Genomic DNA, 70982 nt, shown 5'->3' with positions numbered 1-70982 from the left:
ATGGGGGGAGAGGATGGGAAGGATGAGGGGGAAAAATTTTAAAGGAAGATAAGAGAAATTTGGATAAAACCCCAGGGTTTTAAAATATTTTCCTTAAAGGCGTGAGAAAGTTTATTTTCCCCGGGGGAAAATGTGAGGACAGATTTAACCATTTTTGGGGGGGGAAAAATGGGGGATTTTCTCCTTGAAGGAGAGCCAGAAAGGAGAGTAACTCAGTTTCTCTCATAAAAGGGAGACCGCCCTCCTCATGCCCCACCCCCCCTGGGCCCGCTTCAGGGGGGAAAAAGGCTCCTTCATTTCCCTTTTCCCAAGTCCTAACCTTTTGAGGACCGAACCCTTCCTTTCCGCTCTCTTCCCCCAAAAAACCTTCATTTTTTTGTTTTTAAACCTCTAAATTTTTCGGGCTTCTGGTTCCTGAAAAAGGGCCTCTGTTTTGGGGGAGCTTCCACCTCCTTTCCTTTTTCCCGTTCAAAAGGAAAATTGTGACTGTTTCAACAAAGTCAGCCATGCAAACTTCTGGTCTTCCTCAACCCCAGGTTTATCTGTTCGGCCCCTCCGCTCCAGTCCCCCACAGCCCCCTCAGTGATGCTAGGCCTGAAGCCGCCCGGTGGGGGTAGGGGGAGTTGAGGACGGACACCAGGGGGGGACTTCGGGGGGGCCTTCAGTTTTTCCAGTCAAAACCCTTTTTCCCCCCAGGGCCTTCCCTGTTTTTTGGGTTTTCTTGTTTTTTTTGAGTGTGACCCTTTTTCATTTTCCTTCCAGACCCTTCAGAAGTGGCCCAAACATTTCTTTTTCTTGGGACTTTACACCATTTGGGGACCCCTGTTTTGGGTTTTTGGTATTCCAGTTTCATTGTCTTTGCAGATTTTTCCCCACATTTTTTTTGGGAACCTTGGATCGGGGAACACATCAGAGATGAGCACAGCGGGTCTTCAAAACACCCCAGAGGTTTAGGCTTCAACACATTGAGGAAGGGAAGCATTCTTTCAGGGGAAGTTCAGGGGGGTTGATTAAGGGACCAGAAAAGGGAAATTAGGGCCTTTTTTGGTTGGGAAATAAAAATTTTTGGGCGGGATTTTTCAGGCCCTTATGATGTTAATAAAAATTTCCAGGATGAATTTTTAAAGCACCAGGTCTTAAAAAAAATAACATTTCGGGTTTTTTTTCCCATTATTGTGACTTTTAAATTGTGCCCCTTGTTGTGACTGGTCGGAACCCCCAAAAGAAAAGGAAATGTCTTCGAGAAAGGGAAGAACCCAATCACACACTTGAGGAAGAAAAGGAAATTTTTAAAATTTAATTATTTTTTGAAAAAAAGAATGTAATTAAATTTTTAAAGAAATTTAAAATAAATCCTTGGGGTTTAAAAAAATCGAGATTAAAAGGCCTTAAATAAAATTTTTCACATTTTGATTTCCTTTTTTTTGGGACTTTAGGTTCCCTAGCTGGGGCCCCAAGCGGATTGGCGGGACGAAAAATGTCCCTTGCTCTGAATTTTTTCTACCAAAAACATGGGATAATTAATTTAAAAGGGTTTTGAGATTAAGAAGCACAAAGGGTTTTTTATTTTTAAAAGGGATAGGAGTTTGAGGTTGTAAAACCCTCTAAGGGTCACCTGGGCCGAAACCCTCCCCAGGATTTAAAATCCGTTTTTCCCCCGTGGCAAACATGAAAAAATTTTGGGAGGTCCGCCAAGATTTTTTTTTAAAAATATTTATACGGGGGTTGATTCATTTTCTTTTTCCGGGGTAAAAACTACCTTTTTTCCACCCGCCCAAAAAAAATTTCAACTGGTAAGATTTTAAAACCACAAAAATTAAAAAGGGGGAAAATTTTTATTGTACCCCAAAACCCCAAAGAAAGGGAAACCTTTTTCCTGTAATTGGTTTTCACCCAAAAAAGTTGATGTGGGCCCAAAAGCCAAAAGCCGCCCTGCCGGGGGTTTGGCAAAAACCGATAAAAAGAACAGTCGATGGTTTTGGAAAAAAGTGCAGCTGTCCCTGCCCCTTTTGGGATCCAGGGGGCTCTGATCCAAAAAAAATTTGCCGTGGGGTTGGGGGCATGGGGGGTCGCAGTGGGAGAGGCCTCCACTGTAATCATTTACAGCCAAAGTCAACACGTCGTTTGTTTTTAATGGATGATAGGCTGACGGTCAGCCCACCGCATGTGCCAACAACGGCGCTAAGTGCAGCAGCAAAACGAACAAGCTAGTCAGCGAGTTACCTTCAATTTTAAGCCCTCGCCTTTTTTTTTAAGTAAAGAAAGCTTATGGTCATCAAAAATGAGTGAGGGAGCTGAATCAAGTAGTAAGAAGACAAAAACGTATCACTTTCACAGATGGGAGGTGGACTTTTTTTCACGATGTCATTTTCAAAGTGCGTTTGCCTCATCTGCCGGGCTACCGTCGCAATACCAAAGAAGGGACATTTGGAGAGGCATTTTCAGACTGTTCATAGAAAATACGACACCGACTTCCCGCTGAAAAGCGATCTTAGAAAGAAAAAGTTGAAGGAACTAAAATCCCAGTTGTCCGTCAGCAGTCATTGTTCACGCACCATCATTCAAAGAAAGCCGCCACGCAAGCATCTCGTTCCGGGTGAGTCACGTCATCGTTAAAAACAAGAAGTCCTTCCAAGACGGAGATGGTAAAAGGCATCGTTGAAGCAGCGGACTCATTGTTCCAAGACTTTAAAAATAAGGCAGAAGAGCATCTTCAATCAAAGCTCTGCAGCTGTCAAGAAGTACAGTTACGGCGCTGTGAAACCATGGCTGAGGATGTCACCCAGCAAATGTGGAAGGACATCGGAGATTGTGAGTGTTTCTCACTGCAGTTGGACGAATCTACGGACGTGAGTGACACTGCCCAGGTGTGCATTTTCATTCGTATGGTGTTTCGTGATATCACTGCAAAGAGGAGCTATTAACAGTACTTCCCATGAAAGAACATACGAGGAGAGGACATGTTTCAGTCGTTTAAAAGCTTTATTGAGAAAACTCAGCTCCCAGTGTACAAATTGGTGTCTATCACCATGGATGGAGCACCAGAATGGTTGGCGGCGTGAATGGCTTTATTGCCAAGTGCAGGCAGGACGATGCTTTCCCAGACTTCTTGAATTACCATTGCATAATCCACCAACAAGCGTTATGCGCTAAAATGCTCAACATGAAAGAGATCATGGATGTGGCAATGAAGATCGCCTGTTCTATTCGAGCCAGATCTCTTCAAAGACGGTTATTCCGTGCACATCTGGAAGGCTGACTGTGACCACTCTGAGTTGTTGCTACATACCGACGTGAGATGGCTTCGGGGAAATTCCTGCAAAGATTTCGAGAGCTCTGTCCGGAGATTAAGAGTTTTCCGTAGCTGGACATGCAGAATACGAGCAACTAAATGATGGTCAGTGGCTGTTAGACTTGGCATTTGTAACCGATCTGACAAACATGTTGAGTGACCTGAATCTAGAGCTGCAAGGAAAAGACAAAACAGTGATCAATATGATCAGCTCAGTTAATGCTTTCAAGAAGATGAAACATATCTCCTCAAAGCTGCAGCGCCATGATTTCCGGAACCTGAGTCAGAGCTGGTGATGCAGGAAGCCCTGTGTGCAGCTTGACAGTGCACGCTACACAGAGCAGATTGACAATTGTCTGTCAGAGTTTGACAGACGCTTTCAAGACTTTTCTTTGCTCGAGCCAGTCGCCATTCATGTGCTATCCTGTTCAGGAAGATGCTGATGTTGATTCACTGCATCAAAAATTGCAACACTGTTTCACCTGAACTCTTCTAGAGTGGAAGATGAGATTTTGACTCTACAAGACGACATTGAGCTTAAGTCCAGAGCTCATGGACAGTTCTGGAACTTACTGACAGAGATAAAGTACCCCAACATGAGGACATGTGCTCCCTCCTTGACTGCTTTATTCGACTCCACTTATTTATGCGAGTCAGCCTTTTCCCACATGAAGATGATTAAATCCAAGTACCGTTCCACCATGACTGATGAACATTTGGAAGTGTGCTTGAGGCTGGCTGGCTGTCAGCAGCTACTGTCCGGACTATGCACTGGCTGATTCAATTCAGTGCAAGACATCAAAGTAAACTTGGTAATTACAACAAATGTTCATAGTTAATTATATTTGTGTAATATTGGCTCATGCGGTTATGCAAGTTATATCAACATTCATTGTACATTATAGTCCTCAATATATTTGAAAATAAATACATGTTCCACATTTTGTGGGAAGATCATTTTGACTTGGTCATATCTATGCTTAACAAGGGTGAGCTCCACTTCGCTCCTGCTCGCCAGAGCTCCAAGAAAAAAAGAAAAAATCACTGTGCACGCCCCCCGGCCGGGTCGATCGCCTTGACTTGACCACATAATAAGTAGCTCGCATGCTGAAAAAGTGTGAGCACCCCTGGTCTAGGCTAACTTCTGGTAACGGTGACCTGAGCGAGCCAACTTCAACAACATATGCAAGGCAGAAGTAGTAGAGCATAACACACCAGGTGCATCACACTCCTCCTGTGACCAATGATGCTATAGACATAGTTTCGACCCAGCTCATTTGAATATACGGACACGTAAATGTCACACATAAATAAATGAAGAAATATGTGTGGACACATAAATAGAGATAAATAAATGAAGCAAGACAGAAATGTAGAAATATATTTATTTAATGATGTCCTGTTGAGTTATAACTTATATTTATTCATTCCTGTATTCATTTATTTATTTATACATTTATTTAAGCATTATTTATTTATTCCTCTATTTATTTATTTATACATTTATTTAAGCATGTATTTATTTATTCCTATATTTATTTATGTATACTTAAGTCATTTTATGTCCTCCATACAAAGTGAGTTCAAGAGCAGCTCTGACAACAAAGCTCTGCTTACTGATGACTAACACATCACATTTCCTCCAGCTGCTTCACAATAAAAGCTTTAAACTCTTATTGTGAAACTACTAGAGGAAATAGAGGAAGTGATCAATGAACAGTAACAAAAGCAGGAAAGTCAGAGAGAGACTAAACTGAAAACCACAGATTCAGTTACTAGTTACTAAAGTCCTCCTGGGACAATTTACAGCAGTTAAAGTGAGTTTCTGTGTCGTGGGACTGTTGACAGACAGCCATAGTTATATTGTTAATAATTCATCAGGTATGAAGCGATAAGAGAGGAACTTCCTGCCCGAGTAAAGCTAAAGTGTTGTGTTAATCCTGGTGATCACAGGTGTGAATATGATCAGATGTACTCACCAGTGTTTGGAAGAGACTCTGTTGAGTTGTTGAGAAAAACCTGAAGACGTCACTTTGAATCTCTGAGAGAAAAGCAGAGACTCGTCTCGACTGCAGTGTTTCTGACTCTGAAGTTAACTTTCGTTTCCTGAATGTGACGCAGCACACTGTAAAATGTAATAAGTTAACTTTACTTGAAAAAGGTGAGGAAACCGATTGCCTCAAATTTTCTAAGTAAAGTAGCTCAATAATTTTAAGTTCTTAAAACTACAAATAAATGAGTTTCGGCAACTGATGTAATTGGAGTAAACATAAGTTAAGTCAACTCATAATATGTCAGTTCAGACAACTTAAAAGATACGAGTGAAGGTAACTTAATATCGTTAATCATGTAATAAGTTGACTTTAGTTGAAAAAGGTGAGGAAACCGATTGCCTCAAAATTTCTAAGTAAAGTAGCTCAATAATTTTAAGTTCTTAAAACTAAAAATAAATGAGTTACTGATGTAATTGGAGTAAACATAAGTTAAGTCAACTCATAATATGTCAGTTCAGACAACTTAAAAGATACGAGTGAAGGTAACTTAAAAAACTTTAAGTATGTAATAAGTTGACTTTACTTGAAAAAGGTGAGGAAACCGATTGCCTCAACATTTCTAAGTAAAGTAGCTCAATAATTTTAAGTTCTTAAAGCTAAAAGAAACTAAGTTTAGGCAACCCATGTAATTGCAGTAAACATTAGTATAGTTAACTTAACAATTATTAGTTACTAGGTTAACTTAAAAGATCCAAGTTATATTAAGTAAACAGTACTAATAAGAACTAGTTAACTTTACTAGTCAATGAGATCCCATTACTTAGAAATAGTGAGGAAACCGATTGCCTTAAAATGATCAAGTAAGCTGAACTAAAAACTGTAAGTTGTTGAAACAAAAGAAGGAGAACAGTTACAATGGAAGACAACGTTTATTTAGAAGAAAAACACATGTTTTAAAACTCAAACAACGCTTAAAACGCTGGACATGTTGCCAGATTAGGTTTTGTAACGCAGAAATATGATGAACACAGCGTTTTCGGCATTTGCTAAATTTCACAGAAAAACAACAAAAACAGACATTTTCTATAAAAGAGTTCCATTGGAGATAGAAGGGTGAAGTTCTCGGCCTGACTGCACATCATGAACACAGTCCCTTATGGCATCAGTAGATTTTGAGTGATTGTATTTTAGGGTTTTGGTCCAAGTGGGAAGCACTCTATGAATAAATTCAGAAGGTGTTCCTCACTCGTTGAGGATACTCCAAATTCAGGGTAACATAAGTCCGAAGAGTAGCCACAGGGCATGGGAAGATCATCACGGTCACCCATCACGACTGCTCCTCCCAAACAACGGCAGTAGCTGTAGACTCAGGTCCAGCAGTGAGGAGGCCACGATGTCTTCCAGCACGTCAGGTCCCAATGGAGGTGTGGGACGTCCAGAAGGTCATCAGAGTCCTAATAAGAGCAGCATAAAACACAATTACATGTCAAATTTCACGTTGCATTTCTATGGTAGAACACACAATGGTTACTTGGATTCTGATATTTGATAATCAAGTGAAAGATGCTCAGGAGTGAGCGATGATTAATTCATTGATCATGTGATTCACTGAATGATTGCAAAGCTAATAATAAAGAATATGAATTATCATATTTACAAATAGGGATATTTGAATGGAACAACAATAATAGAGCAAATGTAAACAACAGAATGTAGAAGGGCCTGAGAACAGGTGGATGCAGTTGCATCACAACACACCCCGATCAGGACCCTTTGGTGGCATCTGCTGTGTTTCCATAGGGTCAAGTCGAAGCTTCACGCCATCCTAAACTCACACCTTCAATAAAGAAAGACCAAAGTTTAATCGTGGGCAACCAACCATATTCGTGGTAAACATCCACATTTCTTTGTCACTGCTGCTTTGAAATGCTACCCACCACAGGAGGCTGAACAGGTACCTACCATCTTCAGCCGTCACACCTGCATCATATTGGCTGCTCCTGAACCTCCTGTGGCAGTAGAGCGAGCATATTGCCCAAAAGCAACAAAGAAATAGCGATAATGTTACAAGTGAAAACCCTTTTTTGGTAACAGGAGATATTAGTAGAACCCCTCTACCATCATGCAGACATGTGAAGGTGTACAGATGCCCATTTAGGTGTGATATGATTTGTAATTATTTATTTTGAAGGCCTTTGGGTTTTGAATGGGGTGACTAGAGAGCTGCAACTGGAAAGACGGGAGATCCCACTAAAAGGGCCCCAATCAGGGATAAGTGAATCAAAAAGTAGAAGCACTGATTGGAAGAGAAGTAGCCAATACCAAAAGATTAACAGGCAGAACACATGAGATAGATTGGGCATCCTGTGGTGTGGAATTAAATAATTTTGACTAAAGTCTACTTACAAATTCTTGAAGAAGTCTGCGTTGTTATCTCCAAGGATGACGGGAGAGCCACGGAGGACTGCTGTTCACCTCCCAGTCACATCTGTACTCTAAAAAAACATTTTAAACACACACAATTCACAAGTGTTAAAGGACAATCATTTGACAGCTCTGCATGCTGTGACACTAGTTTATTAACCACATAAAGAAAAATGACTGCTTGAGAAACTTACCCCAGGTGTGACTTGTTGCAGATATTCAAGTTTCTGTCCGACACTTTCCCCCTCTGGGTCTTGAACTTCTCCAGGAAGCGAGGAGTGTATTTGTCGAGATCTTTGAAGAACTCTGATTGCAACTCAGATTTTTGCTTGATGTTTACAGAACTCAGAAGAATCTAACGGAAATTGAAATAAATTAATATTTAGTCATATTAGACCTACAGTAAACACATTACAACATACTACATCACACTGGGCAGAAAACTAGTGGCTTCTAGATTGAACAGATTACATCAGCTCCCCTCATCGTTCCTTCATGGTCGTCACAGGAGACACTCTGAAGACATGGACTCAATCTGGCAACGCCCATGTGTTATGCAGTACTGTAGAAGAAAATAAGCAATACTTACAATTCATTGCCAGGTTTTCAAAGCCTACAAAAGAAACAACAAAAGCAATTAGTCAAACTGCAAATAACTCCTCGAAGATGCATTTTTACGGCAAAAGCCATCAGTTTAATGGAAGATTTCACAGACAAACATGATTACAAATGCTTATCCTAGATATAGATAGATAGATAGATTGAAGTCATAAATAGTCTGTAGGGAGGTTGGCAGGGAGCTTAGTTTCAAACTTGCTATTGGTTATCATGGATGTCATTTCCATTAAATATCACAAAATAAGAAATGATGTTCAAGTAAAAAATAAAAAAACGTTGTACCACATTCGCTGTGGCGAAGTTCTCCATCATACGGTTGTGGTTGAATTATTCCTCGTTACTGTAGTGTTATGGAATAATAGGGTTTTGAGCCCGTTGTATCTCCAAGTATCTTTATTAGCTGAACCATACATAACACCGTGACTGACTGGATTCGGGTAACTCCAAGAGCGGGCCCGCCCACGCCCCTCTGATCACACATGCCTTGATCACCCGCATGTCTATAAAGTAGTACCATTACATTATAGTTACATTCAACCTGACATTGCATTCTCTTAACTCAGTGACAGTAGCGTTGTGTGACTCCGTAGTGCGCGTTAATGCACACGCTGCGGAGACAGCCACGACGATGTCCGCCATTAACATTGACCGTGCTTGTTTTGGGTTCTAGCTAGCTTACATTAAATGTAGTTAACATTCAACTACGAATATACATATGAACAATATGGCGAAGATACGATGTTTACTCAGGACATGAACGGCAAAACGTTGAGACGCTGAAACTTACCTGAAAGTAACTCGCACACCTGCACTGCCTTCTCGCCGCCAATCCGTCTCCGCCAAAGAACGCCTTCAGTGGTCGACCGCATGCGCTGAGTGCCGAGCCGAGTGCTTCGAGTCCCGAGTTTCTTCCGCCGCCTCCATTTTTTAAAGTAAAGCTTACTTGAGATAATAAGTTTAATAACTTTACTCACCAAAAAGTGTTCTTTACTAAGTTTCTTAAAGTAAGGTCAACAAAGTAAGCAGAAATGAGTAAAGCTCACTAATTTTTTAAACTAAACTTTACTATTACATTTTACAGTGCAGCAGTAAAGTCTCACGCCGATTGATATACGGGGATCCGTTACAGACTAAAATGAAGATGTCGACGAGGTTGATATAAAAATGACATTTAAAATACTGGAAGCAGCGAAGAAAACAATTTCTAAAAGTAAAGGAAGGATGAAAAGAAAGGCAGTCCCCTGGTGGACTGAGGAGTGTGGGAGAGCAGTGAAAGAAAGGAACAAAGCTCTGAAGGTATTAAGAAGATCGCATCATTTCCAAACTTTAATAGAATACAAGCAGCACAAGCAAAGGTTCGTAGAATCATTCGTAAAGCAAAAAGGGAAAGCTGGCAGAATTATTGTAGCAGAATTGGAAGAGCAACACCTGTGGGAGAGATTTGGGGGATGATTAGAAATGATTAGAAGCATGAGAGGAATGAGGAAAGTGTGGCAGTATCCAGTGTTGAAGAGGGGGAGGAAAGGGCAGATGGGGAGAGGATTGCAAAAGCACCAACAGAAATCCACAGCGCTGACAACCTGACGGTAGAAGGTAAGAGAGGACGGGAAAGGACGCCATCAGCTCACCCCGATGTTCTTGGAAAGAGAGACGATACGAATAGTCCTAGTGATGCCCCATTTACCTTAGAGCAGGGATTCCCAAAGTGGGCACACACCTGGGGTGCGAGGAAAAATGTAATGGTGGTCTAATGGTGTAATAATTAATGTTAAACATAATTGAAAAAAAATTAAGTAGGATTTTTTAATTATAAAAATTCCCTTTGTAAGATTTACATTTAAAATTAAAAACGTACAATTTAATAAATAGATGCACTTCGGTCCGCCGCCAGACTGTCTTTTTTACAAACTAGCTAGCCTAGCTTGTGCACCTAACGTAATTTCATTCATTCAGCAACATCCATGAAAATATGTTAAACTGGCTGAAATCGGGGAAGCTGTCAGGTGGGACATCTGAAGCTATCAGTAATAAAAGAGCAGAGGGACAGAGAGAGAGAGGCACCGGAGGCGAGAGAAACGGAGAGGTGCGTTGGGAGAGACCGAGAAGACATCGACCGGGAGTCGGAGAAAGAGGAGACGGAGGAGACGGAGGAGACGGAGAAGGAGGAAGGGATATCACAGACAAACCGGGAGCACAGAGGCCCATCGCGGAGTCAAGGCAGAAAAAGAGGAAACGAGAGTGAGCATCAGACTGGGAAAAAAAAGAGGAAATATGATGACAATTATCTGGGTCTGGGCTTCACTTGGATTGGCAATGCAGATTGCCCGAAGCCACAGTGCGTGTTGTGCAGTGAGGTGGTTTCTCTGCTCTGACACCAGTGAAGACCAAATATCGGCAAAGACTGGATGCTGTTGAGAAAGATCTGAGGCTTAAACTGTCTTCAATTGCGCCAAACATGGGAGAGCTTTGTGCAAAGATGCAGGCCCATCCGTCGCATTAATAGATGTATGTGGCCAAATGTTATTGTTATTATTGCTACAGGTTACTGGGAATACTATCTCTCACTTTCTCCCTCCTCTCCTCTCTATCTCTCTTGCTGCAGGCTGAGCCACCTGCTGCATGTGAAAATCCTCATATGGACTCCTCCTTTTTATTTATATCTGTTTCTGAGCGATGCATGTGCCACTCTTTGTTCTTCGTACGTGGCTTACTGTGTTTAAGTAAATAAATGTGAAATGCAATCTGCCTCTGAGCCTGTGCGTGTGTCCTCGCCATCCTTATTGCTCTTTAAAAGTGGCCTTGTGTAACTGAAATTTATACAGCGGACTAAATCTTGTAACAAAGCGCCACTGAAAGCAAACAGTTCTCATTGGTCCGATCTTATGCGGCTATAAATAGGCTCTGTTGCGCGCGTTTTCTAAGTTGTGGTGGATTGGGCGTGGGTGGAACCGGTCGGGGTGTAGAAGGGGCGTGGCCTAAAAAGTTTGGGAACCGCTGATCTAGACGATACCTGGTAGAGAATGGGACACCTCAGGGTGGTGTCATTAGTCCCATACTGTTCTCCATCATGATCAATGATGTTTTCCTTCAAGTCCAGGGTGGTATTGGCCGATCTCTATTTGCTGATGATGGAGCACTGTGGAAGAGGGGGAAGAACATAAATCACATTAAAGGTAAAGTACAAGAGGCTGTGAAAGTGGTAGAAAGATGGTCTTATTCATGGGGATTCAAATTTTCTGTGGGGAAAACTAAAACAATCATGTTTACTAGGAAAAGAGGAGTTGATGCTCAGATCGAGATGTACGGACAAAAGATTGAACAAGTGAGAGTTTTTAGGTTCCTTGGTGTGTGGCTCGATGATAAATTAACATGGAATGAGCAGATTCAGAGGATAGTCAAGAAATGTAAAACGATTCTAAATGTAATGAGGTGTCTAACAGGGTCAGAATGGGGAGCCAGCAGGGCTGCGATTACAAATCTTGATATCGCTCTGATGAGGTCGGTCCTTGACTACGGCTGTGTCGTATTTGGATCAGCTGCAACAACGTCACTAAAGAAGCTGGAAGTGTTGCGATCCCGAGCTCTGAGACTGTCGTGGTGCTTTAAGACCAGGTGGCTGCTCTGCAGGTGGAGATGGGTGAGATGCCGCTGCATTTGAGACGCAAGCTCCTAACTATAAATTACTGGGCCAACCTGCAAGGGCATTCTGGAGAAAATCATCCAACAAAAAAAGTACTTCTGCCATGTTGGGAAAGAGACGGGGCCAAGCAGGAGTGTTTCACATGGAGCAGTGAGAAGTTAGCCACAGATATGTCATTGGATCAGATCACATTCACCCCTGCAATACCGCTATCAATTACACCACCATGGCTCTTTCCCTCAGTGTCAGTTGATCTTTATTTTTGAGACAAAGACCAAGCATTTAAAGACAATAATAACGTGGCAGGAATGGTGGAGGATAGACTGGAGACGACATACTTATCATTTATTCCAGCATTTACAGACGGATCAAAAGACCCTGACAGGGAGAACTGGGTTTGCAGTCACCGTCCTTAAGATATGAAGTTAAGAAGAGAACCTCAGAGCATCTGTCTGTGTCTACAGTGGAGACGTTGGCCATCTTAACAGCACTGCAGTGGGGAGAGGAGGTTCGGGTCAAAAGGTCATCGTCTGTTCAGACTCTAGTTCAACAACATCCTCATTACAATCATTCACTTCACATAGCAGGCAGGATTTAATTAATGAAACATATGAAACACTGTTCCGTCTAAAGAATATGGGTATTGTCGTAGCATTTATGTGGGTACCAGCACACAGGGGGGTGCAAGGAAACGAAAGAGCAGATACACTAGCAACACAAGCGTTAGAAAGGCAGCACAAGACGGACATTTACACAGCAAAGCAGAAGTTAAAACAATTATCAAAAGAAACATGATGAAGGAATGGCAGCATAGTTGTGATGTAGGGGAAACAGGAAGACATCTGTATGCTGTGCAGAGGGAAGTTGGCAAAGGGAGGCCAGCTAGAAGAAGCAGAGCAGAAGAACACAGAGTCACCAGACTGAGGATCGGGCCAAGGCTGAACTAAACAATGCATCTAGTCAATAAACAGCCAACAGGACGATGTGAGACTGTCAAGGACCACAATCTGGAGAACAGATCATTTGTCATTGTCAGAAATACACACTTGAGCGACACATGTTGAAGAGGAAGCTGGGAGTGGAGGAACTAAATCTAACAGATGCGTTAACATTGGGGGCAGGACAGGTATTACAATATTTGAAAGAAACCGGATTAAGCAATAGAATTTAAAGCACTGACATTTTTGAATCTCCCTTTTGTTTTGTTTGTTTTATTGATTTTGTTTTGTGGGTATTTTGTTGGGTTTGGTTTTGTTTGTTTGGTTTTGTAAGGGGAGAGGGTCTCTGGTCCACACTCCACTGCAGTAGGTGGCGGAAATGCACCGTTCACTGGATGCCATCCGCCTACAAATCTAAAAAGAAGAAGAAGAAGTCATCAATTAAACCCCTTTTTAAATGCGGCTCGGCCGAGTACAGCGCCGAGATCGAGCTGAAGCGCCAGGGCGTGTCCGTGGCCCAGCGGGTCATCGAGTACTTCTCGGACGGCTCCAGCAGCACCTTCGCGGTGTCGTTTGACTACCCGGTGCAGATCGAGCCCGACACCTTCTACACCGCCAGCGCGGTGCTGGACGGCAACGAGCTGAGCTACTTCGGCCAGGAGGGCGTGACGGAGGTGCAGTGCGGCAAGGTGACCTTCCAGTTCCAGTGCTCCTCGGACAGCACCAACGGCACCGGGGTGCAGGGGGGCCAGATCCCCGAGCTGGTCTTCTACGCCTGAGCGGGGGCTTTTATTTTGAAGGGGCGAAGACGATTCTCCGAGGAGGGAGGGACTCGCGACTTTGCCCCGCTGAGCCTCTGGAGACGGTTTGATGGGAGCGTGAAGAAGTCTGGAAGCTCCCGTTCCTTCACGCCTCTGTTGTTGTTTGTTTACAGCGGTTGTCGAGGTCGGGTCAACACGGCGGTGATTGGATGAGACGCCCGGGCAGGACGCTCCGTGTCTCGGCTAAAGCCGTGTGTCAGATACCCGAGAACTCAAAGTGAAAATGTCATATTGGAACAAAGCATTCCTGACCGAAGACGCCCAGAGAAGGAAGGGAGAGTCACGTGTAACTGCACATTTATTCATGGTGTGATGGTACATTATGATCATAATCCCACAAAGACACACACACACACACACACCAATCTCTGCATTGCTTTGTGCTGATTGGCTGACCTCGTGTGAGGAGGCGGGGTCTGAATCTGTCACTGTCTGTCCTTTTGTCACGCTCAATGTTCCTCATGATTAATCTGTTTACTTTGTTGATATTATTATTATTCTTAATCCCAGAGGTCAGAGCGTGTTCAAACGGTTCGTACGGGAGTTGAAGAAGACGAGTCTCTTCCTCACTTTCCTGCTTGACCCCGGGCGTCTAAAAAACACTTCTCGATGTTTTCCGATGCGCGGCGCGGGGCAGGTTGTTCTGGCTCCGTCAGTTTTACGTTAAAAACGTTTAAATGTCGCTCATCTGACTTTTTCTCTCACGACGATCCGACTTTGAAAACGTTCCCGAGACGTCAACTTAAAAAAAACAGACGCAAAACGAAGCACCTGCTTCTGTTTTCACCTGTGCAGGTGTTTACTGTTGTTGTTGTTGTTGTTCCTCCGTGACACTCGGAGCATCACCGTAAAGACCCCGTGGGGCGACGTCTACCTGAGCAGACGACAACGCGCCGCCATGTTGAGAGCCGCGCGGAAGCAACGGACGAGCTCTGAATTCCGGATTATAAAACGAATAAATAACCTTTTTTTTAATATATTTGTAACACGAGAGCTTAATCCCACTCCCGACTTCTTCCGTCTTTTGTCTGAAGGATTTCATTCATAACTCTACACTTTATTATTTTTATTTTTTAATGTGTATTTAAAGAATGGTCAAGGATTCCTGTGCTTTTATTGTGAAAGACGTGACCTGGTGCTTGTACCACATCCTTGTTCTTGTCTCCTCCATGTTGCAGACGTGTAAATAGTTCTGTGATCTCTTCTTCTCTTTCAAAGTGGAGGGGAAGAATTAAATAAACAGTTTTTATATGATTCTATATTGAAGCATATTTTTGGATGTCTCCGTTTCCTGATCCAGGATTGAGTCAGTGATTATTGAGGATGACGTTTGGAAATTAAAGGTTGAGTTTTATACAGTATTTAAAATACTATTTAATATTAATAATTGTTTGATATTCATATTAATCAGAAAATCAAATGTACCTATAAAAAAGCATACATTTACATTTTATTAATAAGCCCGATGTATTCATCCAGATTTAAAACTCCATTCACACATTAACAACCATATTTAACAATACATACAAGAAGTCAGACAACCACGTTTCACTTGAACTTTTTATTGGTGTTTGGCAAGTTTGATGATTGTAAAAACTTTGCAGTTGAACATTTGACAAAGTTCAGTCAAACTAAGTTTTCCCGAGGCCGATGTCACACGTCATCCGGCCAATCGCTGCTCGCCACGGGTCACTGTCGGGCGTGGCCTTCGCGTTTCAGGCCAAATAACGTGAACAAAAAGTTAAGAATCAGGTGAAGACATTCAACAATTCAAGTTTCTGCATCGCCTGGAATCCCACAATGCTTTGCGATAATAACTTTATTTTGAAGTTTTAACTCAACAATCCTATATTTACAGATGTCTTTGACTCGAGTCATCTCACCAGTTTTCACAAAACAAAATAAAAAGTCCAAAGTGACGAGTCATCAATTAAACCCCTTTTTAAATGAAGTTTTAAACTCCGTTGACATCTTTTCTCCTTTGTTTAACTTGTTATGTTCAGTATCACAAGGAGACAAACTTTATTCTGGAGACACTATAAACATGTAATATGTATTACTCCTAAATGAATCCTGAGGACTCTGAATGAATATGTTGTCTGCAGCTGCCCATCAGATAGAAAAACAAATACAAAAGAATAAAGATATTTTTGTTGTATTTCTATTTAGTTTCTGCTGGAAACCCTGACAGATCATTCCAGACAGACAGCCGACAAACTCTCAGAGAAAAGTTGATGGAGAAAACCTCGAGGGAACGAGGCTGCATGTGTACGAGTATCTGTGCATCCCTACAGTTAGAAGACGAGGAGGAGATGAGGTGGAGAAGATGAGGTGTAGAAGACGAGGTGGAGAAGATGAGGAGGAGGAGATGAGGTGGAGGAGATGAGGTGGAGAAGATGAAGTGGAGGAGATGAAGTGGAGGAGATGATGTGGAGGAGATGAAGTGGAGGAGATGAGGAGAAGATGAGGTGTAGAAGATGAGGTGGAGACCACACAGGGTTGAGTTTAAATATTTTCCCTTGAAGGACGTGAGAGAAGTGATTAGTTTACTCCAATAGGAGAGATGATCAGAGGAGCAGAGTTTATACCATCAAGATAACGACCAGGACCGAAGAATGGGAGGAGTTTCTCCTTGAAGGAGCAGCCAGTAAAGGAGTAGATGAGAGCTGCAGCTTCTACATCATAGAAGGAGACCAGACCCTCCTCATAGTCCACAAACACCCCCACCTTCTGAGGGACAGACCTCAGGGAGAGAAGAACTGAAGGACCAGCAGCAGCTCTGTACTCGTTTCCATTTCTCACCCGTATAGTCCAGTAACCATTCTCAGGACTCAGTGTGATTTGTCCCTTCCTGTTGGCCGACTCTCTGATCACTCCTAAAAACCATTCAGTCTTTTGTTTAACTTGAACCTCGTAATAAAGTTTTTCTGAAGAGAACTTCTGTGTTCCTAAAACACAGGGACAAGAAGAGAACCTCTGTGGATTGTCGGGGAGACGTGGCTGCTCTACCTGAGCACGTTTCACTTGTTTCCCGTCACCAGACAGGATGAGGTCACGATGAGCTGTTTCAGGATCAAGAGTCACGTCCACTGCAAACTTCTGGACCCTCTTCATCTCAACTTCAGCAACCAGCGTCTTCATCATGTTCCTGAGCGTCTCCTCCAGCTGAGACACAGCTCTCCTCACAGTCCCCTCATGTGATGCTGGAGGAACACTGACCTGAGACCAGTCCTTGGTGGGTGGTGGATGGTGGATGTTGAGGGACTGGACACTCTGGAGGAGGTGGAGGTGGTCTTCAGAGAGTGAGAGCTTCTCCACCTCAGTGCTCCTCTTCATCAGATCAGAGATCTCCTGTTCCATCTCTCTGATGGCGTCTTCAGCCTGTTTCTTGGTGCTTCTCTGCTTCTCTTCTATCGTAGTGATGAGCTCGTTCAGTTTCCTCTCCACAGACTCCTTCAGACCAGTGAAGACCTGAACACCTTCTGCTTTCTCTCGGTCTGCATCTTCCTCACTGAGCTTCACGTTGTGTTGGACCTCCTGAATCTTCAGGCGTCTCTTCTGGATCATCTCCTGAGTTTCAGCCTCTGTCTTCTGCAGCTCCACCTTCTTTCCTTCACATTCTTGTTTCAGAGGAACAACATTGTGCATCTTGTGGTCCAACACAGTGCAGAGCATGCAGACACACGTCTGGTCGGTCCTACAGAACAGCTCCAGAGGTTTATCGTGCTTCAGACACATCCTGTCTTCCAGGTTCTCCACAGGGTCCATCAGCTGATGTCTCTTCAGGCGTGAAGCTGTCAGGTGAGGCTCAGGTGAGTCTCACAGGAGACCAGACACACCAGGCAGGACTTCAGGGCCTTCAGTTTGGTTCCAGTGCAGACGTCACAGGGAACTTCTCCTGGTCTGGACTCTTGTTGCTCTGAGCTGCTGCTGCTGGCTTTCTGCTGAGTCGACTGTCTGAACTGAGAAACCATCTCACGGATGAAGGTGTTGACGAGCAGCTCAGGTCTTGAGAAGAAAACCTTTTGACACAGTGGACACATGTTCTGGTTGTTGGTATTCCAGTTATCATTGATGCAGTTTTTGCAGAAGTTGTGTCCACATGGTGTTGTGACTGGATCAGTGAACACATCCAGACAGATGGAGCACAGGAACTGATCTTCAGACAGCAGAAAGTTTGCAGAAGCCATATCTACACACATTGAGGAAGAAAAGAACATTATATTAAAAATAGTTTCATTATTTGTTGAAAAGGGGGAAAAAACGGTGTAATTATTTGTATGTCTTTGAATTAAGAAACAAGATCAAAGTCGTGCCGACAGACTCAACCTCGCTCCTCTTGCAAAGGAGCACAGAATAAGTCAAAAGTGAGTTAAAGAACAGCAGAAATAATGAAGAAATAATGAGTTTTGCACCTACTTTAGAGATGCCTTTACTGTTTATATTTCAGAAAATGTTGGGACCACTAATGATCCGTGTATTCTATAGAGTGCCATCAAAGGTTGCATAAGGAATACAGCAATCTCATGTTCTTCGCATCTGAATAAAACTAGATTAGGCCAAAAGAATGAATATGAGACTACTCTAAAAATGTTGAAGAATGAATCAGCAAAATACTGTGTGTGCAGGTTTTTGCGTGTCTACCCGTATATATATAATATATTTTTTGTATGGTTTTTGTCTGAGTATCTTTGTATATGTACAGTGTGTACATCTTTTCTTTTGCATACATTTGAAAACCAATAAAAGATTTGAGCACAAAAACAAGAGGCCCAATGCAGCCAATCGGATCAAGCAAGAGGCTCAAGGCAGCCAATCAGATCAAGCAGGAGGCGGGCTCTCCTTCCTGTTTTCGTGTGGTATGAACGGCGGAAATTCAAAAGTAAAGGCAAACCCCCGAGACACTCATATTAGCGGTATAACCTCCGCTTTTATGGGCGTTCTCCTCCTCTTCATCCCACAACACAGCAAGAGCGACGGCTGCTTGCCTCCATTTTGTAAATGAAGTTGTATCGCCTGCGCGCACTCCACAGGCACGTTTTTACCACGGCGCGTTTGAAGCGGCTGGTGTGATCGAGCCCTAAAGCTAAGGTGTTGCGTTAATCCCGGTGGTTACAGGTGTAAATATAATCAGATGTACTCACCAGTGTTTGTAAGAGACTCTGATGAAGTCACTTTGAATTGAGAGAAAAGCAGAGACTCTCTCCGCTGCAGTGTTTCTGCCGGACCAACGTGTGGTTTCCGGGGTGTGACGCAGCAGCTCTCCTCTTCAGGGTGGCTCCGCCTCTTACCTGCAGCTCTGTGGGTGTAAACCTCACCTTCACCTCCCTGAGACTCACACAGTCGTCTGGCTTTTTGCCTCCTTTGTTTTAAATCCGGTGAGATATAATTAGATTATTATCAGTTATTACAAATGACGATACACATCATACATACATAAAAGCAGTGGTGTATAAAGTACCCAAAAGTCATACTTGAGTAAAAGTAAAGATACTTGACTGGAAAATTACTCAAGTAAAAGTAAAAGTCACCTATGAGAATACTACTTGAGTAAAAGTATTAAAGTATCTGATTTTTCTTTGTACTTAAGTATCAAAAGTAATTTTCTGATATTAAATGTACTTAAGTATTGAAAGTAAAAGTAAATGCTGGTAATAAAAAAAACAAGGTCAGAATTTTGAGAATTATGAAGTTTATTTGTTTGGGTGCTGTGGCCGCCATAAACAAGGAGTATGAGATAGGATGAACTTAGCAATATGAATACTATGAAATTACTAAAATATAAAATTAACACAGAAAAAAGCAGAACCAAAAGTAACAACCAGAATCATCACTTTAAAGTGAAAAATGTATTGTTCATCTTCAAAAGAAGTTGATTTTCAAAATGGCCAGATGTCAGTGTCGCTCTTCTGGGGCTGAAGACGAGTCCTGTGATGCTGAAGAGCCGTTCACCTGGTGCAGGTAGAGTGTGTCTAGCTTCACAGGCCCTGATGGTGCAGGTAGAGTGTGTCTAGCTTCACAGGCCCTGATGGTGCAGGTAGAGTGTGTCTAGCTTCACAGGCCCTGATGCAGGTAGAGTGTGTCTAGCTTCACAGGCCCTGGTGCAGGTAGAGTGTGTCTAGCTTCACAGACAGCAGCACACAGTTGGGAAGCATTTCAACAAGTCACCGTGATCCACGTCTCCATCCAGCTGTTTGCTGCTGTCATGCGCTTGAGATGACGAAGAAGAATCCTCTTCATCAGATGAACTGGACCTGGTGGCATCACATAGCTGCAGGGAGGGTTCTTCCATGTGCTGCTTGATGTAGTCCATTCCTGAAATAAAGTGAGGGTATTATATAAATGATAGAATTAATAACACTTCCTAACATGTCATGACCCCAACCTAAAGTTTAGTACAAAATAGTTTGTTTTAATTTGAGGTTTATACATTTAGTTTCATGCACTGTCCGTGCATCCAGAGTTGATTTGTGAATATGTACTTGTATCTCTGTAGTTAAACACAACAACAGTCCCAAATCAATATCGTCGCCATTACTGGACCGTCACTCTTATAATATTAATACAAATAATGATAATAATGCTGTAATGATTAGCATTATATTATATCTAAGACGACTCAAATCAACAAATTCTCACAACTGTCAACACTTCTTCAGCTCATTAACTCGCTAGAGATCCGTCTGCTCCACTCACGCTAATTGTCTCATTTAATTGACGATAGCTAGCGAACGTTACCTAACATACAACATCGTAGGACAATCAGACACCTGTCTCCTCTCCTGCCAAAGATATAACTTACTCCAATCCTGAGGACAACGCTGCTAGATATCTTAACAGGTTTATGATGACTAAACATTAACGTTATGCTCATGGGATTAATCTTAATTTACCTCAATGTGTTTCCTGAGGTTGGTGAGTTGTTGAAGGCCAGTATCTCCGTAGCTTTCGGTCGGCATGAGAGGCACTTCATCCGGTAGGAAGGAACTTTCCCGACAAAGAAAAAGAGTTCGCCCAAATACGGACGTTGATCTTGGTCCCGTGGTTGTTCGAGTAGCTTCCATTGCTGCTCCATGAAATGAGTCGTATCTGTAGCTGGCCGCATCCTGGGCATCACTGGGAACAGAAAACACGCGGCAAGGACCCCTGATCCCCAACCTGGTGCTCGTGCTGCGTTCAGGTGCGCTGCGGTGTGTTCCACAACAGTCCCGATGTTTCTCATGATTATTTTTTTCCGTAACGAGTAGCGATACTGTTTCAGGAAATGTATCGGAGTAAAAGTACAAGTTTTCATTGCAAAATGTAGTGAAGTAAAAGAAAAGTAAACAGAAATATAAGTAGTAAATAAAGTACAGATACCCAAAAAACTTTTAAAAGTAAAGTACGTACTTCTTCGTTACTTTACACCACTGGACATACAAAGCTAAACAAAACAATGCACTTAATTAAAAAACACCCAACCGGACTGTGCGAGTACTGCAAGACAGCAGAAACGGTGGATCATGTCATGTGGCATTGCCAGAAATTTAGAAGCGAGCGAGGCAGGTTGAAGAGGAGGCTGGCAGGAGGAGGGGTGCAATTGAGGGATGTATTATCCTTGGGGGCAGGAAGGGTGCTGCAGTATCTGAAGGAGACAGGGTTGAAGAGAAGAATTTAGGGCACTGAAGTTGACAGGGCTCCCTTCTTAGTTTAGTTTATTATTATTTCTATTTCTTTTCTTTTATTTTTGAGGGGATAAAGTGCTAGATATTTCTAGTTCGCAAAGAAAGGCAGTAGGTGGCGGTAATGCACCAGTTTGGATGCCAGCCGCCTAAAAAGAAGAAGAAGAAGAAGAAGAAGAAGAAGAAGAAGAAGAAGAAGAAGAAGAAGAAGAAGAAGAAGAAGAAGAGGCTTCCTGTGGGCGCCCCGAGTGCTCGTCTTCACGCCTCGTGTCTGCGCTGCGCTCCACAGGCGACTAGAGAAAGGCGTGGACCACCTGACCAACGCCATCGCCGTGTGCGGTCAGCCGCAGCAGCTGCTGCAGCAGACTCTGCCTCCGCCCGTCTTCCAGATGCTGCTCACCAAGCTGCCCAGCATCAGCCAGGTAGGCGGGCCCAGCGCTCCTCTCGGACCTCCGCGAGTCCTTCGGTTCTCCACGCGGAACAAGCGGGAGCAGAAGAACATAACGACGGCCACCGAGAAGAGAGACTGACGCTGCTGTGTGTTGTGCTCCGGTCCTGCAGCGGATCGTGAGCGCCCAGAGTCTGAGCGAGGACGACATGAGGACCAGGAGGAGACCGCCCCCGAGCCCTCCTCCTCCTCCTCTTCCTCACGTGGACCCTCCGTGATGACCTCGCCAACGCCTCGGCCTCCATCACGCCCGACGTCCATCACTTCGGTGTGCGGTATTAACTGGTTTTGAATTAACTGGTTTTGGTACGCGTGCATGAGGCAGATGTGCCGGTAGAGTGGCCTCGAGTTGCCTCTCAGGACCCGTCTGACTAACTAGGAAATGCATTTCCATCGCTGGCCTCTGTCACGTTCTTTTTATAACGCTAATGTTTTAAAGACTGTTACCTGTTGTTGTTACGATAAGGACACACATAACTACACACAGGAGTGAGCGTGTCTTTTGACACATGGGGAGCAGCTTGCTCCAGCCTTCATTTAGGATTTCGTCGGCATTAACGAAACGTTTTCCACCTTCATGACAAACATATCACTTGTTCACTGGCGATACAAACAATTAAAAAATGGATTAAGATTAACGCCAAGAATCGAACCTGCGATCATCTGCGACCACAGGGCCTCCTAACTTGCATCCCAACTACCATTGAGCTATAGAGGAATATGGGTTGATTACAGTCAGTTTAAGTTTTAGATGAATAGATAAATCACTCATAGTGATAATCAGTAACTGCGTTTCCTATTGTCGCATCAACTTTAATGCACAAAGCGGCTGTTGCCTATGCAATCACGTATTTGAGTTAGGTGGGTCTATGATGTTACACAGCAAAATCGAAAGTGTGAATTTAACTCGCATAGTGTTAAAATCAACACTTTGCTGGTGTTTATATAATCCACCCGGCTCGAGTTAAATTACACTTTGCGTAGTGTTAATATTTTAGCGCATTAATAGTGTTAATATTTAACACCTATAGTGTTGTTAAAGACATAAAAGTGTACTTTAACTCAATGTTGTTGATTTCTAACACTCTTGGTGTTATTTAATGACACATTGCATTGCGGTGTGTATTTTAACTCTAAATTGTTGTTGATTTCAACACTCTTTGGTGTTATTTTTTACATCAACCCCTAAATTTTGTTGTTTGTAAAAGTTGAAACACTTTCATGTTTTAAAAATTTACATAAAATTTTTTTACATGGGGCAAAGTTAAAAAAGTGCAAAAAAAATTAAAAAACGAAAATATCAAAATCATGCACATTTACAAAATCAATTGCGTGTACAACCAAATGAAACACTTATTTTAAAACAAGATCAGAAATTTTGGGGTGATCTTTGTTGAATATGTTTTACGTTGTCTCAAAAGGTGGACCAAAATTTTATGTGACATTTAAAATTTTTAAAAAGTTCATCAAAAGCACCCCTCAGGACCTTTTCCACATGAAGGCATATTCTGGTTTTTCCCAAAAAAGGTTTTTACCCCTTAGATTTCACTGATGTGCAGATGAAAAAAACAAAAAAACGCAAAATTTTTCAGTGGTACTTTTTCCCCGAGAATGACCCCAATTTAAGTCATTCCCTTTTGAAAAAGGAGCCCGGGGTTTTAAATTAAGCCCCCAAAACATGAAGCTTAAACTTATCACTTTCAGGGAAAAAAAGGGGTTACAACTTCACATAAAGGGGCTTTTAAAAATAAAGTTGATTTTCCCTTTAAAATCTTTGGGAAAAACTGTTGTAAAAAAAATTGAGATTTAGATTATTTTTGAAATCAAATTTAGAATTAAAAAATTTGTATAGATAACACATACCTTTTCAAAATGCATCGGTTTTTTTTGATCCCTTCTTTCAAAATGGGGAACAGCAGCAGAAACCTTCATTTTCCAGGGGTAAATACTCATGTTTTGTCTTAATGCTTTAGAAAATTTATAAAAATTTTCTTTCTTGTATGATATTTCTTTTCTCATTTCAATTAAACCTCATTCATCATGTTTCCTCTTTTCCTTTAATTTAATTTTAGCTTTTGCACCAAACACTAAATTTTATTCAGCTGAATCAGATAACAATAATTTCAAAAGTGTGGATAACTTTACACCCAAAAAAAAATTAAACAGATTTAAATAAAAGTGAAAACAATCCTTTGGAAAAACTAAATAAAAAATTTTGAAAACTTCCCCATCCATTTCAGCTATGGAAAATTTGACAAGCTGTCGGTTTTTCAGAAATTTTCAAAACTTTAAGGCATCTTAATTGGGGAGCAAGGCTTTTTCCCCAACTACTAAAAGAAAAAATTTTAAAATTTCAATAGTTTATTTGTATTTTAAAAAATTTCTGTTTACTTAAATAGACATTAAAAATTTGGGGGAAAAAAAAAAAAATTTTTTATTTAATCAAACAAACTTGGTCAGGTAAAAACATCTTTTTTCAAAAGTAAAAAAAACAATATGTCTCACTCAACAAAGGGGCCCCTTTTTAAATTCAATTAATAAATATTATGGAAAAAAGAGTTCTAATCAAAAACAACAGAAATTTAAAAAACAAAACAGTTTAATGGACCTTCAAATTTAATTTTGAAAGGGAGAAACATCAGGTTAAACAATTTTTTTAAGTGAATTTGAAAAATTTAACTAAATTCATTTTTCTTAAAAAAAGGGGAAGAGAAAATTTTTTATTATGAACAACCACAAACATTTTTATTTGTTTTAAACCAAAAAATTTTTTTTAATTATTTTCATCAGGATGCGAAAATGTGGATGTTTTTGGCCCTCCCTTCACAGCTTGAAGAAGAAAAAAAGAAGTTTCAACTTTTCCGGGTTAAAATTTTAATAACAATGGAAAAGGTAAAGAAAGAACCAGCTCTGGATTTTTTACTAAATTGGAAAAGCCCTTTCCCGTCCTTTGTGCTAAAAAATTTGGGATAAAAGAAGCGCAAATAACGAATTCAGAATTCCCTTTTGCCCCCCCCCTTTGTTTCAGTCCACATTAGCCCCGACACAGTTCCCCTTGTTTTCAGACAGCAGTGGAAGCCATCCGGCAACCCTCTTTGTTACCAAGACAGCATCTTTTTAAAACCCCCAGAAGTCCCAAATGTTTATGTCCTGTCAGGGTGGTAAATTTTATAAAAAAATTTTATAATTGTTTATTTTAAAAATTTACAAAAAAAATCATTTATTATTTTTAATTAAATTTTTTTAAGAAAAACATATTTATTGACTGATGACATTTCTTTTTTTTTTAAAAACGTTATTGTATTTTAAAATTTTAAAAAATAAAAAAACCCCCAAATTAACACATCATTTCAAAGAAGAAACCTGTAGGTAAAAAAGTCCCTTTTAAATAAAAAAATTCTTTTAACAGGGTTTTCCCCTGATTAAAAAGAAAGATTGAAAATTAAAGAACATACCCTTTTTAATCAGAGTGTTTTTAAAATGTAATGTAAAAAACAAAAATCAAAGGGTAAATTTTAAAATAAAAAAATTTATATAAATATTAATGTCTTCCAAAGTTACTATATTACTTACTTAATTTGCTCAAAGTCAGTTTTTGTTATTGCAAAGTACATTGTAATGTAAATCGGGTTATCGGGTGAAATACCTATAGCTCAATGGTAGTTCACAAGCAACGAACAGAACAGCAGGTGCACAAGTGGCTGTTCGATTCTTTGAGAAATCCGTGTTTATATTATTTTTGTATTGTCGGTTTAGATATTTTTTTATCACCAGTGAACAAGTGATATGATCGTCATGAAGGTGGAAAACGTTTCGTAAATGCCGTCGAAATCCTAAATGAAGGCTGGAGCAAGCTGCTCCCCCGTCATGTGTCAAAAGACACGCTCCTGTGTGTAGTTATGTATGTCCTTATAGTAACACAATGACAGTTAAGTCATGTTTAATCTGGACAGGAGTGCTGCACAGGGTAGAGTATAGTTACGAGGATATATGTTGATCCGTAGTCTCAATATAAAACATAAGAGATGTGAAGACAGCACAAAGTCTTGTTGTGGTATCACAACTTAATCTGAGTCGATCACAGTTTCCCAGCTGACAGCGGTGGGCGAGCTGGGTGTAAACAACGGGCTACATGCTTCATTACACACTGTATGAAGAGTAAACTGGTCTCACATCGACTTGACGCCAGATATGACGATAACATAAATATCAGACTGACAACAAGAGCATTTTGTCAAGTATTTATTGAAGTTAGTCGTATATTGAACAGGCACCAGCAGAGTCACCTACTTTGTCCTCGGGCCGTGTCCTCGCGGCTCAACTACAGCCTCCGAACAGGTATCACATTTTACAGCAAAGTCATCCGTGTTTAGTCTTTAAAACATTAGCGTTACAAAGAACGTGACAGAGAGGCTAAGCGATGGAAATGTGCATTCCTAGTTAGTCAGACGGGTCCTGAGAGGCAACTCGAGGCCACTCCTGGCACATCTGCCTCATGCGCGTGCAAAACCAGTTAATTCAAAAACCAGTTAATACCGCACACCGGAAGTGGAATTTAGGTTTTTTTATTCCTGGTTTATCCATGACAGTCGTGTGTGTTTGTCTTTTAACTTAAATGACCCGTTTTGGGGTATGAAGAGTATCTGGATCATAACAGCCCTCTCCCGTCCGACAGCATCGTGTACCAGGGTTACTCGTCCTCGCGGTTCCTTTTTCAGTCGGGGAACGGTCCCAGAAACCGAATCTTCTCCAAAGTATTTATTGTTTCAATTAGTTTGTGATCGGTCTTCTGTTCGTTTCTCGATCATAAACACTTTGTAAAAAAAGTGCTGAAATGTTTAGTCATTTTGAGAGAGGACGACGCTCTGTAGGAAAATAAAACAATGTGGACAGACTGAAGTTGTCTTGTGAGATTATTTTCTTTTTATTAAATTACGCCTCTATCTACTTCTTGCTGGTCGCTGTGTCATCCGTTTAGTAAATAGCTTGTAGTGAGAAAACATTTCCAATGTCTTTTATTTCTGTTCCTGAGAACTTGGGACACGAGGCCACATCTGGACTCCAGCTCCTCGTGTCCAGTCGGCATCCTGAACTGACACCTTCACAATGTTTGTTTGGCCAAACCTCAACATTATGACTAAAGCATTGACATTATTAACATTATTAAAAAGAAAAGTAGTAAAACTTCACATTTGTGAAGCTGGAAACATGAATTGTTTTTACAGGTAACATTTATTAAACCATTACAAATAGTTTCCATTTCATTTGTCAATTGACTCATGGTTTCAGATGGACTTGGAAGAACTGTAAAAATAATATTTATTTTAAAAAGTCTTGTTTTGCTTGTAAACCTCTTTTATTATGAAAGTCACAGAATACAATTTATTTGTCATGAAACAACTTCTGTCAACCAGGCTTTACTTTTCTGGATCTTTCTTCTGGACGTAGAAATAAATGTCTTAGATTTAACAAAGATTTGAATTTAAATTCTACATATGATGTGTCATCATGCAGAGTTTAAGAGATTAATATGTTTATATGTAACGGGATACATTTAATACATTTTACGTGTAAATCAATCACCACAGTAAGATGTCAAGTTCAACTGCATGATATTAAGACAAGATATGTACATTTATTCTCTTCAATGAAGAAAATCATTACAACAAACAAAGAGTGATTAGTTTACTCCAACAGGAGAGATGATCAGAGGAGCAGAGTTTATACCATCAAGATAACGACCAGGATAGAAGAATGGGAGGAGTTTCTCCTTGAAGGAGCAGCCAGTAAAGGAGTAGATGAGAGCTGCAGCTTCTACGTCATAGAAGGAGACCAGACCCTCCTCATAGTCCACAAACACCCCCACCTTCTGAGGCCGAGACCTCAGGGAGAGAACAACTGGAGGATCATCAGCAGCTTCATACTCATTTCCATTTCTCAAACATATAGTCCAGTAACCGTTCTCAGGACTCGGTGAGATGGGTCCCTTCCTGTTGGCCGACTCTCTGGCCACTCCTAAATACCATTCAGTCTTTTGTTTAACTTGAACCTCATAGTAAAGTTTTTCTGAAGAGAACTTCTGTGTTCCTAAAACACAGAGACAAGGAGAGAACCTCTGTGGATTGTCGGGGAGACGTGGCTGCTGTACCTGAGCAGGTTTCACTTGTTTCCCGTCATCAGACAGGATGAGGTCATGATGAGCTGTTTTAGGATCAAGAGTCACGTCCACTGCAAACTTCTGGACCCTCTTCATCTCAACTTCAGCAACCAGCGTCTTCATCATGTTACTGAGCGTCTCCTCCAGCTGAGACACAGCTCTCCTCACAGTCCCCTCATGTGATGCTGGAGGAACACTGAGCTGAGACCAGTCCTTGGTGGGTGGTGGATGGTGGATGTTGAGGGACTGGACACTCTGGAGGAGGTGGAGGTGGTCTTCAGAGAGGGAGAGCTTCTCCACCTCAGTGCTCCTCTTCATCAGATCAGAGATCTCCTGTTCCATCTCTCTGATGGCGTCTTCAGCCTGTTTCTTGGTGCTTCTCTGCTGCGTTGTGGATTTGAAAGTAACAAAGTACATTTACTCCAGTACTCGGTACTGTTCTGAGGTACAACTGGAGTGTTTTCATTTTATGCTAATGTTATGTTAATTTCTAATTGTATGTACTTGTGTGTACTCTTGTGTACTTGCGTGTACTCTTGTGTACTTTTGTGTACTTGCGTGTACTCTTGTGTACTTGTTATTGCTGGTGTGTTTTTTATATTTTGGTTGTGTATTGCTGTCTGCAGGCAACGTGCTGCAGCCCGGAGCCGGTGCTGTGATGGCCAGGGTGGCTCACTTCCTCAGGTCAGACTCCTCCTCCTCTTCATCATCATCATTGACGCACACGCTCGTCCTCCTCCGTCCCCAGCGTGTCTCACAGCTCTGTCTTCGTTTCAGCGGGTTTCCGGACACGGTGCCGTGTTACACCGTCAACCGGCAATGTTCCTCCGGCCTGCAGGCTGTGTTCAACATCGCAGGTACAAGCTCTCACATCACAGATATATGTATATATATATACATATAAATCATTTATTTATTGTATATATATTATTTATTATATATATACAGTATATATTTATATATATATATATATATTTCTTTGAATATATATATTATTCATGTATTTGAATTTATATATGTGTGTATATATATTTGAACCGCTTAAACCAAAGTTACTGTAAAGGAACAGTTACAAACTTTATAAAGAAAACAAAGTGTGTCTTTTAAGTGGACTTGTGTGCTTCAACTGTCTCTTTGTTTTTAATAAAACGTTGATAGTTTGCACGAGCGTTGGCGTGCACGTCAGAGTGAGCTGAGCCCCCGTCGTCGCCGCCGTGTGGCTCTTCTCGGTGTCCGAATTCAAAGCGCGTTTCTCGGGTGTTCCCTCCAGACTCGACCGGTGCCCACTGGTTTTCAAACCAGTAGGAAACGGCGGCAGGTGAGTCCGGGGCCCGGAGCTGCCATGACCCGCCGCAGTCTGTCTGGAAGATAATGGCTGGAGAGCTGTTTCCCACCAAGCTGGTCACCTCCGCCTCAGCGAGCAGCACCTCCTCTTCCTCCTCCTCCTCCTCCTCCTCCTCCATCCAGCAGCACCAGCAGCAGAACCTCACGAACAACAACACGAGCACCGCGGCGCAGGGCGGCAGCAGCTGGCAGGGCCTGTTCCCCACCATCCGGGAGAGGTGGGTCTGAAGCCGGAAGCGAGGATTACATATGCAGAGCATCACTTTGAGTTCATTTCATGAGGAGTTGTGGATATTCCATCTTTTTATTTTTATTTTCTAACTGAAGATACTTTTTTCCTCCGAGATAAAACACAATAATGCAACTTTTACTTCCAATACTTTAAAGTACATTCAGGGTTCGTACGGTCATGGAAAACCTGGAAAAGTCATGGAGTTTTAAATGGTCATTTCCAGGCCTGTAATCACAAAAGTTTTGGAAAAGTCATGGAAATTTGTTATAATCACGTGTTCATTTACGCCGCGTTTGAAATAATTAATATATTTTTTAAAGAAAGACGCTCAAAATATAATTAATATACACTTTTATTAATTCCCATGGGGAAATTAGTTCTCTGCATTTAACCCATCCTTAGTTAATAAGCCGGCGATAGCTCTCAATACGCAACATTTTCAACAGTTTTCATGTTTATACTGAGATTTTAGTTCAGTCATGGACATTTGGTTTAAAGTCCTGGAAATCCATCGGTCACAATGTGTCAGAACCCTGTACATTTCTCTGATAATACTTGGAGCTTGGAATGGTGGATTTCTAGACTCGAGTAAAGGATCTGACCGTCTCCCATCACATGGAATATTCAATATAACTTCTTTCATATTTTAAGACAACATGTTGTGTTCCCTGTAGGAATTCAGTCATGTTCAACAACGAGACGATGGCAGACGTTCACTTTGTGGTCGGGCCGCCCGGCGCCAGGTCCCGGGCACAAGGTGGCTCGATGGTGTTTTGAGTTTTACGCGCCTTCCAGGCAGCCGCTGCCTGAAGGCGCCGGAAGGTGGTCCCCCCAAAAACTCTGATCCAACGTCAATGCGCTACTCCCCACTTGAGCGGTGAGCGCATATTCAAATCCACTTTTTGAGCGCATTGCATATTTCAACTCACATTTGGAGCCGTCCACTTGGAGCGTATATTAACCCACTCTAGTTCAACAATTTCCCCAAAGGCACGTAGCTATTTTTGGGCCATACTGTTGTGGTAATAAAGAGCTTGAATCATAATAGATAGATGATGTTAATTTTAGCTGTGGTAATGTTATTTCTACTGCTAGCGTTTAAATCTGGTTAAAAACAATAGTAACAAAGTAAGATTAATTACTGGAGATTAACTTTCCATTTGGAGGATTAATGGTTAGTGGTTATCTTTCTCAAAATGATGCCTGTGAGGCACTGACGTTGAGACTGGTTGATTTCCAGGCTGCTTGGAATAAGGATACCTCTGAGGCAGCCACCAGTTTTTGACAACTCTGAGGCATCATAGGTAGTGCTCTGACTGCCAGGTCAGTTTAATGTTGGTATAAGCAGGTTAACCCACAGGCATCCAGTTGGTTTTAGATACCTGTAAGGCATCTAGACTTATTAAGAAGCTGAATTCCACAAGCTTCCTAACACTGGTTAGCCTCAGCCAATTACTTTTGGATGCCTGAGGCACCTGACGCTGAGAATGTGCTGACTGTAGACTGACATCCCTAGTTAAATTGTCCTCAGTGCCTCACAGATAGGCTCATTGAATAAATCCGCTGATTATTTTTTAAGACTGTGCTATGCCTAACACGTGATAATAATAATCACACTATATTGCCTTCTCTTTCAGTTCATGAAGAAATGGCGCCCAGGAAGGGTAAGTGGGGTTCAACCTAGACCTACTTTAATGACTAAAAAAGTCTCACACTGACATTTAACAATGACTCTACACCTCAAAAAATTTCTTAAGAAGTTCCTTGCAATGTCTTTATACAGTAGGGACTGAAGCTGAAGGCCCTGCAGGTGTCAAAGGTGGTAAAGCGGTCTTATTCAAGCATCTGACTGAGGTCAAGAACACTAGTTCATCTCTCATAAAGCAATTTGGTTACTTTGTGACTTTATAGGACCATCTGCAAATGTAATTTTCCACCAGTCACCACTGGTTGGTGGAGCCTCCGCCCAGCCCCAACCTCCCATCTAGCCCTGTTGCTCCATCCAATTTTCCTGCCCCATCCGGCCCTGCTGCTCCACCAAGCCCTACTGCCCATCCCAGCCGGCATTTTAGAATGTCCACAGCCTTTGAGGACATGCTCAGGGCATCGGAGCAAAGGTATGCACAGTATTAGGCATAGGCTCTTCAAGACAGTTTATATTTTGTGGTAGTGTGGTAGTAATAGTGTTGAGACCATTTGTGATGGGATCTGGGGAAAACGGAACATGGTGAAATTTGACCTTGGAAGCTGACTTCAAGCTTGTTTCAAATATGTTTTCATATTATTTGTCTGCTCTAAATGTTATGATTGCCCAAAGTCAGCTGATCAGTTAGATTTCGAATAGACTTGACAAAACAACTTTAAGAGAGGGGTTCTAAATAGACTTATTAAGAATAAAGCGTTTTTAACATATTCAATTAATGAAACAAGTAGATATGTTTAGTATTTATAGACATGTTATAGAATAATAATTGAATCAAAACCCACCTCACTAAAATACTGAGTTTGGACCTACTAGTATTTTCACTCTAATCTCAAAATGTCCTTTTCACCATGTGATTTGGTTTCCAGCCCACCACAGTTTTAAATATAGGAACATCTGTTGGGATGGCAGTAAAGATGAAGGCTATGTAATAGACATTACATGTGTTAATTGGAATGTATGTAAAGAAGATAAAATCATAATATTGTTAATGTAATAATATTAATAAATGATGAAACCTTTCTTGAGTGTGACTCAGAAATTATTTTCATAAAGATACCAGATAATTCGTGGAGGAGATCAGGAGGAGGACTGCTCCACCTGATTGCAACTATCAGTGACAGACCACAACAAGCGGTGATGCAAACTGGTCCAGTCACGACGGGCATTTAATAAGAGGTTATTAGCTAACTCAGAATTAGTCTTTCCTCAGTTTTCCGACCTGTCCCACACTGCCCCAATAAAATATTTAGATAATATTATAGTGTATTAAATTTGCCATTCCAGTGCTTAGTAACCAAGCTGTTTATGTGAAATTTGTTTTTACCATTTTACTGTGTGTATGAGGGTTATTGGCCTTTATTTTCAATAAAGAATATGTCGCCAATCTCATCAATATGTCTCCTCCATCATGTGTGTGTCCTCTGGACGCATACATTTAAAAAAATAATTAATGTAAGTTAGTTTCATTAACTTGTAACACTCACTGGAATAAACCCTTATGTGAAGTCAGAAATTAGTGTTGCCATATTGTGTTACTGCTGACTATTTGCCTTAACCACATGCCTAATAACATGTCGGATCCAATTTACACCATGATTTCAGGCCCATTAGCTAAATTATCAGACTAGTTAAATCAAGATGCCGTTCACACTTCCAATTCACTTAATAATACACAGTGATGTGGAACATGAAGATATTTAATTAATGAACACAACAAACAACAAATTGCTAATTGTTAATATTTTCAATGTGTGTCAACACACTTTGGGAATATCCACCACTCACCTCTACCATTCCTGGCCCCAAGGTGTGCGTGAGGAGGTCACCAGCTCATTTGACCTCACCTGGCTGGCGAGGTGCTGGAGCTGCTGTCTGGAGGAAAGATAAAAGTTACAAATTCAGGAGTAAATAATGTCTAAACCCGTTGGGAGTTCAGATATAGATGGAATACAAATTATTTGAACTCCGTGGCCTCCCTGTGGCCACAGGGTCTGATGTCAGCATACTACTTTAAATTGATACCCTGGCAGCCAGATCAATGAGGAGACAGGGTCTGGTTTCAACAAAATGGGAAAGACATATCATGACACGAACACAGTATTAAATTCAGATTTGATGCACATACCAATGTGACAATGAACACTTATTGACACCTGGGTGTAACAGTTTGGAGCTGGCTTTCTGAAGCTCTTTAGTCGATAAAGTAGTCTTGTGCCCTTAAAGAAGTTATTTATTGATAAAGTAGTCAACACTCACCTATGATGCCTCAGAGTTATCCAAAAAACTGGTGGCTGCCCAGAGGTATCCTCTTATTCCAAAGCAGCCTGAAGTCAACCGTCTCAAGTGCCTACAGGCATCATTTGAAGATAAATCACTAACCATTAACAATCACCCAACCATCTATCCGCCAGCAGCCAGCCACATTACCACAACATTAATGCCCAAAATAAAGTGCCGCATTTTGAAATTGTTAACCATAAGCAAATGCGCTCAAATGCGCTTCCAAGTGGGTCATATTCAAATGCGCTGGTTTGAATATGCAACGCGCCCAAAAGTGGATGGAATACGCCCGCTCCAGCGGGGGGGCAGATTGATTGACTGTTTTGGGGCGACTACCTTCCGCGCTTCCAGCGCTGAGGGCTCAAAAGACCCTCGAGAAGAAGAAGAGAATCATGTCTATTTACGTTTGACTGGAACCGCTGAACACTGGACAACATCCCAACTTTGACGGTTACAACCTGATGAACTCGTCACCTTTGATAATCCCGCCCTGTGTGTGAGTCCGAGGTGATCTGGTGTCGTTGCTCTGCTCCGTCAGTACGTCCTGGCCGTCGGCAGCCCGCTGGGCCTCTGGAGACGGTTTGATGGGAGCGTGAAGAAGTCTGAAGCTCCGTTCCTTCACCTCTGTTGTTGTTTGTTTACAGCGGTTGTCGAGGTCGGGTCAACACGGCGGTGATTGATGAGACGCCCGGGCAGGACGCTCCGTGTCTCGGCTAAAGCCGTGTGTCAGATACCCGAGAACTCAAAGTGAAAATGTCATATTGGAACAAAGCATTCCTGACCGGAGACGCCCAGAGAAGGAAGGGAGAGTCACGTGTAACTGCACATTTATTCATGGTGTGATGGTCCATTATTATCATAATCCCACAAAGATACACACACACACACACACACACACCAATCTCTGCATTGCTTTGTGCTGATTGGCTGATCCGACCTCGTGTGAGGAGGCGGGGTCTGAATCTGTCACTGTCTGTTCTTTTGTCACGCTCAATGTTCCTCATGATTAATCTGTTTACTTTGTTGATATTATTATTATTATTAATCCCAGAGGTCAGAGCGTGTTCAAACGGTTCGTACGGGAGTTGAAGAAGACGAGTCTCTTCCTCACTTTCCTGCTCGACCCCGACGACGTTTAAAAAACACTTCGATGTTTTCCGATGCGCGGCGCGACTGCGGTCAAGCCAGCCGCCACTTCGAAAAACACAGTCAAGCCAGCCCGCACGATTTTTTCCAGTACACGTATATACCAGGCATTACGGTGCGAGTGTGTGAAAACTGTTTTCAAAATAAGAGCGAACTTCCGTGAACGTGATATGATGAAACACGTCTTTAAATACAGATATAGTGATAGATTATATTAATTGAAGAGATGAAAATCACGAATGGTATTCATGATGAACACATGAAATGAAAGAAAGTAATTATTCCAATATTGGGATATTCTGATTTAGAATTTCAAAATGAAAGCTAAAGAAATCACATTCATGAAATGGGTGTCTAATTTCAGAATAGATTTAGAACACAATGGTGCGTAGTTACAAAATACTTTCACTTCTGATTCATGGTAGAGTACCTCAATGTGTCATCCAGAGATGATCAAGACATTCTGATGTTTGATTTCTAAATGAAAGCACTTCATAAAGAAAATAATAGTAATATATTTCCAATATTTGATATTTCTTTGAAGCAAATCTGTAAGTTTCATGATAAAATTACACTGCGGTCTTGTTAATGGTGACCTCTGCTATAGGCCCATGAATATTTTCATGAGATATTACTGTGTAGATTTTGAATGAATTCAATTTAAAGTTAGCAAAAAATAAATATTATTAATATTATGGCAATATTTGGATTTTATTTTAAGCAAATCTGTAACTTTCTTGAAAGAAGTTACACTGCAGTCTTGTTATTGGTTACCTCTGCTAGGCCCATGAATATTTTCATGAGATATTACTGTGTAGATTTTGAATAAATTCACTTTAAAGTTAGCGAGAAATAAATATGATTAATATTATTGCAATATTTGGATTTTATTTAAAGTAAATCTGAAACTTTCTTCAAAAAAGGTACACTGCAGTCTTGTTAATGGTGACCTCTGCTAGACCCATGAATATTTTCATGAGATATTACTGTGTGGATTTTGAATAAATTCACTTTAAAGTTAGCGAGAAATCAATATGATTAATATTATTGCAATATTTGGATTTTATTTAAAGCAAATCTGAAACTTTCTTCAAAAAAGGTACACTGCAGTCTTGTTAATGGTGACCTCTGCTAGACCCATGAATATTTTCATGAGATATTACTGTGTAGATGTTGAATAAATTCACTTTAAAGTTAGCGAGAAATAAATATGATTAATATTATGACAATATTTGGATTTTATTTAAAGCAAATCTGAAACTTTCTTCAAAAGAGGTACACTGCAGTCTTGTTATTGGTGACCTCAGCTAGGTCCATGATTATTTTCATGAGATATTACTGTGGAGATTTTGAATAAATTCACTTTAAACTTAGCGAGAAATAAATATTATTAATATTATGACAATATTTGGATTTTATTTAAAGCAAATCTGAAACTTTCTTCAAAAAAGGTACACTGCAGTCTTGTTATTGGTGACCTCAGCTAGGTCCATGATTATTCTCATGAGATATTACTGTGTAGATTTTGAATAAATTCACTTTAAAGTTAGCGAGAAATCAATATGATTAATATTATGGCAATATTTGGATTTTATTTAAAGCAAATCTGAAACTTTCTTCAAAAAAGGTACACTGCAGTCTTGTTAATGGTGACCTCTGCTAGACCCATGAATATTTTCATGAGATATTACTGTGTGGATTTTGAATAAATTCACTTTAAAGTTAGCGAAATCAATATGATTAATATTATTGCAATATTTGGATTTTATTTAAAGCAAATCTGAAACTTTCTTCAAAAAGGTACACTGCAGTCTTGTTAATGGTGACCTCTGCTAGACCCATGAATATTTTCATGAGATATTACTGTGGATTTTGAATAAATTCACTTTAAAGTTAGCGAAATAAATATTATTAATATTATGACAATATTTGGATTTTATTTAAAGCAAATCTGAAACTTTCTTCAAAAAAGGTACACTGCAGTCTTGTTAGGTGACCTCAGCTAGGTCCATGATTATTCTCATGAGATATTACTGTGTAGATTTTGAATAAATTCACTTTAAAGTTAGCAGAAATCAATATGATTAATATTATGGCAATATTTGGATTTTATTTAAAGCAAATCTGAAACTTTCTTCAAAAAGTACACTGCAGTCTTGTTAATGGTGACCTCTGCTAGACCCATGAATATTTTCATGAGATATTACTGTGTGGATTTTGAATAAATTCACTTTAAAGTTAGAAATCAATATGATTAATATTATTGCAATATTTGGATTTTATTTAAAGCAAATCTGAAACTTTCTTCAAAAAAGGTACACTGCAGTCTTGTTAATGGTGACCTCTGCTAGACCCATGAATATTTTCATGAGATATTACTGTGTGGACTTTGAATAAATTCACTTTAAAGTTAGCGAGAAATCAATATGATTAATATTATTGCAATATTTGGATTTTATTTAAAGCAAATCTGAAACTTTCTTCAAAAAAGGTACACTGCAGTCTTGTTAATGGTGACCTCTGCTAGACCCATGAATATTTTCATGAGATATTACTGTGTAGATTTTGAATAAATTCACTTTAAAGTTAGCGAGAAATAAATATGATTAATATTATGACAATATTTGGATTTTATTTAAAGCAAATCTGAAACTTTCTTCAAAAGAGGTACACTGCAGTCTTGTTAAGGGTGACCTCTGCTAGGTCCATGATTATTCTCATGAGATATTACTGTGGGAATTTTGAATGAATTCAATTTAAAGTTGGCGAGAAATAAATATTATTAATATTATGGCAATATATGAATTTTATTTTAAGCAAATCTGAAATATCAGCTAAATAACAGGACCTCAAGTGGGAGCTGAACATCAGCTCCATCACTAAAAAGGCATGGCAGGGGACGTTCTTCCTGACGTAGCTGAATTGAACCTGCCAAAGACCATGATGGTGCACTTCTACACTGCCATCATCGAGTCCATCCTCTGCTCCTCCATCACCGTCTGGTACGCTGCAGCCACTGCTAAGGACAGAGCCAGACTGCAGCGGATCATCTGCTGAGTGATTGGCTGCAATCTGCCATCCCTCCAGGACTTGTCTGCTTCCAGGACCCTAGGCGAGCAAGGAAGATTGTAGCTGACTCCTCACCCGGGTCCCCACTGACTTACATCCCAGGACAATTTCCTTCCACACCTAATTATTCACTTAAATACACTGCATACACTTAGGAAAAACTATAAGAATTAGAAAAAACTCTTCCTTAGACTTTTTGTTGCTAACTATGTTATTATTTTTTGTGAATGCTGGTAAAGTTATTGCCATATGACTACTTACTTCATGAGTAGATTTGGTTAATTATAACTGAATTGTTTCTGTGTTGAAATATTGTTGCATATGCTGTTGTTGTTTTTTTACTTAATGTCTCAATCACTTTGTTTGGAACTTGTTTTGAGTAAAAATTGGGTACCCGCAAATGGGGTAGTACTATATATTGCCAGCCTACATGGTTGGGCCCCATTTGGGAGTGGCTACAACCTGGGAAAGAAAGCTAAGCTCTGACATGTTTAGAAAAAAGAAAAGCTAAAATCCTGCCCAAACTCACAACAGGGTCTCAGATTTGCTAAATCACACACCCTCTTCAAGTCCTGGATTTCAGACAGCCAATTAACTCTTGTGGGTGTTTTGGAAGAAATGTCATCAACATCATTGTAGGCCCTGTCTTGAATGTTCATGTTCAATTTAGAATTTCCAGGAATAATATTTAGGACATTATGGCCATTTTTGCACTTGTCAATAAATCTGCAAATACAAGAGAACAAGGCCCAATTTTACCCTTTGGACCTTTTTTTGGGGCCCTTAACTCAGACCTATCGGTTCTAAACCTTAGGGTATTCAGATGCCCTTCTTTGAATTTGAAAAGGATCCACATCTCGAAGTAGATTGGAAGTATGACAAATTAACTAAAAGACTTATGTTGAATATAAAGCAGTAAGGTTATATTCTAGAGAGAATTTGAAGGTCGAAGGTCAGTCTGCAGAGTAGTGTTTGTGTGTGTTAATAATATTTATTTTTCGCTAACTTTAAAGTGAATTTATTCAAAATCTACACAGTAATATCTCATGAAAATAATCATGGACCTAGCTGAGGTCACCAATGACAAGACTGCAGTGTACCTCTTTTGAAGAAAGTTTCAGATTTGCTTTAAATAAAATCCAAATATTGTCATAATATTAATAATATTTATTTCTCGCTAACTTTAAAGTGAATTTATTCAAAATCTCCACAGTAATATCTCACGAAAATAATCATGGACCTAGCTGAGGTCACCAATAACAAGACTGAAGTGTACCTCTTTTGAAGAAAGTTTCAGATTTGCTTTAAATAAAATCCAAATATTGTCATAATATTAATAATATTTATTTCTCGCTAACTTTAAAGTGAATTTATTCAAAGTCTCCACAGTAATATCTCATGAAAATAATCATGGACCTAGCTGAGGTCACCAATAACAAGACTGCAGTGTACCTCTTTTGAAGAAAGTTTCAGATTTGCTTTAAATAAAATCCAAATATTGTCATAATATTAATCATATTTATTTCTCGCTAACTTTAAAGTGAATTTATTCAAAATCTACACAGTAATATCTCATGAAAATATTCATGGGTCTAGCAGAGGTCACCATTAACAAGACTGCAGTGTACCTTTTTTGAAGAAAGTTTCAGATTTGCTTTAAATAAAATCCAAATATTGCAATAATATTAATCATATTGATTTCTCGCTAACTTTAAAGTGAATTTATTCAAAATCCACACAGTAATATCTCATGAAAATATTCATGGGTCTAGCAGAGGTCACCATTAACAAGACTGCAGTGTACCTTTTTTGAAGAAAGTTTCAGATTTACTTTAAATAAAATCCAAATATTGCAATAATATTAATCATATTTATTTCTCGCTAACTTTAAAGTGAATGTATTCAAAATCTACACAGTAATATCTCATGAAAATATTCATGGGTCTAGCAGAGGTCACCATTAACAAGACTGCAGTGTACCTTTTTTGAAGAAAGTTTCAGATTTGCTTTAAATAAAATCCAAATATTGCCATAATATTGATAATATTTATTTCTCGCTAAGTTTAAAGTGAATTTATTCAAAATCTACACAGTAATATCTCATGAAAATATTCATGGGTCTAGCAGAGGTCACCATTAACAAGACTGCAGTGTACCTTTTTTGAAGAAAGTTTCAGATTTGCTTTAAATAAAATCCAAATATTGCAATAATATTAATCATATTGATTTCTCGCTAACTTTAAAGTGAATTTATTCAAAATCCACACAGTAATATCTCATGAAAATATTCATGGGTCTAGCAGAGGTCACCATTAACAAGACTGCAGTGTACCTTTTTTGAAGAAAGTTTCAGATTTGCTTTAAATAAAATCCAAATATTGCCATAATATTAATCATATTGATTTCTCGCTAATTTTAAAGTGAATTTATTCAAAATCTACAGTAATATCTCATGAGAATAATCATGGACCTAGCAGAGGTCACCAATAACAAGACTGCATTGTACCTTTTTTCAAGAAAGTTTCAGATTTGCTTAAAATAAAATCCAAATATTGCCATAATATTAATAATATTTGTTTCTCGCTAACTTTGAATTGAATTCATTCAAAATCTACACAGTAATATCTCATGAGAATAATCTTGGGCCTAGCAGAGGTCACCATTAACAAGACCGCAGTGTAATTTTTATCAAGAAACTTACAGATTTGCTTCAAAGAAATATCAAATATTGGAAATATATTACTATTATTTTCTTTATGAAGTGCTTTCATTTAGAAATCAAACGTCAGAATGTCTTGATCATCTCTGGATGACACATTGAGGTACTCTACCATGAATCAGAAGTGAAAGTCTTTAGCTTTTATTTTGAAATTCTAAATCAGAATATCCCAATATTGGAATAATTACTTTATTTCATTTAATGTGTTCATCAAGATTCAAGATTCAAGATGTTTTATTTTTCACATACACACACAGGGTGTGCAGTGAAATGAAAGTGGCAATGCTCAGCAGGAATGCAAGCAACAACTTAGTACACACTATTTACAATAAAAAACAACACAATATTTACAGTAAGTGTGTGTGTGTGTGTGTGTGTGTGTGCCTAAGAGGGGCAGTTGTGTGGGTCTATGTGGTGGTCCTGGTGAGGTCGGAGTTCACAGTCCTGATGGCCTGAGGAAAGAAACTCCGTCTCAGTCTCTCTGTTCTTGCAGCGTGACTACGGAGGCGCCTGCCTGACCGCAGCAGCTGAAACAAGTTTCAAGTTTCAAGTTTCAAGTTTTTATTGTCACATCCCCTTTTATACAAGTATAATCGGTCAGGAAATTCTTATGTGCAAAACTCTCGACAACAGTATGGCAGACTAAAAAAAGAATAAGAATGAGAATAAACTATACAATATCCACACAAAAAAAAAGAAGAAAGTATTAACAATATATATATAAAACAATGTAATAAAATATACACTTTTTTTGAGACTATATATATATATATGTATATACATACAATATATATAGACAATATATATATATATAAATAAACAATGTAATAAAATATAATAATTACGGTTAGCCTGAATATTCACAAGAATATGTCTCTGAGTGTGTAGTAGTGTTAATGAGGTCTCAGTCTCGTTTCATTTGTGCAGCCACAGTGGCCTGACCCTGAAGAAGCTGTCAACCTCAGTCTGTTTGTAGCGGCACTCTGATACTGGCGGGCATCTACTGCCTGACGGTAGAGAAGGGTGAACAGTTGTGTGTGGGTAGTGTGGTGAGGATCCTTCATGATCCCGGGTTGCAGCTCTGGTTCTGCACCTCCTATAGTGTACAAGTCCTGCAGAATTGGGTGGGGGAGTGTAGTTCCAATAGTGGCTCAGCCGAACGCATCACTCTTCTCTGCTGCAGAGCCTTCCTGTCCTGAGCGGCTGCAACGGTTGCCAAACCAGGCTACTGTGATGCTTCCTGTCAGGGCGCTCTCTACAGCCCAGAGTAGAAGGACAGCAGATTGTTGGGACACTCGCTAGGCGCTGGATTCATGACATTTGCCTCTTTAACGCTGACTCCACTTGCCAGGAAAAGGCTCCGATCACCGGTTAAGTGGAAGGATGGTCTTGGGCTCTACAAAGTGGTTCGGGATCGAAAAGCGAGACAAAGCATCGGGTTTTGATTCTGAGCCCCGGGACGAAAAGAGGTGAAGTTGAATCTACTAAAGAAAAGTGTCCACCTGGCCTGACGGGAGTTGAGCGCTTAGCCTTTCTTATATATTCTAGATTCTTGTGATCTGTCCAGACTAAAACGGTTGCTCTGCACCCTCTAGCCAGTGTCTCCATTCCTCGAGGGCAGCTTTTACAGCTAACAATTCCTTTTTTCCCCACGTCATAATTCCGCTCTGCCGTTGTCAACTTCGCGACAGGTAAGCACATGGATGCATCTTGTTGTCTTCTGCAGAACGTTGAGACTCCCTCCAATTCCCTCATTGGAAGCATCCACCTCGACCATAAACTGGCGCGGGGGATCTGGAATGGTGAGTATGGGAGCTGATGTGAATCTATCTCTGAGAAGTTTGAAAGCAAGATCCGCCTGGGGGTCCACTTGAAGGAACCTTAGGAGAAGTCAGAACATGCAGGGGGCAGCAACAGAACTAAAATTTCCCTAATAAACTTCCTATAGAAGTTAGCAAATCCTGGGAACTGCTAAACCCTTTTTTCCTGGAGTCTGGTGTGGGCCACTGGGATACTGCACTGATTTTCCCAGGATCCATTTGGATATGATTAGGTGAGACTATGTATCCTAAGAAAGACACCTCTTCTGTGTGGAACTCGCACTTCTCTGCCTTGACATATAGCTGATTATCCAGTAGTTTCTGCAAAACTTGGCGGACATGGTTAACATGAGATTTGGCGTCGGGGGAGAAAATGAGTATGTCATCCAGATACACAAACACTGAAATATTCAAGAATTCAAAACCTCATTCACAAAAGCTTGAAAAACAGCGGTGCATTGCACAGTCAAAAGGCATTACCAAGTACTCATAGTGACCATTCTGAGTGTTGAATCAGTCTTCCACTCATCCCTTGTTTTATTTCCTATATGCATTTCTTAAATCCAACTTGGTGAATATCTTGGCCGTTTTAAGCAGTTCAAAAGCAGATGACATGAGTGGCAGAGGATAGCGGTTCTTCACCGTAATGTCATTTAGTGGACTGGAGTCTATAAGGTTTCGAGCCCCTTTTCTTTCCCAAAAAACCCCTGGTAAGGCGTTTGAAACAAATTTCCCTTTTTTGGGGTAAAGGAGGAAGTTTCAAACCTTGCTTTCCCCCCCTTTTAAAATGGTAAAGTTTTTCCCCGGGAATGGGGGTCCCGGTGGCCCGGGGAAAAACAGAAAAACCCCCCGGTGAGGGGGCGCGGCCTTTAGAGAAACCCTTTTTTAAACGGGCAGGGGTTTCCCGGAGTAAATTCGGGTGTTAAAGTCCTCTGATTTTTGGGTTAACAGGTTGGAAATTTCCCGGGCCCACCCCCCCCACCAATTTCCGGGAAAGTTTTGGGAATTTGGTTTCGCCAAAAAACCCCTTCTCTTTAAAACTTATAAAATTGGAGGGCCCGGATGGGTTTTTTTAAGAACCCCGGGGCCCCAGGGGAAGGGAACTGGCCAACGGCCGAAAGGGCCGGGCAAAAAAGGGGTAGAAAGGGGGAACTTTTTACCCGCTTTTTGCTGGCCCCGTCAAATTTTCGATGGCAAAATTAACCACCCGGTTTAATGGCTATTTTAAAAAAAGTTTTCCTGGGAAACAGGCGAGGAGGGTCAAAATTTGCGCCCCCTTTTCTTGAAACCCCGGCCCAATGAGCATTGTTCCCGGGGGCCTAAAAACCAAAACCCCCTGGGGGGTCCCCCCCAGGGCCTGGTTCTTCCGTTAAATGGGCCCCAATTTTAAAGCCCTTTTAACATGAGTAAAAACCTGCTGGGGGTGGGAAAAGGGGGAATAACACTGGTTCCGGGCTTTTCCCTTTTCGAAGGCCGGAAATCCCCCGGGAAAGGCCACCGAATGGGGGGAAAACCAGCCCTGCCCGGGGCCAGCGGGGTTTTACGGCCAAATTCCTGTATAAACGTCACGGAGGGAACACCCTGTTGTGGTGAAAAATTTTTCATTTCAACCAGGGGGTTGACTGGTAGAAAATTCTTCCGGGCCCCGGCCTGGGGTCCCCCCTAAAGCTTTTAAAAAATTTCCGGGGGTTTTTGCCCTTTGGGTCCCGGGTTTTTCCCGAAAATGAAAACAAAAAACGCCCTTTAACAGGCCAAAAAAAAGCTTTTTGGGTTTGGTTGGGTCCATTAAGGGTCGCTTCGAAGACCTCAAAAAACTTGGAAGGGGCCCAAGCCGAAGGGAGGAAAAAGTAGGGGTGTATTTTATTTTTCGGTTCTGCGGGGAACCCAAAGGAAAGCGCCCCTTTTGTGAGGAAAAAACTTTAAAAGGGGGCTTTTAAATAACCCGCCCCCGGCCTGGCCCCCCAGCCTTTTGACCGGCATTTTGGGCCGGGGTTTTTCCTGGTAAAAAGCACGGGGGGACCAACAGGGGGGGCTGACCTTTTTGGTGGCTGGGAAAAATTGGGGTCGGGTTTTTTGAAACCTCGGGAACCTTGGAAAAAAAAGGCCCCCCAAAATTGCAGCCCCCAGCAAGTGGTATTTTTTTGGGTACTTTAAATTTTGGTTTCCGGGGAAACAAAAAAAGGTCACTTTAATTTAAAAATTTAAACTCCCAACCCATCTTTTGGCAAAAAAGGGAAAAGAAAAGGAAATGGGGACGGGGAATTTCCTTAAAAAGAAAGGTGGGCCCTTTAATTGGGGCTTGGGGAAAAATTAGACAGGTCCCAACGGGAACCAAAGGAAAAAGGAAAAAAATGCAGGTCTTTATTTTCGGTAAAAAACCAAAGGGAATTTTTTGGGCCCTAAAAACCCATAGGGAGATTACATTTTTCCCCAACCACAAAAAATCCACCCGCTTTTAATTTAAATTTTCCCCAAAACCCCAATTTTTTTGGACAAATAAGCAAAAAATAGGACAACAATCTCCTTCCCCAGTTTTAGGGGGCGATTTAATTTTTGTTTTGGAACAAAAAAAGGTTTTCCCCAACCCAAAAAGGAAAAACAAGGAATTTTAAAAAAAGGGAGGGATTAAATTTAGGATTGATGGTTAAACCCATAGTGGGTTCCTTCTACTCCTTCCCTTTTTTCCCCTGTTCTTTTTGAAGTTTTAAAAAAAAGCATGATTGGATCCTTTAATTCGGTCCCCAGATACCTGGAAATTAGGGGTTAAAGGTTCTCCCCGGGGGGGTTTGAACTTTAGGAAAAGGAATTTTTTGTTTTTTCGGGTTTTTAGGTTTGTTCGTTAAGCCAAAAAGCCGTTTCCTCTACTGCCCCCTTGTTTTTTCCGGTTTTTTGTTTATAGTTTTTTTCAAAACAAGGTGAGGCGGGTGGTTTGGGTAGGACGGTGGGGTGATTTGTTGCCTTTTGGGGGATTTGGTTTGGGACTGAATTCGATGGCGGGCCGGGAATTTGTTTTTAATCCGGGAAAAAGCGGCAATCGGGGGTTTTAAAACCGGGAGGTTTTTTAAATGGCTTTGTTTGTAAAACCCCCAGAGGGGGTTTTTGGGGGGTTTATGGTTTGCCCGGGGGGTGGGTTTTGTTGTTTAGAAATGGGGTCTTTTGGGGTTCGCTTTCCCAGGTTTGTGGGCAGAGCCTGGAACCCTGTAATATTTTTCCCAAAGGGGGAAAAAACCGAAAATTATTTTAATTGGTTTAATTGTCCACCTCAGAGAAAAAAAGGGGGTTTGGGGTTTGGGGGATTTTCCTGGGCGGGGGTTTTTTTGTTGTTGAAAGGGGGTCTTTTCGGGTCGCTTTCAGTTTCGCTTTTTTTTCCCCAAAAAACCAGAAAAAGAAAAAGCAATAATTTTCCAATGGCCAGCATAAATAGATTGGGAAATTTTAAAACCGTTTAAGGAAAAAAAGGGGTTTCTTTCTAGACCCCCGTTTTCCCCCTCGTCCCCTTTTCTTCCTGCCCCTAGACCCGCAAATTTTACCAACCAAAACTATGAAAAAAAAAGCCCCCTCCTTTTTTTTGGGGAAAATTTCCCTTTTTTTGGAAAATTTTTAATTTTTGTTTGCCCTTCTCCTGTCCCTGACCGATAAAAACCCCCATCAAAGTTCCCTTCCTTTTTTGTTTTTCCCCTGTTTGTTAAATTTTATTATTTGTTTCACCCATGTTTTTGTTTTGAAGTTTGCCCCCTATTAAATTTGTTTTGTATTTCTGTTATTTAAATAACCCCCCCCAAAAAAAACCCCCCACAACCCAACCCAACACACACACACACACACACACACACACACACACCAACATTAACACTCAGTCCATAGTATTTCAATTAACATGTCTTCTCTCAAATTCTTAACCTGGAATATCCATGGAGTTGGTTCTAAAGCAAAACAAATTAAAGTTTTAAATCATCTGGCTAAGCTGAAAGCAGATATATGTAATACAAGAAACACATCTCTCAGAATCAGGTCACAACAAATTTAAATCAACACAATTCACTCATTCATTTTCAGCTCACTACAACACAAAAACAAAGAGGAGTCTGTATTTTAATTAACAAGACAGTTTCCTTTATCCACAACTCACCATCACTGACCAGAAGGCCGGTTTATCATTATTAACATATCCGTCAACAATAGTCCAGTCACAATCTGTAATGTTTATGGCCCAAACTCTGATGATCCATCCTTTTTTCATAATTTTTTTTCATCTCTCTCAAACATTTGCAACTGTCCAGTCATAATGGGAGGCGATTTTAATACAGTTATCGACCCATCAGTAGACCGATCTAATATTACAAATAATAAACGTACCTGGCAATCCACAGAAACAATAAAACAGTTCATGAGGGATTGTGGTCTTGGCGATAGTTGGCGATTACAGAACCCCAACGCAAGAGAATTCTCATTCTTCTCTCCGGTTCACCGTTCATACTCACGTATTGACTTCTTCCTTAACAGCAATTCAATTATATCGGATATTTCAGACTCAAAGATTCACCCTCTAATTATCAGCGACCATGCTCCCGTAACATTTACATGGAATAGAATTAACATACATAAACCAATCACTAGATGGCGTTTCAATACGTCTCTTCTCAAAGACCCTCAGTTTGACAGTCTGATTAAAAAGAGTGGGCATCCTTCCTAGAAATAAATGATTCCCCAAAGTCATCACCGACCCTTCTATGGGAAACAGGGAAAGCAGTTTTAAGAGGAATAATCATTTCATTTTCCATCTACAAAAAAGAAAGAAAAAAAGAAGAAGCTGAATTGGAACAACAAATCAACCAACTTGAAATCATTAATGCAAGCAACCCAACATTGGAAACTCAAAATGAATTGAGAAAATATAAATTACAAATAAATGAAATAATAAATAATAAAACTCAATTCCTAATACACAGACTTAGACAAGAACATTTTCACCATAGCAATAAATCTGGTAAATATTTGGCAAGTCAAATTAAACAAAATAAGGAAAAAACTACAATCACAATCATTAAAGACTCAACAGGGAATCCAACAAATTCACCCGATGAAATCAATAAAATCTTCAGAAGTTTTTATGCCAAACTTTATTCATCTGAAAAGGACCCACACCCATTTCTCAACAGCATTGATTTACCACAGATTAACAAAGAACAAAATAACACACTTGACTCCCCATTAACACAGGATGAACTTTGTACTGCCCTCCATCTCATGCCCAATAACAAAGCACCCGGACCTGATGGCTACCCTGCAGAGTTCTATAAACACTTTTGGTTCATCATAGCTCCACTTTTTCACAAGATGATAACAGAAATAAAACAAAATTGGCAATTCCCAGCAAGCATGAATACAGCCTGTATATCACTTCTCCTCAAAACCAAACAAAGATCCAACTCTTCCATCAAGCTACCGTCCCATTTCCTCCTCAATGTAGACATTAAAATCATCACAAAGGCACTAGCTCATAGATTAGAAAAGTCACTCCATTTATAATTCACCCAGATCAATCGGCTTTATCAAAGGTAGACACTCATACACTAACACACGCAGACTGTTTAATTTAATCAACTACTCATCATTACAACAAACCCGAACCATCATCGCCTCCTTAGACGAAAAAGCATTCGATAAAGTAAATTGGACATTTCTCTTAAGTGCATTAAAAGATTTGGTTTTGGAGTCATTTATTAACTGGGTCAAAATTCTATACACTGCACCTACAGCCACCGTCATCACCAATGGACACACCTCTCACAGCTTCACACTGCACAGGGGGACAAGGCAAGGATGCCCACTCTCCCTCACTTTTCATCATTTTCATTGAACCGCTAGCTGCTGCCATTCGTCAGAATACCATCATAAAAGGAATCCAAACACTCAATACGCATCACAAAATCAGTCTTTATGCCGATGATATATTGCTCTTCCTCCAAAAGCCATATTCATCGTTACAGGAAACTATTAAAATTATAGACACATTCTCCAAAATCTCAAACTACTCAATTAACTGGAACAAATCATTCATCCTTCCATTAGACAGTAACAGTTGGGATGGGGCAGGCCACACACCACCTATTCCTTTTTGCACTGGTGTTATCACTTATTTGGGAATACATATTTCCTCCAGGCTGTCAGAGCTGTTCACACTCAACTTCACTCCACTACTTAAAACAATAACCGACGACCTCCGCTGGATGAAACTACCACTGTCACTCATGGGCAGAATAGCAACAGTTAAAATGACAATTCTTCCTAAAATAAATTACCTATTCACAATGATTCCATCTCAACCCACCCACTCCTGGTTCAAATCTCTTGACTCACTCATTACTAAATTTTACTGGAAAAATAAGACGCCAAGAATAAAACTGGCCACTTTACAACAAACAAAAAAACAAGAGGACTTGAAGCTCCAAATTTTTCTCACTACTCACTAGCAAACCAACTTCAATACATTCTTAAATGGATCCACCCCACTCACTCAGACAACACATGGTTAGACATAGAACAGACAGTATGTAAGGACATCCAGATTTCAGACCTACCATTTCTCAGCCAATCAATCAAACGCCATCCTTGTTTCAAAATGGTAACAATAGCAGAAACTCTGACAGCCTGGTGGAAATTCCACAAAATCACTAATGTCACTTTTGCACCCTCAAATTTCACCCCTATATGGAATAATCTGGACATTCTAAGCAGTAATAAGCCTTTAAATCTCCACACATGGTCCACTAAAGGCATCACTCATTTGAAACACATCTTTAATCACAATACCCTGGTTTCATTCCCCCATTTGGTTCAGAAGTACGGCATCGGGAAAAATCACTTTCTGGAATATCTACAACTTAAATCATCCTTCAAACAAAATTCAACATTAAGGCCACACATTTGGAATTACCTTCCTCAACCTCACAGTTAATTAATATCACCTCCTCAAATAAATTAATCTCAAAATATGTAGCATAATATCACACTCTGAAATAATAACCATACCAATAATAAATGGGAATTTGACTTGGCTATCACTCCTGATGCCGACTTCTGGACCAAAATCTGTACTAATATATATTTTATGACCAAAATACAAATTTACAACTAATACAATATAAAATACTTCACAGAATTCACTACACTGGGCACAAAATGTTTAAAATGGGTTTCACTACAGATATCTGTCCACATTGCATGCAAAATACTCAGGATAGTTACATTCACGCCACCTGGCACTGCACACCAGTTCAACACTTTTGGAAACAAATAACTGAGTCACTGTCTGTTTTCCTGGACTGCCTCATCCCATTATCCCCATCACTCTGTTTACTGGGAGACATCTCATCTATAAACCTGAGCAAAACAAACTGCAAAATACTTCTCGTGGCCCTAGCTATCGCCAAGAAAACAATCCTCGTGAACTGGAAATCAAGGAATAACACACATATCTCACACTGGAAAAATTTAATGTCAGAATATATTTCAATGGAACAACTCACCTCATCTATCATTTACAATACAACAGAACACCACGACATCTGGTCATCATTCACTATATTTTTACAAACATGACACCACTCCTCTTATTTATTAGTTAATTCATAAATGCACACGCACACACATATACACATGTACACATGCATCTGTCTTTCTTTCTTCTTCTCCTTCTAATTATTATTATGTTTGTTTTGTTTGTTTTTTGTTGTTAAAAAAAATATATATATATATATAAAAAATATTTAAAAAAAAGTTTGGGATCACCCAGACAATTTCGTGTCTTCCATGAAATATCACACTTTTATTTATCAAATGAATATAAAATATAGTCAAGACATTGACAGGGTTAGAAATAATGATTAATATTTGAAATATTAATTTTGTTCTACAAACTTCAAGCTCAAAGGAAGGCCAGTTGTATAGCTTATATCACCAGCATAACTGTTTTCACCTGTGCTAACATAATTGCACAAGGGTTTTCTAATCAGACATTAGTCTTCTAAGGCGATTAGCAAACACAATGTACCATTAGAACACTGGAGTGATAGTTGATGGAAATGGGCCTCTATACACCTCTGGAGATATTTCATTAGAAACCAGACGTTTCCACCTAGAATAGTCATTTACCACATTAACAATGTAGAGAGTGTATTTCTGATTAATTTAATGTTATCTTTATTGAAAAAACAATGTTTTTCTTTGAAAAATATAGGCATTTCTAAGTGATCCCAAACTTTTGAACGGTAGTGTATGTCATTGGATCAGATCACATTCACCCCTGCAATACCGCTATCAATTACACCACCATGGCTCTTTCCCTCAGTGTCAGTTGATCTTTATTTTTGAGACAAAGACCAAGCATTTAAAGACAATAATAACGTGGCAGGAATGGTGGAGGATAGACTGGAGACGACATACTTATCATTTATTCCAGCATTTACAGACGGATCAAAAGACCCTGACAGGGAGAACTGGGTTTGCAGTCACCGTCCTTAAGATATGAAGTTAAGAAGAGAAGCTCAGAGCATCTGTCTGTGTCTACAGTGGAGACGTTGGCCATCTTAACAGCACTGCAGTGGGGAGAGGAGGTTCGGGTCAAAAGGTCATCGTCTGTTCAGACTCTAGTTCAACAACATCCTCATTACAATCATTCACTTCACATAGCAGGCAGGATTTAATGAATGAAACATATGAAACACTGTTCCGTCTAAAGAATATGGGTATTGTCGTAGCATTTATGTGGGTACCAGCACACAGGGGGGTGCAAGGAAACGAAAGAGCAGATACACTAGCAACACAAGCGTTAGAAAGGCAGCACAAGACGGACATTTACACAGCAAAGCAGAAGTTAAAACAATTATCAAAAGAAACATGATGAAGGAATGGCAGCATAGTTGTGATGTAGGAAACAGGAAGACATCTGTATGCTGTGCAGAGGGAAGTTGGCAAAGGGAGGCCAGCTAGAAGAAGCAGAGCAGAAGAACACAGAGTCACCAGACTGAGGATCGGGCCAAGGCTGAACTAAACAATGCATCTAGTCAATAAACAGCCAACAGGACGATGTGAGACTGTCAAGGACCACAATCTGGAGAACAGATCATTTGTCATTGTCAGAAATACACACTTGAGCGACACATGTTGAAGAGGAAGCTGGGAGTGGAGGAACTAAATCTAACAGATGCGTTAAAATTGGGGGCAGGACAAGTATTACAATATTTGAAAGAAACAGGATTAAGCAATAGAATTTAAAGCACTGACATTTTTGAATCTCCCTTTTGTTTTGTTTGTTTCATTGATTTTGTTTTGTGGGTTTTTTGTTGGGTTTGGTTTTGTTTGTTTGGTTTTGTAAGGGGATAGGGTCTCTGGTCCACACTCCACTGCAGTAGGTGGCGGAAATGCACCGTTCACTGGATGCCATCCGCCAAAAAATCTAAGAAGAAGAAGAAGAAGGGGCTTCATGTAGGTGCTGCAGTATCTGAAGGAGACAGGGTTGAATAGAAGAATTTAGGGCACTGAAGTTGACAGGGCTCCCTTCTTAGTTTAGTTTATTTTAATTTAATTTGTATTTCTTTTCTTTTCTTTTTGAGGGGATAAAGTGCTCGATATTTCTAGTTAACAAAGAAAGGCAGTAGGTGGCGGTAATGCACCAGTTTGGATGCCAGCCGCCTAAAAAGAAGAAGAAGAAGAAGAAGAAGAAGAAGAAGAAGAAGAAGAAGAAGAGGGCTTCCTGTGAGACGCCCCGAGTGCTCGTCTTCACGCCTCGTGTCTGTGCTGCGCTCCACAGGCGACTAGAGAAAGGCGTGGACCACCTGACCAACGCCATCGCCGTGTGCGGTCAGCCGCAGCAGCTGCTGCAGGTGCTGCAGCAGACTCTGCCTCCGCCCGTCTTCCAGATGCTGCTCACCAAGCTGCCCAGCATCAGCCAGGTAGGCGGGCCCAGCGCTCCTCTCGGACCTCCGCGAGTCCTTCGGTTCTCCACGCGGGAACAAGCGGGAGCAGAAGAACATAACGACGGGCCACCGAGAAGAGAGACTAACCCCGCTGTGTGTTGTGCTCCGGTCCTGCAGCGGATCGTGAGCGCCCAGAGTCTGAGCGAGGACGACATGAGGACCAGGAGGAGACCGCCCCCGAGCCCTCCTCCTCCTCCTCTTCCTCACGTGGACCCTCCGTGACGACCTCGCCAACGCCTCGGCCTCCACCACGCCGGAAGTGGAATTTAGTTTTTTTTATTCCTGGTTCATCCATGACAGTCGTGTGTGTTTGTCTTTTAACTTAAATGACCCGTTTTGGGGTATGAAGAGTATCTGGATCATAACAGCCCCCCCCCCCGTCCCGACAGCATCGTGTACCAGGGTTACTCCGTCCTCGCGGTTCCTTTATCAGTCGTGGAACGTTCCAGAAACGGGAATCTTCTCTCCGCTCCACAAAGTATTTATTGTTTCAATTAGTTTGTTATCGGTCTTCTGCTCGACTCGCAAACACTTTGTAAAAAAAGTGCTGAAATGTTTTGTTTAGTCATTTTGAGAGAGGACGACGCTCTGTAGGAAAATAAAACAATGTGGACAGACTGAAGTTGTCTTGTGAGATTATTTTCTTTTTATTAAATTACGCCTCTATCTACTTCTTGCTGGTCGCTGTGTCATCCGTTTAGTAAATAGCTTGTAGTGAGAAAACATTTCCAATGTCTTTTATTTCTGTACCTGAGAACTTGGGACACGACGAGCCACATCTGGACTCCAGCTCCTCGTGTCCAGTCGGCATCCTGAACTGACACCTTCACAATGTTTGTTTGGCCAAACCTCAACATTATGACTAAAGCATTGACATTATTAACATTATTAAAAGAAAAGTAGCAAAACGTCACATTTGTGAAGCTGGAAACATGAAATGTTTTTACAGGTAACATTTATTAAACCATTACAAATAGTTTCCATTTCATTTTCTGTCAATTGACTCATGGTTTCAGATGGACTTGTAAGAACTGTAAGAATAATATTTATTTCAAAAAAGTATTGTTTTGCTTGTAAACATCTTTTATTATGAAAGTCACAGAATACAATTTATTTGTCATGAAACAACTTCTGTCAACCAGGCTTTACTTTTCTGGATCTTTCTTCTGGACGTAGAAATAAATGTCTTAGATTTAACAAAGATTTGAATTGATATTCTACATATCATGTGTCATGATGCAGAGTTTAAGAGATTAATGTGTTTATATGTAACGGGATACATTTAATAATGACGTGTAAATCAATCACCACAGTAAACAGGAAGATGTCAAGTTCAACTGCATGATATTAAGACAAGATATGTACATTTATTCTCTTCAATGAAGAAAATCATTACAATAAACAAAGAGTGATTAGTTTACTCCAACAGGAGAGATGATCAGAGGAGCAGAGTTTATACCATCATGATAACGACCAGGACAGAAGAATGGGAGGAGTTTCTCCTTGAAGGAGCAGCCAGTAAAGGAGTAGATGAGAGCTGCAGCTTCTACGTCATAGAAGGAGACCAGACCCTCCTCATAGTCCACAAACACCCCCACCTTCTGAGGCCCAGACTTCAGGGAGAGAACAACTGAAGGGTCATCAAGAGCTCTGTACTCATTTCCATTTATCAAACATATAGTCCAGTAACCGTTCTGAGGTCTCAGTGTGATGGGTGTCTTCCTGTTGACCGACTCTCTGGCCACTCCTAAATACCATTCAGTCTTTTGTTTAACTTGAACCTCGTAATAAAGTTTTTCTGAAGAGAACTTCTGTGTTCCTAAAACACAGGAACGAGAAGAGAACCTCTGGATTGTCGGGGAGACGTGGCTGCTGTACCTGAGCATGTTTCACTTGTTTCCCGTCATCAGACAGGATGAGTTGATGATGAGCTGTTTCAGGATCAAGAGTCACGTCCACTGCAAACTTCTGGACCCTCTTCATCTCAACTTCAGCAACCAGCGTCTTCATCATGTTACTGAGCGTCTCCTCCAGCTGAGACACAGCTCTCCTCACAGTCCCCTCATGTGATGCTGGAGGAACACTGACCTGAGACCAGTCCTTGGTGGGTGGTGGATGGTGGATGTTGAGGGACTGGACACTCTGGAGGAGGTGGAGGTGGTCTTCAGAGAGGGAGCTTCTCCACCTCAGTGCTCCTCTTCATCAGATCAGAGATCTCCTGTTCCATCTCTCTGATGGCGTCTTCAGCCTGTTTCTTGGTGCTTCTCTGCTTCTCTTCTATCGTAGTGATGAGCTCGTTCAGTTTCCTCTCCACAGACTCCTTCAGACCAGTGAAGACCTGAACACCTTCTGCTTTCTCTCGGTCTGCATCTTCCTCACTGAGCTTCACGTTGTGTTGGACCTCCTGAATCTTCAGGCGTCTCTTCTGGATCATCTCCTGAGTTTCAGCCTCTGTCTTCTGCAGCTCCACCTTCTTTCCTTCACATTCTTGTTTCAGAGGAACAACATTGTGCATCTTGTGGTCCAACACAGTGCAGAGCATGCAGACACACGTCTGGTCGGTCCTACAGAACAGCTCCAGAGGTTTATCGTGCTTCAGACACATCCTGTCTTCCAGGTTCTCCACAGGGTCCATCAGCTGATGTCTCTTCAGGCGTGAAGCTGTCAGGTGAGGCTCCAGGTGAGTCTCACAGTAGGAGACCAGACACACCAGGCAGGACTTCAGGGCCTTCAGTTTGGTTCCAGTGCAGACGTCACAGGGAACTTCTCCTGGTCTGGACTCTTGTTGCTTTGAGCTGCTGCTGCTGGCTTTCTGCTGAGTCGACTGTCTGAACTGAGAAACCATCTCAGAGAACAAAGTGTTGACGAGCAGCTCAGGTCTTGAGAAGAAAACCTTTTGACACAGTGGACACATGTTCTGGTTGTTGGTATTCCAGTAATCATTGATGCACTTTTTGCAGAAGTTGTGTCCACATGGTGTTGTGACTGGATCAGTGAACACATCCAGACAGATGGAGCACAGGAACTGATCTTCAGACAGCAGAAAGTTTGCAGAAGCCATATCTACACACATTGAGGAAGAAAAGAACATTATATTAAAAATAGTTTCATTATTTGTTGAAAAGGGGTCAAAAACGGTGTAATTATTTGTATGTCTTTTAATTAAGAAACAAGATCAAAGTCGTGCCGACAGACTCAACCTCGCTCCTCTTGCAAAGGAGCACAGAATAAGTCAAAAGTGAGTTAAAGAACAGCAGAAATAATGAAGAAATAATGAGTTTTGCACCTACTTTAGAGATGCCTTTACTGTTTATATTTCAGAAAATGTTGGGACCACTAATGATCCGTGTATTCTATAGAGTGCCATCAGAGGTTGCATAAGGAATACAGCAATCTCATGTTCTTCGCATCTGAATAAAACTAGATTAGGCCAAAAGAATGAATATGAGACTACTCTAAAAATGTTGAAGAATGAATCAGCAAAATACTGTGTGTGCAGGTTTTTGCATGTCTAACCGTATATATATAATATATTTTTTGTATGGTTTTTGTCTGAGTATCTTTGTATATGTACAGTGTGTTCATCTTTTCTTTTGCATACATTTCGAAAACCAATAAAAGATTTGAGCACAAAAACAAGAGGCCCAATGCAGCCAATCGGATCAAGCAAGAGGCTCAAGGCAGCCAATCAGATCAAGCAGGAGGCGGGCTCTCCTTCCTGTTTTCGTGTGGTATGAACGGCGGGAAATTCAAAAGTAAAAGGCAAACCCCGACGAGACACTCATATTAGCGGTATAACCTCCGCTTTTATGGGTCGTTCTCCTCCTCTTCATCCCACAACACAGCAAGAGCGCGACGGCTGCTTGACTCCATTTTGTAAATGAAGTTGTATCGTCCGCGCGCACTCCACTGGCACGTTTTTACCACGGCGTGTTTGAAGCGGCTGGTGTGATCGAGCCCTAAAGCTAAGGTGTTGCGTTAATCCCGGTGGTTACAGGTGTAAATATAATCAGATGTACTCACCAGTGTTTGTAAGAGACTCTGATGAAGTCACTTTGAATTGAGAGAAAAGCAGAGACTCGTCTCCGCTGCGGTGTTTCTGCCGGACCAACGTGTGGTTTCCGGGGTGTGACGCAGCAGCTCTCCTCCTCAGGGTGGCTCCGCCTCTTACCTGCAGCTCTGTGGGTGTAAACCTCACCTTCACCTCCCTGAGACTCACACAGTCGTCTGGCTTTTTGCCTCCTTTGTTTTAAATCCGGTGAGATATAATTAGATTATTATCAGTTATTACAAATGACGATACACATCATACATACATAAAAGCAGTGGTGTATAAAGTACCCAAAAGTCATACTTGAGTAAAAGTAAAGATACTTGACTGGAAAATTACTCAAGTAAAAGTAAAAGTCACCTATGAGAATACTACTTGAGTAAAAGTATTAAAGTATCTGATTTTTTTTGTACTTAAGTATCAAAAGTAATTTTCTGATATTAAATGTACTTAAGTATTGAAAGTAAAAGTAAAAGTAAATGCTGGTAATAAAAAAAACAAGGTCAGAATTTTGAGAATTATGAAGTTTATTTGTTTGGGTGCTGTGGCCGCCATAAACAAGGAGTATGAGATAGGATGAACTTAGCAATATATGAATACTATGAAATTACTAAAATATAAAATTAACACAGAAAAAAGCAGAACCAAAAGTAACAACCAGAATCATCACTTTAAAGTGAAAAATGTATTGTTCATCTTCAAAAGAAGTTGATTTTCAAAATGGCCAGATGTCAGTGTCGCTCTTCTGGGGCTGAAGACGAGTCCTGTGATGCTGAAGAGCCGTTCACCTGGTGCAGGTAGAGTGTGTCTAGCTTCACAGGCCCTGATGCAGGTAGAGTGTGTCTAGCTTCACAGGCCCTGGTGCAGGTAGAGTGTGTCTAGCTTCACAGGCCCTGATGGTGCAGGTAGAGTGTGTCTAGCTTCACAGGCCCTGATGGTGCAGGTAGAGTGTGTCTAGCTTCACAGGCCCTGATGCAGGTAGAGTGTGTCTAGCTTCACAGGCCCTGATGGTGCAGGTAGAGTGTGTCTAGCTTCACAGGCCCTGATGGTGCAGGTAGAGTGTGTCTAGCTTCACAGGCCCTGATGCAGGTAGAGTGTGTCTAGCTTCACAGGCCCTGGTGCAGGTAGAGTGTGTCTAGCTTCACAGGCCCTGATGCAGGTAGAGTGTGTCTAGCTTCACAGGCCCTGATGCAGGTAGAGTGTGTCTAGCTTCACAGGCCCTGATGGTGCAGGTAGAGTGTGTCTAGCTTCACAGGCCCTGATGGTGCAGGTAGAGTGTCTAGCTTCACAGGCCCTGATGGTGCAGGTAGAGTGTGTCTAGCTTCACAGGCCCTGGTGCAGGTAGAGTGTGTCTAGCTTCACAGGCCCTGATGGTGCAGGTAGAGTGTGTCTAGCTTCACAGGCCCTGATGGTGCAGGTAGAGTGTGTCTAGCTTCACAGGCCCTGGTGCAGGTAGAGTGTGTCTAGCTTCACAGACAGCAGCACACAGTTGGGAAGCATTTCAGCAAGTCACCGTGATCCACGTCTCCATCCAGCTGTTTGCTGCTGTCATGCGCTTGAGATGACGAAGAAGAAGTCCTCTTCATCAGATGAACTGGACCTGGTGGCATCACATAGCTGCAGGGAGGGTTCTTCCATGTGCTGCTTGATGTAGTCCATTCCTGAAATAAAGTGAGGGTATTATATAAATGATAGAATTAATAACACTTCCTAACATGTCATGACCCCAACCAACAGTTTTGTACAAAATAGTTTGTTTTAATTTGAGGTTCATACATTTAGTTTCATGCACTGTCCGTGCATCCAGAGTTGATTTGTGAATATGTACTTGTATCTCTGTAGTTAAACACAACAACAGTCCCAAATCAATATCGTCGCCATTACTGGACCGTCACTCTTATAATATTAATACAAATAATGATAATAATGCTGTAATGATTAGCATTATATTATATCTAAGACGACTCAAATCAACAAATTCTCACAACTGTCAACACTTCTTCAGCTCATTAACTCGCTAGAGATCCGTCTGCTCCACTCACGCTAATTGTCTCATTTAATTGACGATAGCTAGCGAACGTTAGCCTAACATACAACATCGTGGGACAATCAGACACCTGTCTCCTCTCCTGCCAAAGATATAACTTACTCCAATCCTGAGGACAACACTAGATATCTTAACAGGTTTATGATGACTAAACATTAACGTTGCGGCTCATGGGATTAATCTTAATTTACCTCAATGTGTTTCCTGAGGTTGGTGAGTTGTTGAAGGCCAGTATCTCCGTAGCTTTCGGTCGGCATAAGAGGCACTTCATCCGGTAGGAAGAAACTTTCACTCCGACAAAAGAAAAGAGTTCGCCCAAATATGGCCACGGACGTTGATCTTGGTACCCGTGGTTGTTCGAGTAGCTTCCATTGCTGCTCCACATGAAATGAGTCGTATCTGTAGCCGCTCGCTCGCATCCTGGGCATCACTGGGAAGAGAAAACACGCGGCAAGGACCACTGATCCCCAACCTGGTGCTCGTGCTGCGTTCAGGTGCGCTGCGGTGTGTTCCACAACAGTCCCGATGTTTCTCATGATTATTTTTTCCGTAGTAACGAGTAACGATACTGTTTCAGGGGAAATGTATCGGAGTAAAAGTACAAGTTTTCATTGCAAAATGTAGTGAAGTAAAAGTAAAAGTAAACAGAAATATAAGTAGTAAAATAAAGTACAGATACCCAAAAAAACTACTGAAGTAAAGTAACGAAGTACTTCTACTTCGTTACTTTACACCACTGGACATACAAAGCTAAACAAAACAATGCACTTAATTAAAAAACACCCAACCGGACTGTGTGAGTACTGCAAGACAGCAGAAACGGTGGATCATGTCATGTGGCATTGCCAGAAATTTAGAAGCGAGCGAGGCAGGTTGAAGAGGAGGCTGGCAGGAGGAGGGGTGCAATTGAGGGATGCATTATCCTTGAGGGCAGGAAGGGTGCTGCAGTATCTGAAGGAGACAGGGTTGAAGAGAAGAATTTAGGGCACTGAAGTTGACAGGGCTCCCTTCTTAGTTTAGTTTATTTTTATTTCTATTTCTTTTCTTTTATTTTTGAGGGGATAAAGTGCTAGATATTTCTAGTTCGCAAAGAAAGGCAGTAGGTGGCGGTAATGCACCAGTTTGGATGCCAGCCGCCTAAAAAGAAGAAGAAGAAGAAGAAGAAGAAGAAGAAGAAGAGGGCTTCCTGTGAGACGCCCCGAGTGCTCGTCTTCACGCCTCGTGTCTGCGCTGCGCTCCACAGGCGACTAGAGAAAGGCGTGGACCACCTGACCAACGCCATCGCCGTGTGCGGTCAGCCGCAGCAGCTGCTGCAGGTGCTGCAGCAGACTCTGCCTCCGCCCGTCTTCCAGATGCTGCTCACCAAGCTGCCCAGCATCAGCCAGGTAGGCGGGCCCAGCGCTCCTCTCGGACCTCCGCGAGTCCTTCGGTTCTCCACGCGGGAACAAGCGGGAGCAGAAGAACATAACGACGGGCCACCGAGAAGAGAGACTAACCCCGCTGTGTGTTGTGCTCCGGTCCTGCAGCGGATCGTGAGCGCCCAGAGTCTGAGCGAGGACGACATGAGGACCAGGAGGAGACCGCCCCCGAGCCCTCCTCCTCCTCCTCTTCCTCACGTGGACCCTCCGTGACGACCTCGCCAACGCCTCGGCCTCCATCACGCCGGCCGACGTCCATCACTTCCGGTGTGCGGTATTAACTGGTTTTTGAATTAACTGGTTTTGGTACGCGTGCATGAGGCAGATGTGCCGTAGGAGTGGCCTCGAGTTGCCTCTCAGGACCCGTCTGACTAACTAGGAAATGCACATTTCCATCGCTTAGCCTCTCTGTCACGTTCTTTTTATGTAACGCTAATGTTTTAAAGACTGTTACCTGTTGTTTTGTTACGATAAGGACACACATAACTACACACAGGAGTGAGCGTGTCTTTTGACACATGACGGGTGAGCAGCTTGCTCCAGCCTTCATTTAGGATTTCGACGGCATTAACGAAACGTTTTCCACCTTCATGACGAACATATCACTTGTTCACTGGCGATACAAACAATTAAAAAATGGATTAAGATTAACGCCAAGAATCGAACCTGCGACCACAGGGCCTCCTAACTTGCATCCCAACTACCATTGAGCTATAGAGGAATATGGGTTGATTACAGTCAGTTTAAGTTTTAGATGAATAGATAAATCACTCATAGTGATAATCAGTAACTGCGTTTCCTATTGTCGCATCAACTTTAATGCACAAAGCGGCTGTTGCCTATGCAATCACGTATTTGAGTTAGGTGGGTCTATGATGTTAGAAGAAAAGGCAGTCGGTGTTAGAATATATTATATAAATATTAATGTCTTCCAAAGTTACTATATTACTTACTTAATTTGCTCAGTCAGTTTTTGTTATTGCAAAGTACATTGTAATGTAAATCGGGTTATCGGGTGAAATACCTATAGCTCAATGGTAGTTCACAAGCAACGAACAGAACAGCAGGTGCACAAGTCGGCTGTTCGATTCTTTGAGAAATCCGTGTTTATATTATTTTTGTATTGTCGGTTTAGATATTTTTTTATCACCAGTGAACAAGTGATATGTTAGTCATGAAGGTGGAAAACGTTTCGTTAATGCCGTCGAAATCCTAAATGAAGGCTGGAGCAAGCTGCTCCCCCGTCATGTGTCAAAAGACACGCTCACTCCTGTGTGTAGTTATGTGTGTCCTTATCGTAACAAAACAACAGGTAAGTCATGTTTAATCTGGACAGTGAGTGCTGCACAGGGTAGAGTATAGTTACGAGGATATATGTTGATCCGTAGTCTCGAATATAAAACATAAGAGATGTGAAGACAGCACAAAGTCTTGTTGTGGTATCACAACTTAATCTGAGTCGATCACAGTTTCCCAGCTGACAGCGGTGGGCGAGCTGGGTGTAAACAACGGGCTACATGCTTCATTACACACTGTATGAAGAGTAAACTGGTCTCACATCGACTTGACGTCAGATAACGACGTATAACATAAATATCAGACTGACAACAAGAGCATTTTGTCAAGTATTTATTGAAGTTAGTCGTATATTGAACAGGCACCAGCAGAGTCACCTACTTTGTCCTCGCTCCGTGTCCTCGGCGTCTCAACTACAGCCTCCCGAACAGGTATCACATTTTACAGCAAAGTCATCCGTGTTTAGTCTTTAAAACATTAGCGTTACATAAAAGAACGTGACAGAGAGGCTAGCGATGGAAATGTGCATTTCTAGTTAGTCAGACGGGTCCTGAGAGGCAACTCGAGGCCACTCCTACGGAACATCTGCCTCATGCACGCTGCCAAAAACCAGTTAATTCAAAACCAGTTAATACCGCACGGGAAGTGGAATTTAGGTTTTTATTCCTGGTTTATCCATGACAGTCGTGTGTGTTTGTCTTTTAACTTAAATGACCCGTTTTGGGGTATGAAGAGTATCTGGATCATAACAGCCCCCTCCCGTCCCGACAGCATCGTGTACCAGGGTTACTCCGTCCTCGCGGTTCCTTTATCAGTCGTGGAACGTTCCAGAAACGGGAATCTTCTCTCCATAAGTATTTATTGTTTCAATTAGTTTGTTATCGGCCTTCTGTTCGTTCTCGACTCGCAAACACTTTGTAAAAAAAGTGCTGAAATGTTTTCTTTAGTCATTTTGAGAGAGGGCGACGCTCTGTAGGAAAATAAAACAATGTGGACAGACTGAAGTTGTCTTGTGAGATTATTTTGTTATTAAATTACGCCTCTATCTACTTCTTGCTGGTCGCTGTGTCATCCGTTTAGTAAATAGCTTGTAGTGAGAAAACATTTCCAATGTCTTTTATTTCTGTTCCTGAGAACTTGGGACACGAGCCACATCTGGACTCCAGCTCCTCGTGTCCAGTCGGCATCCTGAACTGACACCTTCACAATGTTTGTTTGGCCAAACCTCAACATTATGACTAAAGCATTGACATTATTAACATTATTAAAAGGAAAAGTAGCAAAACTTCACATTTGTGAAGCTGGAAACATGAAATGTTTTTACAGGTAACATTTATTAAACCATTACAAATAGTTTCCATTTCATTTTCTGTCAAGTGACTCATGGTTTCAGATGGACTTGTAAGAACTGTAAAAATAATATTTATTTCAAAAAAGTCTTGTTTTGCTTGTAAACCTCTTTTATTATGAAAGTCACAGAATACAATTTATTTGTCATGAAACAACTTCTGTCAACCAGGCTTTACTTTTCTGGATCTTTCTTCTGGACGTAGAAATAAATGTCTTAGATTTAACAAAGATTTGAATTTAAATTCTACATATGATGTGTCATCATGCAGAGTTTAAGAGATTAATATGTTTATATGTAACGGGATACATTTAATACATTTTACGTGTAAATCAATCACCACAGTAAGATGTCAAGTTCAACTGCATGATATTAAGACAAGATATGTACATTTATTCTCTTCAATGAAGAAAATCATTACAACAAACAGAGTGATTAGTTTACTCCAACAGGAGAGATGATCAGAGGAGCAGAGTTTATACCATCAAGATAACGACCAGGATAGAAGAATGGGAGGAGTTTCTCCTTGAAGGAGCAGCCAGTAAAGGAGTAGATGAGAGCTGCAGCTTCTACGTCATAGAAGGAGACCAGACCCTCCTCATAGTCCACAAACACCCCCACCTTCTGAGGCCCAGACCTCAGGGAGAGAACAACTGGAGGATCATCAGCAGCTTCATACTCATTTCCATTTCTCAAACATATAGTCCAGTAACCGTTCTCAGGACTCGGTGAGATGGGTCCCTTCCTGCTGGCTGACTCTCTGGTCACTCCTAAATACCATTCAGTCTTTTGTTTAACTTGAACCTCATAGTAAAGTTTTTCTGAAGAGAACTTCTGTGTTCCTAAAACACAGAGACAAGAAGAGAACCTCTGTGGATTGTCGGGGAGACGTGGCTGCTCTACCTGAGCAGGTTTCACTTGTTTCCCGTCATCAGACAGGATGAGGTCATGATGAGCTGTTTCAGGATCAAGAGTCACGTCCACTGCAAACTTCTGGACCCTCTTCATCTCAACTTCAGCAACCAGCGTCTTCATCATGTTCCTGAGCGTCTCCTCCAGCTGAGACACAGCTCTCCTCACAGTCCCCTCATGTGATGCTGGAGGAACACTGACCTGAGACCAGTCCTTGGTGGGTGGTGGATGGTGGATGTTGAGGGACTGGACACTCTGGAGGAGGTGGAGGTGGTCTTCAGAGAGGGAGAGCTTCTCCACCTCAGTGCTCCTCTTCATCAGATCAGAGATCTCCTGTTCCATCTCTCTGATGGCGTCTTCAGCCTGTTTCTTGGTGCTTCTCTGCTGCGTTGTGGATTTGAAAGTAACAAAGTACATTTACTCCAGTACTCGGTACTGTTCTGAGGTACAACTGGAGTGTTTTCATTTTATGCTAATGTTATGTTAATTTCTAATTGTATGTACTTGTGTGTACTCTTGTACTTGCGTGTACTCTAGTGTACTTGTGTGTACTTGCGTGTACTCTTGTGTACTTGCGTGTACTCTTGTGTACTTGTTATTGCTGGTGTGTTTTTTATATTTTGGTTGTGTATTGCTGTCTGCAGGTAACGTGCTGCAGCCCGGAGCCGGTGCTGTGATGGCCAGGGTGGCTCACTTCCTCAGGTCAGACTCCTCCTCCTCTTCATCATCATCACTGACTCACGCGCTCGTCCTCCTCCGTCCCGCCGCGGCGTGTCTCACAGCTCTGTCTTCGTTTCAGCGGGTTTCCGGACACGATGCCGTGTTACACCGTCAACCGGCAATGTTCCTCCGGCCTGCAGGCTGTGTTCAACATCGCAGGTACAAGCTCTCACATCACAGATATATGTATATATATATATATACATATAAATCATTTATTTATTGTATATATATTATTTATTATATATATACAGTATATATTTATATATATATATATATTTCTTTGAATATATATATTATTCATGTATTTGAATTTATATATGTGTGTATATATATATTTGAACCGCTTAAACCAAAGTTACTGTAAAGGAACAGTTACAAACTTTATAAAGAAAACAAATTTCAATGGAGTTTTAAATGCTCTTTTTTTAATTAAAACTTTATGGAAAAGGGGGGGAATAGAATTTTTCTGAAAACCCGTCTTTGGTTTCTCCTTCCAATTAAATTTTCCGGGGTTTGATCCCAAACCGAAAAAATTCCTTTAAATGGTTTTCAAAATGGGTTTTAAACCCTTTTTTTTCAATTTATTTTTAAATTGTTTAAAAATTTTAGTTTTAAGGTTTTAAACATTTGGGAAATTTTTAAAGGGGACATCCGATTTGGGAAAAAACCTTTAATTTTAAAAAAAAAAGTGCCCATGGTTTTTCTGTCCCTTTCCTTCCCCCTTTGTTGGTCGAACCCGTTTATTTTAAAAAAGAAATTAAAAGTCCCCTTTTTTTAAAGGGAAAATTTGGGGGAAGGGGTTTCAAGGGTTCCTTTTATTTTTACAAATTTGAAAATTTGGTCGAAACAGTGAAACAATAAATTATTTTGGGGTTTAATGAGATTCTTTAAAAAATTTAAAAATTTTTAAACCCAAAAAAGGGAAAGGTTACTTTTAATGTTATGAAAACTGGGGGCTTTGCTGGGCCCTTAAACCAAATGTTACATTTTTTTGATTTTAATGGCCCCCAAACTAAAAAAATTTTTTGGGATGGAATTTTGAAAATTTTTATGTTTCCCCAAAATCTTCCAGATAGTAATTTCCCCAAGTTGTTTTTGTTTCATATTGTTCGGGTCGGGCGTTTGGGAGGCAAACCAAACAAAACCTTGGTTTCAAATTTAAAATGTTTTAAAGCTTTTATAAAAAATTTTTCCGCATTTTTTTTTGGAAAGGAAGGGAATGCCCTTTTTAGGTTGAATGGAAACCCCAAAAATTTTTGCAAAACCCCAAAAACCACAAGCCTTTTCTTTTTCCCCCCGTTTTTTGCTGACACGTTTTCCTTTTTAAATTTTTAATTTTCCCTTTTGTTTGGTTTTGATTTCAAATTTACACTGTAAAAATTTTTAAACCAAAAATTCCCCCAAGATCTATTTTTTGTTCAAAGTGCAATTTTTTTTAAAAAAGGTTTTTTTCCCCCGGTTTAAGGCCCCTTGACAAAAAAGGGCAGGGAAACCCCGCAAAATTTAAAACAAACATTTCAGGGGAATTCCCCCCTTTGTTCAGGTTTGGAAGCTTCCTGACGACCCGGCATTTTAAATGGAAAAATAATTGGTTTTCAGGGGCTGTTTTTCCCACCAAAAGCGGTTAAAACCCCCGGTCACCAGGCAGATCCCCTCCCCCCTTTCCCCATAAACCCCAAAAAAACCTAAGGGAAAACTTCAAAACAAACCCGGGGGGCAGGGGGGCACAGCTGGGGGAGGGCCCCCCCATTTTGGGAGAAAAAGGGGGGCGACAAAAAAGGATTTTCCTATGGGGGAGCATTTACTTTAAAGTTCAAAAATTTTTGAAGGAGGTTGGGATTTCCACTTTTTTTTTTAAATTTTCAACTTTAAGGGGAAAAACCCCCTAGATTAAAAACACAAAAGCAAATTTTTTCCCCTATTTAAAACCCTTAGGGTTGTAAAACCCGGAAAACCGGAAAAACGGAGGTTTTTGGGGGGCCCAGGCCTGAACCCCCAAAATTTTGGAAAAAGGCTGGAAATTTTTTTAAAAACTGGTTTATTTTGCCTTTGGGGAAATTTTTTTTTTTAAAGAAAAACCCAAAATAAAAAAACACAAACCCCCAGGGGGAAATTAGGGCCTGTTTCCCCCCTCCAAGGGGGTTTAAGCGGCGAAGGTTCAAAAGCAACATTTTAAAATTTTTTGTTTATAGGGGTTTTATTCCCTCTTTAATTTTTTTTTAAACCCGAAATCCCTCCGGTCACAATTGCAAACCCCCTTTTCTTTCCTCTTTTTAAATACTTGGGTTGGAAGGTTTGGGAAAACCCCGGAAAAGGTCTGGGGTTTTAAATGGAAAATTTTAATTAACCAAAATTTTTCATAAAATTTTAAACAAAATGTTCTTTCCTTTGGAAAAAATTTTTTTAAATTTTTTTAAAAAGACGAAAAAAAATTCACTTTTTTTCCCCCGGGGAAAAGGGGGCCCGGGCCAATTTTTAACCCTCCGAAAAGGGAAAAAAGAACATTTTTAAATTTTAGTTTTAAATGGAACCGCTGGGCATTTTGGAAAATCCCAAATTTAACGGTTACAATTTTAGAACCCGTCACCCCTTTTTTTAAAACCCCCTTTTAGTTGGAAGGTGGGTTTTTGGGTTTGGGGGTCTGCCGCTCCCCCTGGAAAACAAATCCTTAGGGCAATTTTTGCCCTGGGCGGTTTTGAGGGAAAACGTTAAAAAGCTGGAAGTTTCCTTTTTCCGGGGCCCGGGGCACGGGCGGGTCCCGGGGGAAAGGTGAGACCCCGGGAAAAAGGGGTCTGTTTTTAAAAGTTTGCGGGAAACCCCGGAATCAAAGGAAAATTCCCCCTTTGGGAAAAAAGAATTTTACCAAACCCCCCGGGGAAAGGGGGTACGGGGTCTTTCCTTTATTCTTTGTGAGGGGGGTTTTTTTTTAACAAAATTTTCCCAAAAGGGCCCACCCCCCACCCTCTGGAGCTTTGTGGGGGTGGAATTGGCTGTTTCCCACCCCCGTTTTTGGGAAGGGGGGGTCGAATCGGGGCAAAAGCGGGGTTTTGGAAAGCCCCAAGTTTTCCCAAAGGTTAATCCAAATTTGTTTAAAATTATTTTTAACCCCAAAAACAACCTGCCAAACGGCCCCGGGGGGGGAAGGGGAAAACGGTCTCCTTTTTCATTTTGGCTTTGACCCCACGACCCAAAAAAACACCTTTTGATTTTTTTCCGATTGGGGGCCCCGGGGGAGGGGGTTTTGGTCCGTCAGTTTCCTTTTAAAAGTTTTAAAGTTTCCCCATTTATTTTTTTACCGGTTGACTTTTAAAAATTTCCCGAGGGCAACTTTTTAAAACAGGCGGGGGGAAAAAAAAGCCCCTTCCCCCTTTTTTCCCTTGCCCCCGGGTTTAAAAAATTTGTTTTTTTCCTCCGGGGCATTTTTGGGCATTTTACCCTTTAAAAAAGGTTTAAAATCCCCACCCGACCCCAAAGGGGCCGATTTTGAAAACTTCCGGGGGCTCAATTTTTAAAACGGAAAAAATCCTTTTTAAATTATTTTTGTTGGGCCCCCTTAATCCTCCCGGGCCCCTTCCGTCTTTTGGCCGGAAAGGGATTTCCACAAACTCTAACATTTAAAAAAATTAATTTTTAAATGTATTTAAAGAATGGTCAAGGATTCCTGTGCTTTTATTGTGAAGGCGTGACCTGGTGCTTGTACCACATCCTTGTTCTTGTCTCCTCCATGTTGCAGACGTGTAAATAGTTCTGTGATCTCTTCTTCTTCTCTTTCAAAGTGAAGGGGAAGAATTAAATAAACAGTTTTTATGATTCTATATTGAAGAAGCATATTATTGGATGTCTCTGTTTCCTGATCCAGGATTGAGTCGGTGATGATTGAGGTTGAGTTTTATACAGTATTTATAAAACTATTTAATAATTGTTTGATATTCATATTAATCAGTAAATTAAATGTACCTATTAAAAAGCATACATTATTTACATTTTATTAAGAAGCACGATGTATTCATCCAGATTTAAAATTCCATTCACACATTCACAACCATATTTAACAATACATACAAGAAGTCAGACGACCACGTTTCACTTGAACTTTTTATTGGTGTTTGGCAAGTTTGATGATTGTAAAAACTTTGCAGTTGAACATTTTACAAAGTTCAGTCAAACTAAGTTTTCCCGAGGCCGATGTCACACGTCATCCGCCAAAGCTGCTCGCCACGGGTCACTGTCGGGGCCTTCGCGTTTCAGGCCAAATAACGTGAACAAAAAGTTAAGAATCAGGTAAAGACATTCAACAATTTAAGTTTCTGCATCGCCTGGAATCCCACAATGATAGCACAACAACAACTTTATTTTGAAGTTTTAACCTGCTTGACATCTTTTCTCCTTTGTTTAACTTGTTATGTTCAGTATCACAAGGAGACAAAGTTTATTCTGGAGACACTATAAACATGTAATATGTATTACTCCTAAATGAATCCTGATGACTGAATGAATATGTTGTCTGCAGCTGCCCATCAGATAGAAAAACAAATACAAAGAATAAAAGATATTTTTGTTGTATTTATTTAGTTTCGCTGGAAACCCTGACAGATCATTCAAGACAGACAGCCGAGAACCTCTCAGGGAAAAGATGACGGAGAAACCCTCGAGGAACGAGGCTGCATGTACGAGTATCTGTGCATCCCTACAGTTAGAAGACGAGGTGGAGGAGATGAGGTGGAGAAGATGAGGTGGAGGAGATGAGGTGTAGAAAATGAGGAGGAGGAGATGAAGTGGAGGAGATGAGGTGGAGAAGATGAAGTGGAGGAGATGAGGTGGAGGAGATGAAGTGGAGGAGATGAGGTGGAGGAGATGAGGTGGAGGAGATGAGGTGGAGGAGATGAGGTGTAGAAAATGAGGAGGAGGAGAAGATGAGGTGGAGGAGATTAGGTGGAGAAGACGAGGTGGAGAAGATGAGGTGTAGACCACACAGGGTTGAGTTTAAATATTTTCCCTGAAGGACGTGAGAGAAGTGATTAGTTTACTCCAACAGGAGAGATGATCAGAGGGAGAGCTTCTCCACCTCAGTGCTCCTCTTCATCAGATCAGAGATCTCCTGTTCCATCTCTCTGATGGCGTCTTCAGCCTGTTTCTTGGTGCTTCTCTGCTTCTCTTCTATCGTAGTGATGAGCTCCTTCAGTTTCCTCTCCACAGACTCCTTCAGACCAGTGAAGACCTGAACACCTTCTGCTTTCTCTCGGTCTGCATCTTCCTCACTGAGCTTCACGTTGTGTTGGACCTCCTGAATCTTCAGTCGTCTCTTCTGGATCATCTGAGTTTCAGCCTCTGTCTTCTGCAGCTCCACCTTCTTTCCTTCACATTCTTGTTTCAGAGGAACAACATTGTGCATCTTGTGGTCCAACACAGTGCAGAGCATGCAGACACACGTCTGGTCGGTCCTACAGAACAGCTCCAGAGGTTTATCGTGCTTCAGACACATCCTGTCTTCCAGGTTCTCCACAGGGTCCATCAGCTGATGTCTCTTCAGGCGTGAAGCTGTCAGGTGAGGCTCCAGGTGAGTCTCACAGTAGGAGACCAGACACACCAGGCAGGACTTCAGGGCCTTCAGTTTGGTTCCAGTGCAGACGTCACAGGAACTTCTCCTGGTCTGGACTCTTGTTGCTCTGAGCTGCTGCTGGCTTTCTGTTGAGTCGACTGTCTCTGAACTGAGAAACCATCTCAGACATGAAGGTGTTGACGAGCAGCTCAGGTCTTGAGAAGAAAACCTTTGTACACATCGGACACATGTTCTGGTTGTTGGTATTCCAGTAATCATTGATGCACTTTTTGCAGAAGTTGTGTCCACATGAAAGTTGACATGACTGGATCAGTGAACACATCCAGACAAAGCCATTGGAGCACAGAACTGATCTTCAGACAGCAGAAAGTTTGCAGAAGCTTCATATCTACACAATATTGAGAAAGAAAAGAACATTATATTAAAAATAGTTTCATTATTTGTTGAAAAGGGGAAAAAACGGTAATTATTTGTATGTCTTTTTAATTAAAAAACAGATCAAAGTCGTCCGTCGACAGATTCTCAACCTCGCTCCTCTTGCAAAGGAGCACAGAATAAGTCAAAAGTGAGTTAAAGAACAGCAGAAATAATGAAGAAATAATAGACAGTTGTGCACCTACTTTAGAGATGCCTTTACTGTTTATATTTCAGAAAATGTTGGGACCACTAATGATCCGTGTATTCTATAGAGTGCCATCAAAGGTTGTATAAGTGAATACAGCAATTCCCATGTTCTTCGGCATCTGAATAAAACTAGATCGGCCAAAAGAATGAATATGAGACTACTCTAAAAATGTTGAAGAATGAATCTGCAAAATACTGTGTTTGTGCAGGTTTTTTGCAATGTCTACTCCATATATATATAATATATTTTTTATATGGTTTTTGTCTGAGTATCTTTGTATATGTACAGTGTGTTCATCTTTTCTTTGCATACATTTTCGAAAACCAATAAAAGATTTGAGCACAAAAACAGGGGGCCCAATGCAGCCAATCGGATCAAGCAAGAGGCTCAAGGCAGCCAATCAGATCAAGCAGGAGGCGGGCTCTCCTTCCTGTTTTCGTGGGTATGAACGGCGGAAATTAAAAGCAAAAGGCAAACCCCGACGAGACACTCATATTAGCGTATAACCTCCGCTTTTATGGGGCGTTCTCCTCCTCTTCGTCCCACAACAACAGCAAGAGAGCGCGACCCAGCTGTTTGACTCCATTTTTGTAAATGAAGTTGTATAAGCCTGCCGCGCCGCACTCCACTGGCACGTTTCTTTACCACGGCGCCGTTTGAAGCGGCTGGTGTATCACCGAGCCCCTAAAGCTAAGGTGTTGCGTTAATCCTGGTGGT

The 70982-nt window shown here is 41.0% G+C and overlaps 6 protein-coding genes, 1 long non-coding RNA gene and 2 pseudogenes across 10 annotated transcripts; 4 read left to right on the top strand and 5 right to left on the bottom strand.

The window, feature by feature from the left end:
- Positions 1-6717: 6717 nt before the first annotated feature.
- Positions 6718-8063, bottom strand: LOC130191081 (uncharacterized). Of its 3 annotated transcripts, none has more exons than XR_008831102.1 (5): positions 7905-8063; positions 7693-7781; positions 7245-7295; positions 7045-7123; positions 6718-6740 (listed from the first exon to the last, which is right to left on the bottom strand). It is a non-coding gene; the product is annotated as an uncharacterized LOC130191081 (long non-coding RNA). The 3 variants fall into 3 exon arrangements; XR_008831103.1 differs by having other exon boundaries at positions 7249-7295; XR_008831101.1 differs by lacking the exon at positions 7245-7295.
- A 5238-nt stretch (positions 8064-13301) lies between these two features.
- On the top strand, positions 13302-14308 carry LOC130191004 (BTB/POZ domain-containing protein 3-like). The gene has a single exon (XM_056410678.1). It carries the CDS (start codon positions 13302-13304, stop codon positions 13683-13685), a length of 384 nt encoding a protein of 127 aa, XP_056266653.1. The 3' UTR covers positions 13686-14308.
- Positions 14309-15273: 965 nt separating this feature from the next.
- LOC130191038 (E3 ubiquitin-protein ligase TRIM39-like) lies at positions 15274-17986 on the bottom strand (annotated as a pseudogene).
- Positions 17987-21612: 3626 nt separating this feature from the next.
- On the top strand, positions 21613-22068 carry LOC130191003 (mitochondrial import receptor subunit TOM20 homolog; the record flags this gene model as incomplete). Its single annotated transcript, XM_056410677.1, has 2 exons — positions 21613-21810; positions 21950-22068. Coding segments are annotated over 2 exons (303 nt in total), but the record flags the coding sequence as incomplete, so codon positions are not given.
- Positions 22069-52036: 29968 nt separating this feature from the next.
- Positions 52037-52799, top strand: LOC130191002 (mitochondrial import receptor subunit TOM20 homolog; the record flags this gene model as incomplete). The annotated part of the gene is made up of 2 exons (XM_056410676.1): positions 52037-52261; positions 52403-52799. Coding segments are annotated over 2 exons (330 nt in total), but the record flags the coding sequence as incomplete, so codon positions are not given.
- A 548-nt stretch (positions 52800-53347) lies between these two features.
- LOC130191041 (E3 ubiquitin-protein ligase TRIM39-like) lies at positions 53348-55354 on the bottom strand (annotated as a pseudogene).
- Positions 55355-59331: 3977 nt separating this feature from the next.
- On the top strand, positions 59332-62097 carry LOC130191074 (mitochondrial import receptor subunit TOM20 homolog). 2 transcript variants are annotated; one of them, XR_008831098.1, is made up of 3 exons: positions 59332-59768; positions 59910-60068; positions 61869-62097. XR_008831098.1 is itself a non-coding variant. In XM_056410745.1 (2 exons), exons 1-2 carry the CDS (start codon positions 59496-59498, stop codon positions 60012-60014), a joined length of 378 nt encoding a protein of 125 aa, XP_056266720.1. In that variant the 5' UTR covers positions 59335-59495; the 3' UTR covers positions 60015-61414. The 2 variants fall into 2 exon arrangements, 1 of the variants encoding a protein (XP_056266720.1); XM_056410745.1 differs by lacking the exon at positions 61869-62097 and having other exon boundaries at positions 59335-59768; positions 59910-61414.
- A 315-nt stretch (positions 62098-62412) lies between these two features.
- LOC130191058 (E3 ubiquitin-protein ligase TRIM39-like) lies at positions 62413-63970 on the bottom strand. Its single transcript, XM_056410723.1, has one exon. The coding sequence runs from the start codon at positions 63772-63774 to the stop codon at positions 62881-62883; it is 894 nt and encodes a 297-aa protein (XP_056266698.1). The 5' UTR covers positions 63775-63970; the 3' UTR covers positions 62413-62880.
- Positions 63971-68851: 4881 nt separating this feature from the next.
- On the bottom strand, positions 68852-69640 carry LOC130191068 (tripartite motif-containing protein 29-like). The gene has a single exon (XM_056410735.1). It carries the CDS (start codon positions 69590-69592, stop codon positions 69125-69127), a length of 468 nt encoding a protein of 155 aa, XP_056266710.1. The 5' UTR covers positions 69593-69640; the 3' UTR covers positions 68852-69124.
- Positions 69641-70982: the final 1342 nt, after the last annotated feature.

Source organism: Pseudoliparis swirei, unplaced genomic scaffold (assembly GCF_029220125.1).
Source record: "Pseudoliparis swirei isolate HS2019 ecotype Mariana Trench unplaced genomic scaffold, NWPU_hadal_v1 hadal_26, whole genome shotgun sequence".
In the NCBI taxonomy this organism is placed as follows: domain Eukaryota; kingdom Metazoa; phylum Chordata; class Actinopteri; order Perciformes; family Liparidae; genus Pseudoliparis; species Pseudoliparis swirei.
This window is presented reverse-complemented; position numbering and strand designations above follow the sequence as displayed.

Bases quoted from the DNA above. Each gene is read 5' to 3' on its own strand.
- LOC130191074 (XM_056410745.1), top strand. From the start codon at position 59,496: ATGCACCAGTTTGGATGCCAGCCGCCTAAAAAGAAGAAGAAGAAGAAG. The intron at 59,769-59,909 runs GTAGGCGGGCCC...CCGGTCCTGCAG, and splicing joins AGCTGCCCAGCATCAGCCAG to CGGATCGTGAGCGCCCAGAG.
- LOC130191004 (XM_056410678.1), top strand. From the start codon at position 13,302: ATGCCATCCGCCTACAAATCTAAAAAGAAGAAGAAGAAGTCATCAATT.
- LOC130191068 (XM_056410735.1), bottom strand. From the start codon at position 69,592: ATGGACCCTGTGGAGAACCTGGAAGACAGGATGTGTCTGAAGCACGAT.
- LOC130191058 (XM_056410723.1), bottom strand. From the start codon at position 63,774: ATGTACTTTGTTACTTTCAAATCCACAACGCAGCAGAGAAGCACCAAG.